The following is a 72089-nucleotide window of genomic DNA, read 5'->3' on the forward strand; positions in this document are numbered from 1 at the left end:
CCGCAGCGCTCAGGCCGTGGAGACAATGCGGCGGGCCGGACTCCGCGACGTGCGAGCCGGGAAAAGTTTGCGGCGTCTCCTCCGGCTGGGCCGGGCCCGGCCGCGGCTTTGAAGAGCCAGCTTCGGGACGGGGCCCGCGAGCTCGGGCGCCTGCGCGGCCCGAGGCATGAGGAGAGCCTTTAATACTTTTTTTTTTTTTGGAGCGGGCAGGGAGAACAAATACAAGTGCGGTCGGGCGAGAGGCGCTGGCGTGCCGCTGACGCGGGGACGGTATCCGTGGGAACCTCTCGGGGGCGAAGGCTGCCCAGGGCCTGGCGGGGGCGGGGTGGAGAGGTTAGAAGGTCGCAGAGCTGCGCTGCTTGCGACTGGCGCTGCTTGACCTTGGACCAATGATTTAACCGCTTAGATCACCTCGTCGGGGATCTGGGAGGCGAGAGCTGCTCCGAGAGAGTCTTGTAGCTTTGAAATGTGTCTTCGATGGAGATTTTTACCCTCTCCGAGCCTCGTTGTGGGTGCGGGAGTTGTGCAATGGTAGGCCAGGATATATTTTTATATGCACCCAGGACTCACCCTTCAGCCTTGCTCAGAAGTAACTTTTAAGTCGGGTCGCTTAAAAACACCGATCCTAAAACGTTATCCATAGTGCAAAATAAGGTATCCATTACTTTATTTGCAATTCTTAACACCTTGCTACCCTGTTTTGAAGTATTTGAAGTCCTAGGGCCGGGACAGGACTAATCATGGGGGTGAAGTGGCAGGTGCCCCCTGCAAACCCTTCTCCAGGCAGTTTTGGAAAAGCATCAAGTATTTAGTATGCAAAGGAGGGTGTAAAACAGGGCAGGCGGTTGTGTTTATGGCGTTGGTTTCTGTATCACTGGTCTCTACTGAAAAGTTTTGTTGAAGGGTGAGATGTTGGTGGGAGGTGGGGGCTGGGTCTCTGGTGACAGAGAAGGAGAAGAAAACTTTATTTGTAATCCAAGTAAATCTTGAAAGTAATGTAAGTCTCCCTTGCGGGGCGGGCACAGTAGCAATGCTAGTACATCTTGATCTAATTTTAATGAAGGATTGAAAATAGCCACTGTGTTCGTATCACTGACGCCAAGTCAGCTCACTTACATAATCATCTTTATTGAGATGTGTTAGTGCTGTGTATAATTTGAAAGAATAATTGCAGAGTTTGTTCTGGTACTGTCATTGAAATATTTTCATTTCAGATTAATATGTAAAATGATGAAATCTAAACTTTTGGTTATCATGATAAACTACATTTTTCCATCAAAATAAAACCAAACCTTGCCACGAGTAGAACTCATATAAACACTCCATTTATTTATACTTTGTCGGCCGTGGATAAAGAAGATATTGGCTCTGTACTCGTTCAAGTACCGCAGTCTTCTCATTTTGTGAGAGTGCCTCTTACATAGCAGGTGTTCTACTGACCATTTTCTCCCTCACCATGGAGCTTAAAAGCTTATAAACCATGCAAGCTTGTAAGTTAGATAGTCAGCAACTATTTGCTCACTAAAATACCCAGTGCCCAGATAAAAATAATTAAAAGTCCACTTTACCCACTCTTTTTTTTTTAAAGATTTTATTTATTCATTTTATATATGACGAGTACACTGTAGCTGTCTTCAGACACACCAGAAGAGGGCATCGGATCTCGTTACAGATGGTTGTGAGCCACCATGTGGTTGCTGGGATTTGAACTCATGACCTCTGGAAGAGCAGTCAGTGCTCTTAACCGCTGAGCCATCTCTCCAGCCCCCACTTTACCCACTCTTAAAGAGAATTATTATTATGCTTTTCTGGAAAGAAGGGTAATAGCAAAGAAAAGAATTTACAGAAAAAGTAAGTCTAATTCTTGTATCTAGCCTGAAAGTTTATAGCTTAAAATAGGAATGCATATTTAGAGACAAAGACAACTGGCAGTATTTCTAGGAGAATGATAACAATGTTGAATTAACATAATACACTTCATGACCTACTTTTATTTGAAAGTGAGCCATTGAAGAGGTGTGTTTCTTAAATAATCAGTGGCTGTTTGCATTGATTGGATGTCTAATTAAATGTTGTAATCATAACTATAATATTTCACTTGAGTGCTGTCTCATTTTTAAACTCGTTTAGAAAATAACATGAAAGCTTTCCATTTATTTATAAGAAGGAATATTTTTAAAATCAAGTAAATCCTCAGTGAGAAAATTATCTCATATCGTATACCAAATGTAAATTAAACATCAAAAATAGCATCTTGTCAAGGTCTTTGCCCTAGACAAGCACTGAGTATGGGAAAGATCCACTGTGGACTACAGTGAGGCCTGCTTTGTAGCAGGAGAATACTAAGGCTTTAACATTTGGAATCTGGAACACTTACTGTAGAATTTCTGTTCTTTAGTCAGATTTCCTGGTTGTGTAGCAGTGTCAGAGTTGGGAACAGTATATCTCAGGGTGTGCTCTTTATAGACAGGTATCAAGGTGCCCTTGCAGAACTTGTAAAACTTCACTATTATCTTCATACTTAGAGAATTAGATTGTTTGTGAATGGAACCTGAATCTACTTAGAAATTCCTTTCAGTTTGAGAATTAGTTACATAAAATTGTAAGAGTTAATGTTGTCTTTTAAGATAGTTTTCCAGTTGCTCAGTGCTTAATCATTTCCCCTATGACACCAGACATGGTCTCATTCCTCATCTACTGTCTTTGCAGGTCAACCAAGTTAAGGCCTGTTAGAGTATAACTCGAGTTCACAAGCTTCCTTTCTGTTCTGTTTGTGGGAATAACCTAGTGCTTACCATATTAAATTTCAGGTTAGAAGTTGAGAATGGCCCCTGGGATGGCAAGTATGAAAGACTAGGTGAGGATGCTCAATAATAGAAAGCTGTCCATTTAACCTTTTAATACACACATTAGATTTGGGTAAAAATGCTGATACTTTAGCAGGCAAGTGTGTGTCTACATCCATGTACCCTGCCTTCTATTGTCACCGATATTTGTTGACAAATTTCTTTAAGGGCTTCTGTAAGCTTTGTTTGCAAATGTCCCCCAACTTGTGGAGATTTTTGTGATTATTGAAAACAAATTGAAAGGATATAAAAGTTGTTGAAAGAATAGGCTGAATAGCCAGTCTACCAGACCTGATCTCAATCATGTCATTTACTGGCAGGTGTCAGATGCACCCCTGCCTAACCACCTATCTGTGCCTTACCTGCCTTACTACAAAAGTGGGGATAACACTGCCTGTCTCATAGAGTTGTTTGGAAAATTATGCAAGATTATACATTAAAATACCATGTGCAAATAAGTGAGCACATTGTATATCTTCAGTAGGTGTAATTTTTAATTGTATCTCTTTCAATTTTCCTTTTTAGCCCTGGAGAGTCATTGAAGAAGGAAAAGAGGAAGCACACACTGGAAGAGTTAAGTAGAGCTGAGCGCATGGAAGGTCACATTAGGAAGTAGGGATTGTTGAGCATCGGGTGAGAGGTTAGGAGGAAGATGGAGGTTTCATGGTATTAACTTGGGTTTCGTGGTAGCTTTCTGGCTCAGGTGCTTTCTCTACCCTCATCCCCCTTTGTACCATCATATTTTAGCATTTAATTATATACTTTCTTGAATCCCTTTGAGAAGCACTGATTATGCGGTCTGTCTCAGTTTTTGAATCCTGGCTTTAGATTTATTTTTTTTTTAAAGATTTACTTATTTATTATACACAAGTACACTGTAGCTGTCTTCAGATATACCAGAAGAGGGCATCAGATCTCGTGACAAATGGTTGTGAGCCACCATGTGGTTGCTGGGATTTGAACTCAGGACCTCTGGAAGAGCAGTCAGCGGTCTTAACCACTGAGCCATCTCTCCAGCCCCTAGATTTTAATATTACTGATTCTGAGCTTTCTGGGCTTAAGGGTAGCAGCTGTTTTCCTTCTTATAGGAAGGTGTATAAGGTCTAGCTCTTAGAATTATTGAAGGGAATAGGTTTCTGCTCATGATGCTAGGAATGGATATAGAATTCAACTTCAGATTTGCTTTCTCATAGACGCAGTAGTTGCCACTGAAGGACAGGCGTTCTGGCCAAAGCCTACCCAGGGACTTATAAATAACACTGCATGTTCTTAGTATTTAGATATGTCAGAGTACTTTCTCTAGCATCAGTTCATTTGTTCCTCAGAACAGCTCATTAAAAATGCTGTCAGCATAAGTCAACTGATTCCAATAAAGCACTTTAGATCCTTTCTCTTCATTCTCTTCTTTCTGCTTGATAACAAGTCCCATCCTGCTCTAAGAACTATCTCTTCATAGGTTTGGAAACAACCAACCATTAGCTCACTGACGATGCCTTTTGTTGAACTGCATAAAATCTAACCATTATTCATTTTCTAGTCCTAGATAGTTCCCAGATTCTTAACCTCTTAAAACTCTCACTCTCCTTGAATTCATATGGTAGCTACAACCATTTAGCCAGTTATAACCTAGTTATAAAATCTTTATGAAAACATATGGTGCATGTGATAGAAGAAAGTACTGGACCAGATGAGTTTTAAGACTTAACAGGGACTTGTGTGAGCCAAGTCAGTTTACTCTACTTTTCTCATCCTTGAATGGGGATGATCTTACAGTAAACATCTTCCCATTCTGAGGGATTGAGTATACCTGGATGCAAATGTTTTTATAAGAACTGAATGCCTTTGGGCCTGTTCTATCCCAGATATTTATAAAATCAAATTGTTCACTTTAAAATTTCATATACCTTTTCTGGTATATGCAGTATCAAAAAAAATTAGCTGGGGGCAAATTAAGGGGCTGTTAATAGGTATTAACAAGCAAAAAAAAAAAAAGATTGGGGGGTTATTCCAGGACCCACCCCTCTGTAGATACTAAAATCTGTGAGTATAAAGCCTTTATGGAAGGTAGCTTAGTATATGAGCATAACCTCCACATATTTTGTATCATCTATAGCAATCCTAGATGACTTATATCTAATATAATGTGATACCATGTAAGTAGTTGCTATATTGTGTTGTTTAGACACTGGTAACAAGCTAAAGTCTGTACATGCTTAATATAAATAACGTTATTTATTTGTCTGTTTTATGTATTGAGATAAAGGTGTTGTATTAGCCCAGTCTGGACTGGAACTTACTGTGTTGTTCTAGTATTGACTGTCCCTGAATTTATAATTCTTGAGGTCAGCTTTCCAAATGCTGGAATTCTAAGGCATGTGACATGAAGCTTGGCATACTTTTACACACACACACACACACACACACACACACACACCCCCCACACACACACACACACACATACATACACACTCCACATAAACTAGAATGTCATATGTGAAAACCAGTGGTATTTTACATTTCATTTTTATTGACTAATTCTATGTAATATCTGGCTGGCTGTGTGTTCTTTTTGAATCATTATATAACTAAAAATCATAGATGGAAAACTCTAGGCTAGGTACAAGGTGACCATTCACTAATCTTATTGGTGAGAACTGTAAAACTGCATGTGTGTATGTGTGTGTGTGTGTGTGTGTGTGTATCTCACATGCTCATTATGCCTAAGTTAAGGATGCTCTGAAATTATGAGATGCTCTTACACATTGACCAGACTTTAGGGATATCTCTTTAAAGTGTGTTGACATTTAATTGACCTTTGAAGGTTCATTCTGTTAATCATACTCAAAGTGCTAAAGCTATGGTTGACTGCTTTGGAGTTTTTACATTCAGTCGTGCTTAGCATATAAAGTCTCTGGCGTAATTGCTGCTCATTTGGAGTAAGCTTCCTTCTCTCTGAAAATGTGAGTTATGCTTGTGTTTTGTTTTGTTTTTAAAACTTTGCTTCAGGCTAGGTAATGATAGAGGTTTGAATTCAAGTCTTTCCCTGTCATTAGTTGTAGGTGGGTATTGCTTTTCATACATAAGTAATGGGAATTGCTTGGCTAAATGAAGACTACTTTTATTCATGCAAGAACTAGAGCTCTTCAAGGTGCAGTGTTAAAATTTAAACAGTTTAACAAACTTAAAATTGTGTGTTTCTCAACAAACTTCTAAGAGCCTTTCAGTTCTGTTACTGTGGATTGAAACTACCAATGTAAGTGTTTTTCGGAATAAGAATTCAAAGAACTATTTTCATAGTAAACTGTATTCCTTGACTTATTCTCAGTATAATTTTATTATAAACACAGTTTGTAAAAACACAAAAACTCCACCTTATTTCTTTTTAAAATGCTGATATTTTATTGCTTTGTCTAGAGAATATCTGATGAAATGTTTTAAAATTTATGGGATTTAAATTTATGAAAATAGCCTTTGGAAGTATTTTTGATATAGTTAGCTCAGTTGACTTTTAAATTGGCGAGGTTTTATTCTTTACGTTAGTTTACTTAATATGGCAAAATGGTAACAATTCTTAACATAGCTTACTTAGACTGGCCTTGAAATCATGACCGTTCATCTTTAAAAAATATTAATTTTTAATTTTTTTTATGTGTATGGACATTCTGTCTGAATATTTATCTGCACCATATGTGTGCCTGGTGCCCATGGTGATTGGAAAAGGGTGTCAAATACCCTGAGACTAGAGTTACAGACAGTGTGAGTCTCCATGTAAATGATAGGAATAGAACCTGGGTTCTCTAACAGATCATCACTATCTCTTCTGCCCCTAAATTAATATTCTTAATATTTATGAAAATGATAACTTTTTTCTAAATTATGATTGAAAAAAATAACATGTTCTTACCACTTTTTAATGATTTATCTTTAAGGTACCATACATATTTTTAGATATTTTTACCTTGAAGCAGCTATTAAATAGGAAAGTTTAAAGTTTAAACTAGAATTTTTACTTTCATGAGATAATTTTAGACCTTGGATATATATACCTTCATGTTTACAATGCATTCATTCTACTGTAAATTTTGAGATATTACTCACTTATTCATACAGTTCAAGTAAAGCAAACAGTTCTCTTGCCACAAAATTTGATATTTCTGATCAGTTAGTTTTCTATATTGTCTCATCTGTTCTGCTCTTTACTGTCTTCCATTAGAGTAGTTCTTTTTATTTAATGGTAGACCCGCCTCCAAATAAAAGGTCATTTTCTCTTAGACATTTAACTTCAGACTACCCTTTTGTGGGGATAGAGGATATACCATGAGGCATAATAACATTATTTCAGTAAAACCTAAAGAATGACAATCAGTGCAGTGATGATTGTATGCATGATACTCAGATCACGGGTGACATCTCAAACTGTATAATGTGATTTCAGTATATTTCTTTATCTGTAGCTAGTATTTTAATATCAGGTATAACTAAACATAATTTTAATATAAAGACTGATTTCCACAGAAAACTTTTTTTTTTACTTTTAGTAAGCCTATTCAATGGATAATACATTAACAGAAATAAATACTATTTCATTTTTGTTTTCATAAGAAATGTTCTATCATTCAGATCTGGTGATGGTCACAGGTGGTTTATTTAACAAATTTGTGATTTTTCACATAATAAATTTTGGCCTAAATATTTCATAAGTGTCAGTTTACTTAATATTAATTTTACTAGTGAGAAGGTTATGATACAAGTATTTATGGTGGTGTCTTTGGTTGGTAGACAGATTGTAAGAAAGTAGGTAACAGTCTTATTACTAAATAGCAACAGAAATTGTGCAGGATCTGGGGAAATATGGGTGTGTTTATTAGGAAAAGATAGGACTCCAGTGGGCCCAGTATGGAGAGCAGCTTGCCTTCCTCCTCCAGTGGCTCTGAAGCTCAGGCCAGATGCTCTCAGGTTTCAGCAGCCCGCCAGGTGGAGGAGGCTGCTGCTTAGCACTGAGGAGCCCTCACGTCTTCCTCCTCCTGGCATTTTTAGGCTGACTCAGGCAGTTTTGCCCCAGGAGGGTTTTCCTTCTCCCTCAGTTGGAAGCCTGGGCTTTGTAAATAAGAGGAGGTTTTTTTTTTCCTCCCAGGTTTAATCTCAGGCCAGTTCATCCTCCCCTTGCTTGCCCTTCCGGATATTTCTTCAAAAATAGTGCTCAGTAGTGTTTTACAATTGTATGTAACTATGAGATTGATAGTAAGTAACAGAATTAAAGGGCAAAGCAGTCATTTCTGTTTGAATTCAGCAGAGAAGATGAGAAAGTGGTTAAATGTAGAAAAGAAGGAGAAAAGAATCATTGTGGAAATGTAGAGATAAATTGGGGTTGGAGGCTGATGGAAACTGAGAGGAGGATTGCTGATTTGCTTCTCACCCACACCTCCTCCCCACATTCACAGTAACAGGCGATGTCACTGTCTTTTGCCTGACATGCTGAGCCAGGGAGTTGAGACTCGTGGGAGTGGAAATTTTCTTCCTTTTGAATTTTGAGACTAGGGTGTGCTGCTTTAAGATGCCACTGGTATCTCAGTAATGTTTGTTTATACTGGATATTTTCTGGGTAGCCATTGTGGACAGGGCTTAGAATACAAACAGTGCTGTTAGAAAGACTGCAGATACTCCACTGCTATGTTTATCGGACTAGTTAAAAACCTGCTAGCGCCTAAGACTTCTGAGCACGTTTAGAAAACTCCGAAGGAAGGAAGGAAAGAAGGAAAAGAAAGGAAATTAATTAAGACTTTGTGCTTAGAATGCTAACCAACATGCAAATTTTTCTTTAGAGAGTATAGGAGTTGAGCATTTTTAAAAACTTAAGTGTAAAAGTTTTTTTTTAATATTTTCTTAATCATTTAGATAAAAGCACAGCACTTTGAATTCACAGATTGTAACATTAAAGTTAGAAGGAATTTGGAGGGATTTTAGTTTTGATCCTTATTCAGATCATGGGTCTCACAGTATTTCTTACTGATTTATGATTTTAATAAGACAGTAATTGAAATTGTGATCATCTCAAAAAAGATATATTACCAGTCTTATTTTAAACTTTCTGGTAACTAATTTTATACTTCTCCTTTACTTTTTATCTTATGTGTATAATAGGTAGATTATGCATTCATATTTATGAAAAAATAGTCACTTTAAATAACAAAATGTTGAGCTAAACTGTAAAACTGTTGATATGGAGAAAATAATTAATTTCCAAGTGATTGTTTGTTCCCCAGGTAGGGAGGCCTCTGACAGGGTTTGTTTAGAGCCCCATATGTGAAAGAAAGAGAATTAACAGTGCTTTTCCCAGTCATGACATGGCCCTGGCATTCTGTTCAAGCATTCATGGACTCTAGGAAACAGTATATTTTTCCTTGTATTTAATCTTGTACTTACCCAGTTTTTTTCCTATTGTCATGAAAACATTCTTCTCCTCTGACACTGTTCTCATTAGATTCTAGATTGCCACCGTGGCCACTTTTCCATGTTAGACAGACATGGAATCTGGGCCTAGAAGCTTGTAGAGAGGGTCCCAAGCTAGCAGCTGCCTGTACTCTCTTTCCTCCCAGACACATGAGCTTCACAACCGCTGCTCGTTTGTTTCTGTTCTTCCTGTGTTTGTGCTGTTCCCCGGCCTGAGCTGTCTTTTAACCTCCACTCTTAATGCTCAACTTTACAAGTGAAATTTGAGCCAGTCACACTGGAAATGTCAGCCATTGCTAATGGTTCAATTCACATTCAGCAAATCCACTCAGTGCTTATTAACTGAGTAACTTATTTGAATAGAGGTGTTTTTGTTCTTTTTTATTTTACAGATTTATAGTTGTGTCATAAAAATCAAAAAATTAATCTTATTTGGGCCACTAAACTTTAGATAACTCAAAATACTTTAAGTCAAATATTAACTTGCCATAAAACTCTCCTGAAAGTACCTAACTTTTAGATTAAGCAAGCTATTTTCACCTAAATTGCCCATTCTCTTATGAAATGGTATACGTTGTGGAAGCTGATTTAAAGGTTGGATCCTGAATAAGACATTTGTCCTGCGTTTTCTATGCTTTGTTGCTATGCACCTCTTTTGTTCCTTGCTTGCATTCCATATTTCTTACCAAACAGTACTGTAGACAAGTTCTTCTACAGAAAGCTTTATAAGTTAGCTTCTAACCACTGTCTATAGATACTTTCAAACAATTGTGCAATGCTTCTATTTAAAAAGATGTGTGTGTGAAAAGTGAAGGTGAATGAATTCAGGGTGATCGGTGACTCTGTATTAAGAAAAAAATATCACTAGTTAAGGGAAACCTGCTTCCGAATCTTTCTGCCTTCTTTATGCAGTTCCCACTGTATCTCATAAAATTAAAAAAAAAAAGAGGAATTAGAATCATAGTGTTTTATAGCTGTAAGGATTCTATAGAGACTTTAATTAACCTTCTTATGGAGAAAATTGGCATCCACTGTGATCTAATAAAATCAGGTAGCTATTGGGTTTAAAGCCCAAATAACATTTTAATGGTTTGTTTCCATTAGTATATATGCTGCTCTATTTAAGCTACCCTAACTGCTGATAATCAGAAAATGGTAATAAGGGAACAGACCTAGAGGGGCATTGGTCCGTTGTCTTTTACACATACCTTGGTCACTTCTCCAGGGATTCTGTGCAGAACAGGTATTGCTGCTTCCTTTCATAGAGAAAGTAGCTCAGGCTCAAAGTTACAGATCTCCCCTATCCCCTAGGTGTCTGCTAGGTAATTCAGTGTTCCTTGTCTTTCTGTTATTTAAGAGTCACCAGCTGATCTCAGAGAATTCTCAAAGGACAGAGGGTGGGGAGAGACATCTTCCTGTTGTGACTTTGGTTGTCTTTGTTGAGTTGTATGTTCCCCCAAAAGGCTATATAACTGTGAAGAAGATACGTCTCATAAATGTAACTAAGATGCAGCCAGCATATAGTGAGCACTCACTTTCTGCAGGACACCTCTTGGGGCACAGAATAGAAGCAGAGGTAGAGTCATAGCCACAGGCAGAGACTAAAGGTAGTTTCTCCTTTCCAAAGACTTGCTTTTGTGGGGATATGTGAAATATACTGGTCCCTATGACTGAAGCAAGGAAGTGATATTTTAACATAGTAAAGATTTGATTTTTGTCTTGACTTTTTTTTTTAACTTGAAGCCCAATACTCTGCTAAGGCATAACTTTGAAAGCAGAGACATATAGTGCTTTCAGAATGAATCAGTTTGGAAGTATGATATGCTGGGTATTTTATGGCAGTTGATTATTATTAAAGACTCTAAAATATATGCCCTTATGAATGCTTTCTAAAATTAGAAGAATGAATTAGGTAGTAGCTTATTCTATATATTTAATAATACCAGATAACTTATTGTCTGTCTGTCTATCTCTTATCTTATCTGTCTATCAAAGTTGCAAGTGGTGTTTTGCAGATAGTGATTTGGTAAACAGACTTTTTTTTGGAAATAAGTTTTTACTTAGCCTTGAACTTCTGGTCTCAAGTCCTTCTAAAACTACAAGTGTGTAGCAGCCCCACCTCACATGTTCTGAGACAGGGCCCCTGTATAGCCCTAACTTACCTGATAACACCCTATATATTCTTTGTAGCTAGGCTAGCCTCAGCTTTTGCCTCTTGCTAGGATTACAAGCATGCTCCCCCATGTTATGTTTCAGCAGAAGCAGGAGGGTTTTTCTGTTCAACAGTGCACAGGGAAGAGCTGAGCCAGCAGCCTGTGGTCTGAGGGAGGTTGCCTGGAAACTGCTGACAGTGAGGTAAAAGGAGTGGATAGAATGGAGTGGGAAAGTCCCATATTCGTTAGCCTGGAGGCTGGGAGGCCCTGACCTTCTGGAATCTCCCACCTTAGTGGAAATACTGGGGAAAGTCAGAGAGGAGAACTATGGGCTGATGGGGTGAGTGGGAAAGGAGTGATAAGCCAAGTCCTGATGATGCCCTTGAAAATATCTGAAAATCTGACCTAAAGAGCAACCAGTTCTACTGCATCATAAAGGGTGATTTCAACTCTTATTTTTTTGGTTAATATTTTATGTTAATTTCATAATGAAAATACAATTAATGAGATGTTAATTGTCCGTTATTTTTCAAATGCATACTTTCTCATACTCCATAATTGGTCCAGAATACCAGAATAGAGGACTCAACTGAAAGCCATGGATGTGACTTTAGTGCTACAAGCCTGATGTCATCAGCATTATGTCAATGATATAGTGGTCTTGGTAACAGCTTCATTATGCTGTGACAGGGGTAAGAAGAAGTGGCATAGTAGATATTGATTGGCCTGCAATAAATACTTAGGCGAGGCTCAGTTGAACCGAGGTTAAAAATGTGTGCAAGACCAAGCACAAGATATATGCCTATAATCCCAACATTTGGTAGGTGGGAGGCAAGAGTATTGGGAGATCAAGGTCAGGGGTACATAAGGACCCCATAAACATCTACCTAGATTACAAAAGTCTTAAGAAACGAGTACATACATTTTACCTTATTTTTTTATTTATTTTTATGCCATTTTGGTGAAGAATGCTAATTGAACAAAATAATTATGTTCATTTTTAGACCAGGAGAGGATTTAGTCTTCATAAATTTAGACTTTATTAAGTTAATGGTTTTCTTTGTAGAATTTGAGTTTTTACACAGTTGTTCGCATGAACAAGCTCCATTGGGAAGTTCCTCCAAGTAATTTTCATAGCTTTTATTCATTTTCATGGAACAAGATATAGCAGGTAGGTTTTTATTTATATTACTTCCAACAAAGAAAGTCCTGGGAAGACTCATTGGTGTCATCATTAGCAGGAAATGCAGTGAAGATGACACAAACCTAGAGCCTAGGCAAAGCTAGAGGGAAAGCTAGGCCTAGAAGAGTGAGTCAGAGAAGGCGCAGATGGGTTTGAAGTGCAGAGCTCTGTACATTTAGTTACTCTGTTTCAGATGACTTCCATGCTTGCTTTCTACAGTAGGGGACAGACCAGTTGCTATTTGTTCTTTACAGGAGTGTCAAATCAGAAACAAGAGGTGGAATGCCAGGACTGTTCATGCAGTTGCCTGCAGCTTAGGGCTCCAAGGGTTCCTGGAGTACGAAGGATGCACAACCTGGGCACTGGAGGGACCTGTGCTGACAAGGAGCCTCCCATTCTTGGACTATCACTGTAAACATGCAGATGTGAAGTTGAGAGGTGATGTGGATAGGAGCAAGGTAGAAAGAGGAAGAAGAATCATTTTCTAGCAAGGCAAAGTACCTTGTACTTTTTCATTTCCATGACTAGCTAAGTGAAAGTTTAAAAAAATTTTTAGGACCAGTCTTAAAGTCTCCTTCATTAGAATGAGTTAACCTTCAACTAGTTAAAACAAAAGGGATGTGAGGAAGATACACAACCTTCCAGAGACACCAGAGCTGTACTTTGGGCTGACCAACTTAGGGGCCTTGACTTACAGGTCTGGAGCCATGGAGTGTTCATCTTAGAAGTTGTAACTTTGTTTTCTGTGTTGAAGGGTTGTATAAGGGTCTGATGTACTATACAAAATTGAATCTTAGTCTTCCAGTTTTGCTAACACGTGTTTTTAAAAAACAGATATTATTCACATTTTCCAGATAATGGGAAGACAATTTTAATCAGAAGGAAACTTAATTAGTTCAGATATTTTAGGTCACTGGTTCTCTGCTGAATAGATAGAGCAGAAACTGATTGCCAGGTATACAAACTAGCAACTTCCCATATTTTGAACAAAAGTTGCAGAATCAATGAGGCTAAATGAAATTTCAGTTATGTGGCATTAGAAGAAACCAACTAAGTAATCTTTTCTTTTCTCAATCCTCTAGCTTTGAAAATTAGGGTTCCAGGTGAAGTACTGCTCAACAACAACAAAAAAATCCTGAATCATTAAAACAACCGTTTAACACAGAACCTCACCTAAAGGGGCAAAGTTTTCTAGCATCCATTTGACTAAATCGATTTTCACTTTCCTATGAATTTTTGCTGTGCTTGTGTCTTGCTAAAAATCCCTGTACATTAGACTGTGAAGTACTAGACTGATACTTGTTAAATGCTCTTGCAGTTTTAGCTCTTGATCTATGATCTTAGTTTTTCATGTTTGAAAGATTTTTCTTTCATGTTTATTTGTAAAGTGTTTATTTGTAAAGCAAAAGGCTAAAGTGGTGCTTAAGTTTGATTACTCCACATAGGATTGTTATTGGAAGTTTTTTTTCGAAGTATATACCAAGCAATTACCATTTATCATTTCTAATTGAAGGTTATTACTCAAAGTGGACAGATTCTAAGGCAACTAGGAGGTCCTTTACTTTGAGAGCAATTTATGAGTGAAAATACTTTCTTTTTGTAAACAGCTTCTGATGTACGATGTCGTCTGGGGTGCCAGTTCTGGTATTTATGTTTTAATTAAAGAGCACCCTGCCTCTCTATTTTAAAAAGTGGGTGTCTTGGTGAGAAGTTCGGGGGGTTGGTAGTTGGAGCTGAGTTTGGGATTGACTCAGCTCTGGGCAGCAGTGGTGTATGAATGCCAAGTGCTAAGCATGTTTGGAATGTAGACTTGCCAGCACTGATAGCGTTTGCTTTGTTCCCCTGTGTGACTTGACCCATTGAGAAATTGTGGTTCCCTAGGAAGTTTTAATAGTTCAAAGTGTTTAGTTAATAAAGAAAATGGCCACAACATAATTCAGCTTGTTTTCACCTGCTGCCTCAAAGATTAACTTTCTTAACCATAATGGGATAGAACTACTTCTTGCTTTGAAAAAGAAATTTATGGAGCTCATCACATTTGTTAGTTTGCACAAACATGAAGCTCTCTGTGGGGATTTTTTATCATAAAGTCCTAAGGCATTGGCAACTTAACCTTGTGGTAACTTCATCTAAAGCCAAATCTCAGGGAAAGGCACACCCACTTTTCTGTATCAGCTTAATCTTTCACCAGACTCAGAGGGTTTTGAATTACTTCAGGAAAAGTAGTGACTGATAGAGCTTAACCTTCCGTTTTCCTCATTTATTTTCATTAGAGAATGGGAGTGGAATTCAGAACATTCAGATGTGGAGTTAATGTGCGTCACTGCTGCCAGCCCCTGCTGCCAGCGATAGGTTCTGTGTTTTTCCAGTGGGAAACTCTGATCCACAGACGATGCATACAGACCTGCACCTCCTTGCTCCTTCTGCTTTTCTCCTGATTGTTACTTACCCTTTGAAACCTCAGCTGACTGTACAAGGCCTCTGTGGAAGCAGATTTCAGAACAAAGGTGATCTGTAAAAGTACCACGTAAGTCTTGTTTCTGTTTCCTGTTCTTATTGATAGTTTTAAGTCTCCCTACTTCTGTGTTTAATGTTGAATGTTGAATGTTCTGTACATAATTAAAGCATTTTCCTAGTTACATTTGCTCAAAGAAGGATTTTGATGAACTTACACATGTTGTAGTCCTAGTAAGTCACCTCACCACTTGCATGATTGTTTCTTGTGGCCAACAACAGTAAGCCATTTACATGTGTTGTTTTCATAATATGTTTGAGATAGATAAATAATAATAAATGTTCCTGAAACATATAAACTATGTCTTATATAAGCTCTAGTTATATTCTACTAGGGCATATCTGAACGAGGCTTTACAGTTTACAGAATGTTGCCATTACATTTTAGAAACACCTACAGGGGACTTCTCAGGTCAGTAAGACAGAATGCTGAAGAAGACATATCAATGTTGACAGTGAGCAACTGTAAACATCCTCGACTGGAAGCTGTGAAGCCACAAATGGGCTTTCAGTCGGATGTTTGCAGCTGCCTACTGTCTCCAACTTCAAGGAGCAATTATCTTGTTGGCTGAAACCAATACCTTGCTTTCTCTTTGATTTATTTTTACAAAGCATGGATGGAAAGAATAAACAACTTCAAAACCACAGAAATGTTCCTCCTGTGCACAGAATATGCAATATATGTACCTTAAAAATATAACAGTATTCTTAAGATAAGCAAAGAAATGTGTTATAGCATTGTTAGTTTTTTAAAAAAATAGGACAGTGCTTCAAAAAGCTATTTTAAAAAGTAGGCTCTTTAATCCACTATTTTTAAATCGAAAATAGATTTTTTTAGGACAATTGACAAAAAAATTCTGTTAATGCAACTAAATTATTTGAAAAGAGAAAAAGTAAAATCCAATGTAGAGAATTAATTCATGTTTCATAGTGCTTGACTTAAAAACTACCTACCCCTTCTTGGTTTAGTCTTTAATGAAGTAACGATTTTCACCTCACTAAAGTATCTAAAACACTAACATTGCCTTAAGTAACTCTGAAAAGTATATTTGCTTTGTTTTGCTTGATCAAAAGTACTATAAAGTCTTGGTTGAGATTTTTCTTTTAATCGAACTGATAAAGTAATTCATCTCTTAAAATAGTACATCAAATTCCATTCTTTATGAAGACAATTTCAGAATGTAAAGCCCAGCCCAGATCCCTGAAGGACAAAGTTTCTAATATGCCTTTTTTGTTAATCTGTATTTTTCTTAGGGCTTACAGTGAATATTCATTTAGTTAAATTATGGGAATGAGACACCTTAAAAAGAGAAGTAGACAGCATCTTTATCTTGTAAAACAGATTTTTTGAAGCAGTAGTTTCATTACTGTAGAAACTACAGCTTCTATTCTCCTAATTAATATTATTAATCTTACTAATAGGAGTTCAGACTAAAAGGGTATTCTTTTCCATAAGTGCTGGCAATGCTGATGGCTGGAGAGATAGGGGGATAGAGTGAGTTTTTCTTATGCATAAGATATCAAGAGAGAAAACTCAATTAGTCTTGTCAGGCATGAGGAGTTAGTTGACTTAAGCTGGAACACGGAGGGCTGGATAGAGAAGCCCCAGGGTCTGGAACTGAGCAACATTGCTTTAATAGTTAAACTGAAAACATTTAGTGTAAGTAACCCAGTTGTGTCCCAGGGAAACTAACAGTATTTCCCAGGGGACTGGCTATAGGTTTGGCCAAATTATTCCACCTTTACTTTATGTTTGACCCTGTGTTGTCTCACACTTCTTTCCTTGCTTCATTGACTTCTAAATTTTCCACTGTCCACTACTGTTTGGTTATTACCTTCTCATACTTACTAGAATTTTTTTAACTTGTAAAATTTCTTCATTCTTAGATATTTCTTAAGCCAGCAGATGTAAACCTCCGTTAGCTATTTTGGTTTGTTTTGAAATTAATACCTGTAATGTTTTGTGTTCCTCATTTCCACAGTAATAATCTAAAATACTGTTTTAGGATATCAACAGTGTACTATTTATAGTTGAAATAAGATCTGGATTTTTTACCTCCATTTTATAAAAACAAACTTCAATCTAAAACAGCAGTATTACATTATAATTATATTGTAAAAGCATTGTATACTTAAGATTAAGTATCATTTTATATAAACCAACTATTGCTCATTATTTTTACATTATTTTCTTTAATAATAACTTAAAAATTACATCTGTATCTCCATAATAAAGCATCTTACATGAACCACAACAGAAAACAATGTTCCTTTTTCTCCTTCCCCTTTTCTTTTCGTGTTGGGCCTTGTGCTTGCTGGGCAAGGGTTCTTAAACTAAGTACATGCCCAGAGTCTTCAAGTGGCCTACAGCAGGTCAGTTACTGAGATTAAAACAGTCATCCTTGGTGCTGGAGAAATGAACTCAAGTGTTGCTTCAAAGCCAGTAATGTTTTAGAAGCGAACAACGTACCTAACTAACCTTAAGTAGTGTAAATATAGTTTTTTAATTGTAATTGTCCAAAATAGAAATTGTGACATCCTTTGAAGGGAGATTTCTAAAGTAGGAATATAAGATCTGAAAGTGACATTGGTGATTGATTTAAATGATACTTAATATTTTTTCCTTACCCTAGAACTCTAGCTTGGAACCGCACTTAAGTTTATAGGGATGTCTCCATAAATAGCATACATGTGCAGTCCTTTGCTCCCTGAGAAGACAGCTGCAAGCTGTGAGGGTTGTGATGACTAGTGAATTGATTTGTTATCTAGGCTTGTGAATGCCGCCATTTCTGCCCGCATTGGTATTAGATTGTGTTGTTTTCTTTTGCTAAAGTATTACCTAAATGTTACCATCAAGAAATAAGTCTTTTCTAAGTATCACCAGGTTCTGATGGTTTATTAACACTAATTTGAAATTGCCAGTTGTTTTTGTCTATTGGGAGAGTTAATAGGACATTAATTATTTCTTTTAACTTTTGCAGTGATTTAACAAAATCTTAAAGATAATTGATAGTGAACTATCTTAAGAGACTTGCTAAAGGAACTGAAATTTTTCTTTAGGTGGCCCTTGAAAAAGTACAGAGTAAGTACTGGATATTCTAAATAGTTGGGAAGCTAGGCTTGTTAGTTTGTATCATAGTTGTTTATTCCTGACTAAGCAAATATGGGACTGAGCCATTTGAATTGAGGCTTTTATGATTATTAGTTTTCTTAGTTTTTATTCTTCTTAATGCAAGAAATTCAGTGAATAAGAGTTTTTTGTTGGTGGTGCTTTATTGTTTGTTGTTTTAAGTCCAGCTAGCCAAATGGCTCATCGGGGAAGGTGATTGATTGCCTTCAAGACTGATGACTTGGAATGCACTGACTGTGCTAGTCTTGCAGATGGGAGTTGATCAATTTATTATTCTTTAATAGACTTCCTTGGTGGTTATTTATGACAGGTAATCTTTCACTAATATATACTTAAAATCAGGCAGTATGACTGACCATGGTGAGGAAGTTAGTGTTGCAAAGTGATACTTAATCTGCCTTTCTAATGTGTAGATTTAATTGTTATATCAGCTTAATGACTTGGTATTTGTTAGAGTGAAAGATTTTTGATGGGAAATGAAAATTATATAAAATAGAGTAGACTAGGGATTCATTCAGCACAAATACTAAATGTGAACGTATTATATATTTAATAGTCATGATTAGAGAGGTTAATGAAGATTGTCGAGTTCCCTTTCATTCATGTATTCGGGTAATACCCAAATCTTTCTTGCTAGAGAACATAAACTAGTGCGATACTGTATCATGAAGGCTGATCACAATATCTAAATTTTAGATTTGGTGGGTTTTTTTTTTTTTGTTTTGTTTTGTTTTGTTTTTGCCAAGGAATGAAACTCTTGAAAATACAAATGCTTATTAGAGAAGTCTGTAAGTAAAGCAAACTTTACATAAACAAGTTAAATGCCACAATTGAATATATAAATAAATATCCAATGTCATAAAATAGTATCACTTGTAATCATAATTCCTACAGTTACTAGGTCTATATTTACTGGCTTTTAATGTAAGAATGATTGTATGTTAGCTGTAGATGTCAGTTTGGTGTTTTGAGAGCCCCTTCTGAAGATGTCTTCCTGATCTGCCCTGTGCCATCCGTCCTCTGCTGTCATCAGCTTCTTAAGCCCCAGCTCCATTGTTCTAGTCCATTATGTTCTTCCTCTTGCCTCAGTTCCTTCCTCTGCACGGATGAATGGTCTTTCCCCACCCATGTCTACGTGGAAACACATGTCTCTGCATACTTACATACATACACATGCATGCATTCTCATACTTTGCTTTTTCATTTTAAATGGCATTTCCAGAGGGAAGAATTCCATTATTCCCTTTAGTTCATGCTGTAGACTCATTAGTCCTGTCTCAGGAATCACAAGTTTGCCATGTAAAATGCACAGAGGACAGCAAGTAAGTGATCAGAAGTTGTATTAATAAAAAACTAGGAAGTATTCCAGGATACAGTGAGCTAGACAGTCCTGCAGAGGTTAAGCAGCAACCAGGTAATCCTTGTAGAAAATAGTGGCCGCTTTAAAGAATACTAATCAACATTAGATTAGTATTTATCTCTATGAAACATACTTTGGATTTTGAATTTAGTTTAATAAGATCTCATACATAGAATTCCATTCTTCCAGAATATGATTTTTAAAAAAAGATTAATGATTATCAGCTTGCTTTAGTAAATGCCTCACTCATAGGAAGGCTAGTGAGGATATACATTAAAAAAAAAAAATCTTTGCTCCATGTGGTAATACTAGGTGGAGAGATACACTGTTAGGTGGACCAGTGACCGGCATTGCCTGAATCTGACCTGACACCAATCTTCCCAGGAAAGGTCCCAAAAGAATCTATGACAAGAAGAAGAGAAACAAAATAAAATGTCACCACTAAGCAGGACATTTTCCCAACCCCTATATAATAAGCAAATAAGCCAGGCTGGAATAATTTGTTTCACATTCCTTTACTCTGATTGGGCTATTAAAGAACAAAGGAGAGTTTTAGATAATGAAGAGGAAATAAAAACCAAGAATTGGTCACACCATATGATTTAAACATAGGAGAGCATCCTTGAGGAAGTCTGTTCAGAAGGGATAAGGACCGTGTTCATGAGCCTTCAATGATCATTTACTGGACACATTCTTCTGATTGTTCGGGCAGGAGAGTGGACAGGAAAGAAAGGAGAGAAAGAAAGGAAGGAATGGTGTTTATGTACACCTTTCCTTCCCCTGGGTGCCACTGCTTGCCTTTCAGCAATTTTCCCTGTGGTAGCATTTAAATGATTATGAGAAAAATATGTCATTGCTTAGTGCTTTAAGTATTGGTACCATTGCTAAAATTGTAGATGCCATGTGCCAAGCACTTTTCAGGGTGTATCTGCCACAGCTGAACTGTCACAATGGCACTGTGAAAAATAAGGAAACTAAGGCAGGTTGGGTTGCATAGAGCGTCTAAGTGGGAGGGAATCTAAGAATATAAATTACGTAGGCTCACATGATAAAGACCAGCCAGTTTGAGTTGAAAGGGCTGTAGAAGGCATATGAAGTATACTTTCCATAGGTAGAGAAAATGAAAAACAAGGAAGATATGGAGAGAAATGGTGGGTGCAAGCCCTCAGAGATCAACTGGGTTGGCTGGTCTGCTACAGGTAAGAGGGTGTCTGGAAGTAGTATGGTGGGAACATAAATAGAATATTTGGAGTTTGGAAGTGCAAAAAAAGTCCAAACTTAATGACAAGCTACACTTTGAAAGAGAGTTGAATTATAGGTTAAACTTATTATGCAGGCTTGTTTTGTGTCCCTTCAAAGCTTCAAATAGGGACAGCAACTGGACTCTTGCTGCATCTGTAAATAGGCTGCTATCTGTTTTCCTTTCTTTTTGTAGTTGTAAAGAATCATTCATGCCAGCACAGTTAATGAGCTTTAGCTGTTGAATGGAATTATATATTCTGTTCAGTAAGGCCCTTCTCATGCTTCTGTTGTCTCCTACTTGCCGTGGTGTCTGTAGCACCAGGCTACTTCTAAGTCATAATGATCAAGCTCTCCAGAGAGTCTAGCTCTGGAGAGTATGTCCAGTCTGGATCATATTGGACCTGTAACGACAGAAGTCCTTTGGGCAAATGTAACCATATTGTGATGTCATTTTTCTGTACCATGACTTCCCTTCACCAAGGCTTCTGAAAAATTTCTAGGGGGAAGCCATTCAGTTTTCTAAAGTTTTTTTGAAACAGAATTTTGATCTACCAAATTATATAGGGACTTTGAGTTTCCTAGTACAGAACTGCACCTTCATATATTGTTGAGTGAATGAGATATTGTTTTCTCTTCTAAGATGTTTCTCTGTTGTACCCCTGTCTTGGAGTTTCTTGTGTAGGCTTGTACCATTTCCATCTATTATTTATTGCATGGGATTTAAACTTCTCTCTTTAGTACTTCAATTCTCTGCAAATTGAAACTGGGACCTTGGGCATGGTAGACAAGTGTTTATCACAATTTTATATAACCCCAGCCCTAAATCTAAACTTTAACATTTAGTCTTCTTTAAATATTTCTCCGAGATGACCACTTTTCTGTACTTCTTAGAAAGGTAAACCAATTTCCTGGGTGTTACTTTGAGGTGACTTCTCATTTTGCCTACCCTTCCTGGGGGCTGAGCTCTGTAGGATTTGCCTCCTTGATTGATATACTTGGTGGCTGTAGCCAGTGCTTTGTTTGTACTAGAAACAGAAGAATTCCATGTTGGTATAACCAGTACAAGTTCTTTCCATGCCCAGCAGTCAGCCAGGGTAGAGATCCTTTATGTGCTGAATCCCCCTCTGCAATGAAAACATCTACTCTTCGACTGAAAAAACTAACAAACATTTCTCCATACATTTAACATAAAGTATTTGATTAACATATTTAAGTGTATGAAAACAGATCTATTGTCCTAAACCCTGGTGAAGTGTTAATTTATTTAACCAATCAAGTTATATGTCAGAGTTAAATGTAACAAAATCAGAAGAGAAGCATGTGAAGCAAACACATTTTATGAACAGACACACACACACACACACCTACAAATTTTTTAGTCTGATTTTTTAAATTTTTGCATCCCTGATTCTATATGGGTGTTCTATAAATGGCCAGTTGTTTATAACGTAAACATTTTAGCTGTTGACAAGATTAAGTTTGAGCAATCTATGAGTGCTTTTCTGATTACTCAGTCACCGTATTAGTTATTTTCTTCTTTGCTGTGATTAAATTCCAGGCAAGGCCCAAATTGAAGGCCTTAGTTTGGGTCACAGTTTGAGGACATGTTTCATCATTATGGTGGCAGGAACATGAGCACCTGGTTACATTATGCTTACTGTCAGATGACTCCTAGACCTTACCTTAGCTCACTTTTTTCTTTTGCTCAGTTCAGGACTCGGGCCCATGGTACACTGCCACATACATTCAGAGTGAGGTCTTCCCGTCTTCTTTAACCTAATATACAGAATTAGGTAAAGAATTAGCCAAAGGGGGAGGGGGAAACCTTATAGAAATGCATACAGGTTTGTTTCCATGGTCATTTTAAAATTCCATCAAGTTGATAGTGAAGATTAACCATCACAGCTCATAAATCTGCTTTCAAAACTATGGCAGTATGTGAATACCTTCACAATCCTTTCACTGACATTTGTTTTGATGGGGAACTAATCTCAATGAGTGACAAGAAAAGTATTTATAATGAGTGAAACAGCTAGTCAAAGGGACACCATGCATCCGTAGCTTTTCTCTGTTACAGTATTTTTAAGGTTATGTTAAAATTAAAGTCTGGAGGCTCTCCTGTGCTCTATAGTGAGAATGTCTGCTAGCACGTGGGCCACTTGGAATTATTGCTTAACATGTACTCTCTTGCTATCTCAGCCATTTCTGCATTAGTAAGACTCTTCTGTACTTCACAGATCTTAGATATGTAATACTATATATTCAAGGACTGCTTCAGATGTAGTGTTTATGTAGACATTTAAGACTATCACTGGCACTGTATATCACAGTGAGAATACTAGCTTTCTAACTGAAACAAATGGCTGCTACAGTGTATTATTAAATTCTGTCTTACTTATTAGAAAATTATGCTCTTTTTTTTGTACACGACTTTGTGCCTTTTTATTAAATGAACATTTTCAACTCTAGCAAATAGCTCTATTTTTATTTTCATTATTATGTTTCTAGCCATTTATATATTTTTAAACTAATACTTGGTAAAGTCCTTCCATGTGCACCTATGCAGAACTTCATCTAAAATTACATCAGTTAGACTTTCAGTGTCTAGAATGTACAAGGCCCTAGATTTCATTCCTGGGTATTGCAGTAAGTATCAGAGACTCTACTTCTAGCTCTGACTGCTGCACTCGAGTCACCACTGTGAGACAGTCACATCATCAAGCCACTCGCACATTATTAAACAGCGGTGACTTCATTTCAGTGTTTCCTTTGGTTACTATTTGGGAGACTCCCTTCCAATAGAGGAAGTGGGCTGATGGAGGCCAGTGTTTTCATTTTAGACCTTCACGTCTCTGGAAATCTGCATCCTCGGTAGAAAATAGAGCTGTGTGAATGCCAGAGTGTAACCTGACATCCATCAGGGAGAGGGAGGAGGTCCCATAAAGCCTTGTGTCTTTCACAGTAATCCTCCCATTTGGCGAGAGTTAGACAGGAAGTGTTTAACAATGGGATTTTATAAATTTCAATGTAGTAATGAGTTTTTATATTTGAATGGATCTAGGGAAGTCTTTTTTTTTTTTCTCCCCCCTAACAGGATGGGCACTTAGAGTGAAGGTGTCTATGGACTTGGGAGCATTTGCTTGCTTTATTGGACTTTGTGTAATATTTTCCCATTTTATCATGTTAATCAAGGGAGAAAGGAAGAAAGAGCTGGAGTGTCTATTGATTTCAAATAGTTTGCCAAAGGGGAGTTAGTGAGAAAGTAGCTGTCTTTTATTTAGGAAGATGATTTTATCAACAACAGAGACCTTAGACTGTGTTCAACTAGGCCAGAACAATGGAGTTATTTTCTTTCACATTTGCACCATAAGACCTGATAGTTTTAAAAGCTTTATACACAAGTAGCTTTATATCAAGAACTAAATTTACAGGGACTTGAGGAAAAGATATTCCTGCTTGACCCCAGTCACACAAGTTCTCCAAGGCAGCTATAAATACAAGTGAATCCTCTTCCTCTAAGACCAATGAAGCCTTACAGATTTTAGAGACTTATAGATTGTGCACAAGAACAATGTAGCTCTTCACTACTTAGTAACCCTTGTCAGTAACATAGGAGTTAGGCAGGTTACAGCTAAAGGGGATAAAGAGAAGGAAGAGTCAGAGGTTCGGAAAGGCATGTAAACCAGAAACCTGGTTCTGAAAGGACCAGCTAAAAGGTCACAAAATTTGGGGTAGCATATATTCATTCTGTGGCATGTTTCCTTAGTATTTGGATAAAGCCTTAATAAAGGCATCAAAAAAGAATATTATAAGCTGGAAACACCAATGAAGAAGAGAACTCACTGTAGGATTCCACAGCTACTAAGTAATAGGATGTTGTCTTTTGATGACAGATACTCTGTTTTATCTGTGATCCTGTCTTACCTCTCCAGAGTCATTGGTTATACTGTGAACTTCAAGTACTCAGCCCATAGAGATCTAGAATACCTTTTATCTCTGACCTACTATTCATATTACTCTCTTTTCTCAAGACTTATAGATTGTGCACTTCAGCTTATAGGTGACAGTGCTTTTATGAAGGAATTAATCCTCACAATTTAACATTCCAGATAAGTGAATTATATACCATTTAAAACTAAAAGAACTAAATAAAAAAGTAATTTCTGAAGTGTGTATTTTTTAGTTTCTTTAAAGAAAGAGACAGATCCCCTTTGCAGCAGTGTTTTGGTGCATAGAGGCTGTGGCTGCAGACAGCACTTGTGCTGTGCCTGTTGAATGTATTGAAGCCTCTGATTTTTGGGCATGGGACTATAATTGCTAGTCTCTCTCTGACTGACTTGTGCCTTTAAAACATTGGGACTTTGCCTACTATTCTCCACAGCACTAGAACAGTGCCAATGAAGGTTCCATAAATGCTTGGTTGATTTTTAATGATCATATCATTCTTCCTTAATGTTGCCTTTTCAGTCAGTATTACTCAACTTGGGCTTAATGGCAATGAAAACACCTTTTCTCACTTGTTCTATTGCCCCAGTTCGTCCTTTCCTGTCCTTTCATTACCTAAATTTGAATAGATACTTAGAATTATCCTTAAGCTTCACAAGAGCTATACCACCTATACTACATGTGGAATTTCTTAGACACACTGCCTAATAGTGACATTAATTTGGTTCATTGTGCTAATCTGTCCATGTCCTGTGGACCTCCAAGTCATAGTCCAACATAATTTTGCTTTTTAAGGTATATGTCCAGTTGAGGAAATCTTTATTCTTTAGTTTGACCGGCCACCTTAATAAAGGTTGTCATGTTACACAGGAAATGCCCAGGCAAAGTGTAGTTAGTGAGGGCTGAAGTTTAACTCTCTTGAGTTTCTGTTAGTATCAGTCCCTCTAGGGCACGTGTGTGCAGCACTTAGGACTCTACTGCGTTAGGGCTCTAATCAAACTTCTCCACCAGGATATCTAGAGAAACTGATGCATTGTATAACACATTTCCTCTGTCTATACATCCACTAATCATATTCAGAAGGAGGAAATAAAAACACCGAAATTAAATAACGTCCTCCTACGTTCTCTTATACCTTAAAAAAGAAATTAAAAACACGATTGCTGTCCAAGGCAAAGGATTTCAGATATGTGTTCACTCATTTTATAAATATTTGTCCCTCAGTTACTCTAAGTAGCGTTCTGATAAGGGTTGGTGGTACAGCTCTGAGCAAGGCCAGTGCAGTCCCTGCCATTCCTTATCCGTCACTGACAGGCACTATCAGGTTGGCAGGAGGAGTGAAAAGCAGTTGCTGAATAGGTGCTGCTGCATAGACCAGAGCTGAGAAATGGTGTGTGCTGAGTGGAAGCTGTTCACATCGGCTGAGAGGCCGATGTGTCAAAGTCTAGACAGATTGGGAAACAAACCCCAAGAAACTGGAATTTGGAGCAGCTTGCTTTTTAAAGCATTGAATACTAATATTAATAGACTTCTTATGCCAGTAGTTCAGGTGAAAACTAGTGATAGCTCTCACGGTCTGGTCTATGTGTTCTAAAAGTAGCAGTGTCGTGTGAAGTAAATGTCCTTGTACTTAACTGCCATATAAGAATTTTAATCCTTTTACTAAGGGGCAAATCCTAACAGAACACTAAGTCAATCTTTGTGCCCAAGTCTGATGCTCTTTAGAGAGTTTTCAGAGAATTGCTTGTGCAATACCCATTTTGTCCACTGGTGCCCTAGAGGGTTCATATTAATCAGCTTTTGAAAGTTCTTTATTTTGGTGTACACTATACTGGAGCTGACTTCTGACTCTTCTGACTTAAGCAGTCCTGTTCACAGGTCTCAAAGGGCCTATTGGTGAAAAGCCACAAGGTAATTGGCCCGGGACTCCTATTTAACCTCAGTCCATTCTCCCTTCTCCAGTGCAGCTTATTCCTTAGTCTAAGATTTTGTAACCCTTTTAAAAAAAGTGGAGAAGAGGAATAGTCTTTGGTCCCTTGGAGATGACTGCCTGCAGGAACCTGGTTCTAGGTGCCCACCTCTCCTGTCACCTTCTAGGGATGTTAGGCTAGAATATTTTTGCTGGATTTAGAAGGTCTGTGTATGACCCAGTTGCCCAAAGGAAAAATAAATGTTTCCTTTTCCCAACATTACTATCTGCCCTTCTTTCTTAGTTTCTTGATGGTTTATTTGCTTCTGGGCGCCTTTCAATTTCTTATTAATATTTACATGACATATGTATTCATGTCACACAGATGTGGAAATGTTTAGATGCAATTAGACAGATAAGTAAAAATGCCAGATAAATATTTGCTTCATTAATTTTCCTGGTCAATTATCACTTTAGTAAGAATGGTCTTACATGACCTCACACATCTAAAATAGGTTTTCCCAACTGATACCTTGATATATAGTGCATTTCTCATCACTGTAATATTATATATTTAATAATTATATTTGTTTCTATATATATTATAATGCTAGGAACTCAGATCTCTAGTACATAGAACAATGCCATATCTATTGGCACCTTTTATATTTTGAAACGAGAATATCTTAATGAAAGTGATCATAATTGTCTTTTTTTAAAGTTGAGTATGTGTTAAGTTTATTGTTTCCCAATGTGACACAAATAGTAAATGAAACCAAATCCAAACTCAGGCTCTGTACTGTTCATATTATGTCTCAGGAAGATAATATCTGTACTTACTAGTTAATATGTCTTTACAGAAGAAATCAAATGATCATAAAGGACAGTGGACTAAAGTTTTTCACAAGCAACTGTTTCTAAAGTGTGTCAGCATTGTATCACAGTAAAGAAAGCTAGGGTAGCAAACTGAGTGTGGTGAACCCTAGAGAAATCTGAAGTCTCTTGTCAGTCTGGCAGTCTCCTTTCTCCCCGTATGTCTCATATCAGCCAGTTAAAGAATTGACCAACTTGGTTTTAATTTTCCTGTCTTTGGCCCACTTTTTTAAGGTAACTGCTAATTCGTGAAGATATAGTTACTGTTGCTTTCTTTTTCTTTCCCTGTGGGAGAAGAGGTAGGGACACATAGCCTGCATGTTTGTAAGTTCATTCTTTCAGACTCTCAGTTGTCTCTAGTTGTCTCCATGACAGGACTACAGCTTCACCAAAGGGGTGTGTGTGTGTGTGTGTGTGTGTGTGTGTGTGTGTGTGATGGAGAGAAAAAAGTGAACTGAGTTAGAAGTTTTGACGTCTAGATAAAAACATGTTCCTTTGCCACCACGCCTTTCCTCATATAAGTTAATTTTTCTAGTGGAAATAAGTTTCTCCCTTTAATGTAATGAAAAAGGTAAACTGGTAGATCTGCTGTGTCTGTATGATGAGAAAACCATTCCTTACTTAGTGCCCTAAGCATTCCAGTGCTGGGCTGTTGTATAAGCTTAGCACATTTCTCTTCCCTTAGTTCCCCCAGGTTCTGTTTTTCGTCAGAAGAAAACACTGTCATATTGATATACAATAGTCACAAAATCCTGCCCTAGTCTACTGCCCTCTGTGCTGTGACAAGAGACCGCTGTTAGATTTCCTAAAATGCAAGGTGCTCTCTTCTGCTCTGTTTTCATCAAATACAGTAGGTTACCTGAGAAATATTTGCCTTTCTGCTGCTGTTCTAAAATGACTACTTACTGAGTAGCAGCAAACAACTCGTGCTTACCTCTTCATAGAACTCAGCATCATGAACTGTGACTCGCAGTTTTCCTTGTCATAAAAAGTTACTGAAACGTTGAGACAGTAGTAAGAGAAAGTCCACAAAGGAGTCATGCTTTACCACACGACTGTTGAAAAATACATGTTCTAGATTTTTACATATGTCCCTTCAGTACTGGTCCATTTTTGTAGCCCTGCAGTTGTATTATATTGAAAATAACAGTATGCTTAAACAGTGTCATAAATAAATATATGAACAACTTATATTGACATAATACATTATGCCAAATTACTCTTGAAATTGCTTTTCTTTTGACTAATATTATTATGTAAATTTTTATCACTTTGCTATCCTGATAAATTATCTTAAAAATATTAATGCATCAAAAGTAGAGGGTTTTTGTTATTGTTGGTTGCTCAAGCATAACAGATTTGTGAGCCATGCCAGGATGTATGTGTGTGTGTGTGTGTGTGTGTGTGTGTGTGTGTGTGTGTAAATAATAGCTACAAAATGCTAACTCAAAATGTTTATTGACCTCAGTTTTGGTCACTACAAAAATCTAATGATCTTTGAATTTTGTTATTTGACTTCATATAGTAGGCATTCTTGACTTGACAATTATTACTGTTTTAATAGTGATTGACAGAAGTTTATAAGGACATTGCAGGATCTCCTGAGAAGTACACACAATGCCTACACACGTAGAATATTGGACAATCTAATGCAGTAAATATGGTTTGATTGTTGCTCATTATCACCTTAAAATTTAAAGGCCAATACGATATGATAGTTGTTTTGTCATTCACAAGTTGATAAGAACCACATTGCTATAATAGGAAAAGAAGCTGAGTGGATTAAAGCATAAACAGAAGGAGATGTACCAGCCATGAATCCAAGCAAGCAAATATGTGAGTCTAGCTGTATACAGTCACATCCATACTTTTGGGGTAGATTTGCTCTAAGTAGGGGTGTTGTTGAGTTTAGGTCTGTGACTTTGGTATTTGTTTCCATTTCTTTAGCCTTTCTTTTCCTGCCCTTTATATAGCTATTATTACTTTTGCTGGGGGTGGGCATGCCTGTTACACCATCTGTGTGGCACTTTATGGAGTGGGTTCTCTCCCCTTTCAACTGAGGTCATTAGGATTGCAAAAGAAATCCTTTCCTGAGCCCTCTCACTAGCTCTCTACCCCCTTTAAAATCTAAGATAACTTTTAGTACAGCATTTTAATTCTGTTGCCCTTTTTAATGCTATATTTTCTGACATTTTTATAATCACTAAAGTGATAATATGTCTTTGATTTGTTATAATCAATTTAAGATTGTTATTAATTTAACACTAATTAAATTAGTGCTGAGTGATCACTTGGGCTCTGTCACTTTGAATCTGTCTGCATCAAGAATCGCCATAGAGTGACCACTCAGGTTTGCCTACTAAAAAACAAAACTGAACATACAAAGTTCTTGACCTCCATAGAAGATTTACTTACTGCATTTGAATTCACTGATAGCATCTAGACCCTGTTTATTCTGCAGTATTTTTAAACTGAGCTTTGCATATTCTTTCCTGCTTAGACTAGTCAGCCACTGTGTGGCAGTGTCAGCCACCAGCACTGGAAACTGCTTGAGCTTACTACGGCAATGGGGAACTCCAATTCCACCCTGTGGTGCAGAGAAGCAATGGTGCTTTGGGTTCTAGTGACACCTGCTGGTACTTTTTTTTCCTCTAGATCACTTTTTGAGAAAGAATCATTTAATCATTAAGATGTCATAAAAGGCCTCCATTTTCTGTCACTATAAGCTTTGCTATGATAGAAGCAGCAACCAACACTTGGATTTTACATTGGGCTTTTCCTACAGGAGGGATTAGACCAAAAGACATTGTCATGTGGTAAAGTTAGAATGTCTGTATAATAGTATCACAGGAAGTGCTTCTAAGGATTGATACTCTGAGAGAACATGCCTGACATTATAGGAGGTCACCATGTTATTTTATCATTTTATAACATCTGAGGGCACTCAAAGGCAAGCTTAGCAGTTTTATTCCATTTCTGGTGAAGTTAAAGTTTTGAGTAAATGCTGAACAATGAGAGAATTTTGATCACAGTGCACCTGTGTAATTTTTACATTTGTATAAGTGTTGCAGGAATAGATTTTTTTAAAAAAAATTAATACTGACAATAAGGTTAAAAATCATCTTTGATACTCAGCTTCTCCTTTCTCCTTGCTCCAGTCATATTACAGCTTTCACTTTCCCGTGCTTTCCAGATACATTTTCCCAAAGCACATGCACACACTCTGTTGTTTGTAGACTGGAAACAAAGTAGCTAGTATTTGTCAAAGCTACTGTTATACTAAAGCCTTCACTGAAGAGACGGAACAGACTCAGCCGCCTAAGTCATGCCACTAACAACTCGATATTCTATCACGGCAACAGTTTTTTCTAAAGTTGCTTAACTAAAACATTGATAGGACTACAGTTTTCCAATTACAATACAGAGCAGTGATTTACCTTTACACCTTTACAGCTGTTTAATACGTGCTCCCATGGGCAGCGCTGGTAACATTCCTCCGTCCACTTGAACACTCCCACACTCCCGTCACGGTGGTAGCCAGAGCTAGCTAACTTCTTAACATAAGACCCACACTTTATTTTGTCCAACAGTGTCAAAGTGATCTGTGTTTACAGTTCATGTGGACAGAGGATTAAAGTTGGCTGAGGAAATTTTATTTGAACATTTTCCATTTTTACATCATTGAAGAATATATAATTCATCATTCAAACCTTTAGTATTTCATAATGTTTGATTACATTTTGTATGTTTGTTTTTAACTTGAAACTTCCCACACTTAAAACACCAGTAAGAATTTTTTAAATATAAGAATCAATTATAAAAAATTCATTTGTTATTTTTTTTTCTGAGCACAATAGCTTAAGTAAAACAGTTAAGAATGGAAGAGAAGGGATAGGAATCAGGAAACCAAGTTTAAGAAAAAGTGATCAGATATATTACATCAGGATGGTGCTTTAATCTGTTCACAGCATTTCCCAGAAGATTCTCTGTTCTGTACACTATGTAGAATTTGCTAAGTCTGGTTTCAACAGTATTCTACCAAGAGTGTAGACAGGAAATCCCATCAAGCAGACATTCAGAGTAAGGAGCAGTTCTGGCTGTAAGAACGGAACTTTTTCTTTTTTTCTTTTTTTTTTTTTTTTTTTTTTTTTCGGAGCTGGGGACCGAACCCAGGGCCTTGCGCTTCCTAGGCAAGCGCTCTACCACTGAGCTAAATCCCCAACCCCGGAACTTTTTCTTTGAGGTGAACATGAGAAGTTAATTAAATAGTAGACTTTATTTTTTTGAACAAACGATATTTTTATTAAGCTAGGGAACTCTTGAGTGAAGCAACGCTCTGCATTTTGTGAGGAGAGTGAGTGTTTTCCTGACTTAACAACGCACTGCTGGGTTTGCACATACTGTAATGCTGCAGTGAGGTGCTGAAGCTGCGGTTAGCATCCAGGTAAGGGCAACACAATAGAGTAAGAAAGGTGACCCATGAAAGTAATTGTTAGGTTTTGTTGTGCTTTCTTCAGAGTTGTTCCTTAGAAATTTCCATGTAATTCATTGTCCCTCCGAAATACATTTGTTATATTGTAGGTATTTGGGTTTGGGGCTATAACTAGGGGCTAATGATCCCTTACTCTTAGAAAATGAAATGTATGTAGTATGGATGGCACATGTGTGCCAAGCCACACATAGAGAGGCCCGAGCACAGCTTAGTAGAGTTGATTCTCTCCTTCCATTTTGGTTGACCATTGTACCTAGGATTTCAGGTTTGGCAGCAAGCATTGTTTGTAAGCCCTGAACCATGCTGCCAGCTCACATGCTCTTCTACAGAGGATGTGTGTGTGGAGGGCAAGATGAAAAGTGGCATGGAAGGCCATGGGCAGCAGCCTAAGTGAAGTATATACAAAAGAGGGCCAAAGGTGCAATAACCAGGAGATACTCTAGAAATAGCAGGTATCCAATACAAAGATGTCTAGATGGGAACTTCTTCAGGAATTAGAAATGTCCATGGCTAAGTCCTGGTATACAATATAAATCAAGCTTCAAAATGTAAACCATGTTGTTTCTATGCATCATATATAATTACTTTAAGTCCGCTACATTTGGAGTTTTAAAAATGAGGATTAGGAAAAACTGTGTGTGTGTGTGTGTGTGTGTGTGTGTGTGTGTGTGTGTGTGTGTGTGTGTGTAATATTAAATGTAGTATGTTCTACTGGGAATTTTAAAAGTCATATAATGGCCAAAAATGTTTTTGCGGGGAGACAGCATGCCAGGTTTATAGCTTAAAAATCCCAATCTAGTGGAAGGGGAATGTAATGAGGTGATTTGAGTACAGAATCTTACCAACTGCGACTATGATCAGTGTGAACATTGGGTGAACTGAAAATGACCCAAGTTTTAATTTCTGGGAAGCCTTGGTGAAGCGTAAAGACCAGATTCCATGTTACTGTAACTAAAGTTATGTTCAAGATTTTGTTTTGTTCTTACTGTTTGACTTAGAACATTTTAAATCCTGAAATGATTATGCAGTATTCAGAACCATTAAGGCAGTTTCCTTTCATTCCTGTCCATTTTATAACTGTTTACATACTATTTACATGGATGTCTCCAAAGTTATTTTTCACCCTGACTTTTCTTTATTTGGAATCTAGCAGAGAAATAAAATTTAAGAAGCAGGTAGTTGTCAGGGAAGGTTAACTTTCCACAAGGTTTTGCTGGCATCTAAGAAAAGATTGGCTATAATGTGGTCAGTTCTCCTCCTGGCCATGAAGACCATAGAAAACTGCAGCAGCTCTACTTTGAATTACTGAGAACTAAAAATACTGTTTCTGAAACTGTTGTTCCTTTTATTTGTTTTAAGAAAGTTATATTTTTCACAAAGTCATTAAATTGCCAGACATTAGATCATATATTCATTCTTTAAATACTTACTGTTTCTACCCAGTAAACCTGGCTCCATGTTGTAAATTTTCATCAAATAGAATGAAATTGAGTAAAATTAAACCAAACCTCCCGGATAACTTGGTTTCAGAAAGAGATAGAAAATGATACTGACGATATTGAACTATGAGTTGGTGATAGATAAGCATCAAGGCATAGTGATGGAGAGAGGACAGAATAGGTAGTTCCTTCAGGGCACAGGTTTTAGCCAAAGACCCATGGGGGCTGCTTTGAGAGAGAAATGCTTGATTTAGGATTTGAGACAGATGGGACTAACTAGATGGGTGATCAGAGTTCAAAAACAGTTGAATAACAGGCTTCTTGAAGTTCTTTGCAATGCCATTCCTTCAAGACAACAGAAGTCCAGTATGCAGCAAGCTGCATTTGTAAGCCTTCTGGTCCAGATTCTGGATGGTGTCAGCATTGATATGTGGCTTTTCAGTCACTTGCTTCTCCTTGGAGAACCTTATCACTGAGTGGGGAATTACTCAACTTCCCCATATCTCTCTGCTTCTCTCTTTGTGTGTCTTTATATTTGTTCTTTTTAGTTTTAATACTAAAATATATATCATGCCATTTTCCCATTTATACAGCCCAGTATTTATGGCACCCATTTTCCTTCCCTAGCATCTGTCTCACTAGCCTCATTTCTGACCCCTCATCCAACCACTGAATTTTGGAATGTCTCAGCATAGGCTTTTAATAACTCCATCTTATGACTGTTGTGAAATAGCATCTTCTTCAGTGTGCAACCCTCTGAAGTCTACATAACACATCGTCATCTAACGTAATATCAGTAGTGTTTCAGTAACTTCTATCTCAGGGCTGTGTTGCCCCACTACAGTACCTCCTACACTACAATTGATGCATCTGTCCAAGGTTGTATTTTGAGGATTAAGATTGGTGCTATTCATTTCTTCTCACCTAGCATTTTACACCATTGTTGGTGCATGGCAAGTACATTGCAAATGTTTGTCTAATGCACGAATGAGTGATATGTGTCAGTTACTGAGTTGTATGCCACTCTGGTTCACAGATGGTGGTCTCATCATGTAGGCTTATTTTGTGATATGTTGTATATGTGATGACTTTCTTCTTTGCTATCCAACAGATCAACTTAGCAAATGCTAATTGCATTAGCAAATTACAAGAACTTTTTGAGTCATTCATTGTCAGAGAAGAACTTAGGAATCCACTGGCTCCATTGATGTGTATGCCTCCAGTTATATATTTATTCTCGTCCACATACAAGACTTTAAGTCTTTTGGGATTATGTTATATTTAGTATACCAGCTTAGTACATTAATTTTCCAACTCTGCTCATTTGACTGATTTATGATTTTATAACCCGTCAATAAGATAACTGGCTATCATGATCAAACCTTTGGATGGTCTTATGTCTGCAGATATAGTTGAACAGTTGTTCTCAGTTCTGTTCAGGAGTGAGTGAAGCAAAACAAAAATCATATAGCCTAGACAGTGAGAAAGTGGACTTGTTTTTCTTCCTGAAGTTAGAGAGCACGGTTGTAATTAGAAAGGTAAGTCCTTGGACCATTTTGGGAAAGCACAGAAATGCCTGGGTGTTAGGGCCAAACTAGGAAATCCCAGGAAAATCCTGACATGTGCAAAACAGGAACTGAGTAGACATCAGGAAGGTAAGCAGCTTGCAGCCTTCTCACCTGCTCCAGACCTAGAAGCTGGGATTTAGTCCCAAAGCTACTGTTTTCTATCTCCTGCATTGTGATCTCCAGATGCTCCATGTTGTCCTGAGGCTTGTGCTGCTCACCGCCAACCTGCTGTAGAGAGCACTGAGTGACAGATACTGTAAACATCCTACACTCTCAGCTGTGAAAAGTAAGAAAGCTGGGAGAAGGCTGTTTACTCTCTCTGCCTTGGAAATCAACTAAGAGAAATGATTTTTAAATGGCCTGTGTCTTGTAGTTGGTCCTATCACTGATCTGTTATGAGGTCAACTCTGAAAGGTAAAAAGGGTGAACTAATCTGTACTAAGTGCAAGACACTTTGGGAGATGGATTATTTTTAACTGTTTAAGAAGACCATGTATGGTGGTGTGTGCCTATTATCCCACTACTCAGGAGACTGAGACTGTTGAAATAAACCAGATTGGGCTACCATGTGAGATTCTGGGCTAGCCTGGGCTACATCAAGAAACCTGTCTCATAAAAAGTTTATATGAGACTATATATTTCATAGATTGCTGTGGTAGCCTGCTGTATGAAACCAATACAACACTAAATGCCGGCACATTAGCTCACCAATTTTTCCATTAACTTTGCTAGCATTTTATACACTAAGCTTGTATTTTGATGGTGTCTGAGACTTGCTACTTTACCAGAGATCAGAGGCAGTTTAGATCCTTATGTAGGAAGAATGGTAGGCTAAACAATATGACAAAAACCTGCTATTTAAAGACTGTATAATTAGACATTTCCAGAAAAGGTGGGGTTATAGGGTGCAGTTGGGAGATAATACAGGAAGAGAATTTTAAGCAAAATCTATAGAACAGGTTTAACCTGTTTCTTTTTCCAGTAAACCATCCATATTAAATATTTATTGAACACCTCATTTAGAATTTGGGATTGTCCAAAATGTGAGTGTTTTGCATTGGCAATTCTAACAAGCATCTGCCACTAAGCTATATCCCCAACCCCAACAATTAGATATTGTTCTAATCAATATCTTTTCAGAGATACCGACCATAAAGTATGCCCGTATACAGCAAGCTCTTAGAATGTTAAAATACTTAATGTGTATATTAAATTTTATTTGTACATATTTACTCAAATATATAACCTTAGCATACTAGCATGCCTTAGTCATTTAAACAAAAGACATTCTATTGCCTTAAGTATATTAGAGAAGCATTTTATTTCTTCAGATCCCCAAATGCAAATAAAAAGTATTGCTTCATGTATGTCTAGTTAAAAAAAAATGTATAAAAACAGGGATTTCAGCATGTGAGTTCAAGAAAGTATCTGGACAAACTGGTTCATATCAGTTACGGACACTGTTGAAGTACTAGCTGAACAGCTCAGCTTGGATTAACCTTTATAGATTTGCCTCAGGCTAAAGAAACCTTCTTCAAGACAATGTACTATATTCTTCTGAAAGAAACAGTTACTGTTGATTGAACTTGCACTTTCTGCCAGGGATGCAAATTGCTCTGGGCAAGGACAGCTCTGCTGGAAGTAGGTATAGTCTGACACTGCATGTGCTCTCACCCTCACTGCTTTTTACCAAGATAAATGAACAAGAAAGACATCAGGATAATCCAGATCAAAGCTGGTACTGGTTTGTAGCTTTTCAAAGCTTAGTGAAAAATATGAAATTACATATATTATTATTAACAAATATTTATTAACTGTGAGCCACTTCTGAGGTATAGAAATGTGGTAGGGAAAATGTTTGCTGTGTATTCTGTGTATTTATGTGAAATATCCAGCTTTATTCCATGATAATTTTGCCTTTTTCAATTCAGCCAAATGAATTTCAATGAATTTTAATATTTCAGAATGCTGATTTCACTGTCTATGAAACACTTCTAGACAAAGAATTTCCTTCATCTGTAAGACTAGTGACTGACATGACCGACTCATAAGAAAACATGCTTGTGGGGTTGGGAATTTAGCTCAGCGGTAGAGCACTTGCCTAGCGAGCGCAAGGCCCTGGGTTCGGTCCCCAGCTCCGAAAAAAAGAAAAAAAAAAAAAAAAAGAAAACATGCTTGAGTGGTCAGTGTTTCCTTGATGTATTTTATATGTGTGTCACATGTCTTTGTTGAAGAGATATTGTTAACCAGCTATATAAAAGTTGCATGTTTATTTACTGTCTGTTATATAAATGTAAATATCTTATTCAAGTAAACTTAATTACTTTAAAACTTTGTTTAAATTTATAGCTTTATGTTCACATTATATTTGAATATTTTAACAATGCTGTATACACTTGAAAAGGATATGTGTAGGGTTGGGGATTTAGCTCAGTGGTAGAGCGCTTGTCTAGCAAGTGCAAGGCCCTGGGTTCGGTCCCCAGCTCCGAAAAAACAAAAAACAAAAAAAAACCCAAAAGGATATGAGTAAAGGTCGATGTTCTATTGGAAAAATAAAAGCTTTTATCAATTTATTGTAAGACTGTTTAAAACTTAATAAAAATAAGTGCTTTGCCTATTTTACTCATCTATGAATTGCTTCATTGTCTTAATACGTTAATGTTATGTCTAATGATCTCTTTCTATAAAACTAATTTGACTTAGACTTTCCAGTTTGAATATACTTAAACTCTTCATTTTGAAACTACAGAAAGCAGGTTATTAAATTACAGTACCAGTCATTGAAATGTTAAAAAATAAGTTACCTCTATATAAGCACCAAAAAAAAAAAAAAAAAAAAAGAAGAAGAAGAAAAGTTGCCATGTTTTGATACCACAGAAAAAGGTGAACATAGGGCAGACTGATTCACATGGTCATAAGGAGACCATCAACTCTGGGAGGTATTAAAGACAACTGCTAGCTGCTGTCTGGGATGCCTCAAGAGGTTTCCATAGCCACCTAACATATATGTCCTTTGGCCTTTGTGCCTCGGTGGGTTAAGGCTTCTGACACCAAGCCTGATGTTTAGTCCCTAAGATCTACATATTGAAAGGCGGGAACCACCTCCCATAAGTTGTCTTCTGACAACCATATGGTGCCGATGTGTGCATACGCAGTAGAACCCACACACATACACACACACACAAACACTTACACACACACACACACACACAAACACAAACACTTACACACACACACACAGAGTAAATAAATGTAATAAAAAATTAAATATCAGCCTTCTACCACCATGTTAAGTTTTTGAAGTGAGATTTCCTTAAAGATGGGGATATATAAATAGATTGTACATTTAGTGTTATCGTTTTTACATTTTAGGGTAATTATTATTGTTGATATTTTTAAATTTTTTTGGGGGGGGAGGAGAATGCTTTTAGTTTTAAAATTTTCATTCATTAAGGAAAAATTTCTTTAGTTTCAAACTCTAATTTTTTTAATCCTATACTTAACCAAAAGGAAAAGAAATCTTGACCCCTTTATAGATCAAATTCCTGCTGTTAACATGCTTCACAGAATACTCCCCTGGAGACAGTATAGCTCCATGTATTGTGATGTTAGAGTAGCTGAAAAATGCCACTCAAAATGCTTTGGACAGTGCCATCCAACAGTACATTATTTCAGCCCAAATCAAAGTGGTATCAAGATGCACAGCCTTACAGATAATCTAATTCCAGAAAAACTGGAACTATTAACTATCTGTAGTGTACTCCTGGGTCACTATAGGTCTGAAAAAGACATCTAAAAATAATTAAACTAAAGATTAAAAATTAACTGAGTAGAATATGTGCCTTTAGGGTGATTACAAACATCTTGTTGACTTTTTCAAAGGCTTTGTTACTAAAATGTCAGCTGTGGGGGTTGTTATTTTTTTATGTTAATTTTTAATAGTGACCTCAGGCTAAGGGGCAGGGAGAGGAAAGGACAGATTTTGTTTTTCAAAACACAAACTCCCTTATGTGCTGGTTTCCATGATACAGGAAGGCAAACTAAGGTTTATAAGGTAAACCCAGGTATTACGTAGTTTGATCATGCCTAGCACTTGAGAGTCTGACAACACTCAGGACTTGGCAGTGTCCTTCAGTTCTTTAAAAGCTGTTGTTTCCTAAACAGCACTCAACAGCTTTCAACAGTAGGCATAGATGCACCTTTAAAAGTACCTTCAGTGGATGACAAGGAAACTCCCAGACACAGCAGGTCATCTTCTGATCATGCAAACTTGTAGTGGTTATGACAGCATGAATGGGAACTGTAAATTCAAGTCACCAAATCCCAGCATAGAGTGGGGAGTTGACCGTGGAATTTTAACCTCAGACATGGAGCATGGTAAATTCTCACTAAGAGTGCATGTCGTCCCTAGTAAGTCAATCACACTTCAGCGTAGGCCGATATTAAAGAATAATTGTTAGATGTGGGGGGAGCACAGTGGATAAGAAGTAGGGTGGTTGGGTGGATCTGGGGAGAGTTGTAGGCTTGGGCGTGGTAAATAAGATCGAAGTACATTGACATTCTTGAACTAATAGGATTTCTTTAAAACCTCATTTAGTTTAAGATAGGTTTAATGCGGTTGCAAGACACTCCTGTAAAATAAAGAGACCAGATGCCGGCCGCCTCTGGTAAGATATGTTTAGTTGCAGTTGCATCACAGTGAATTTATGCTGGGATGTACCATCCCAACCCATTCCACGATTTTATGTTTGACTGAGTCATGGCATCTGCCACATTGCTGTTTTTATATATATATATATATATATATAATTATATACATAATAAGGGCTGCAGGTAACTGCTCTTGACCCCATCAAGGCTTCTGGAATGTTACATGTCCTCTGACTAGTGGTTAGAGTAATGACTGTTAATGTCATAGTAGAGTCAGGATTGCTTCAACTGACTTGACCTTCAAATTTTAAATCATGGGGCTAGAGAGATGGCTTATACTGGTGAAGCATTTGCTTCACAAGCATGAAGACCTGAGTTCAAATTCCCAGAACCTAGGTAAAACCAGATGCAGTAGTCAGTATCTATAATCCCTGTGTTCCTGTGTTAAGAGAAGGGGGCAGAGACAAGGCTCACCAGCAGATCATGTGGGATGGCCTGATTATAGAGGTCAATAAGAGACCCTATCTGAAACAAAATGGAATCTGATGACTTGACAGTCAATGTCGTCCTCTTAAATGAACATACATGCATGTGCATACACATGTACCCACTCCACAATCTAATCAGATTCTGATAAGGATACAAGTACTGATCAGATAGTTTTAGGGACAGGAACCTCAATTCTTGCCTTTGGCCAGAGCCAAGTTAGTATTCATAAAGAATTTGATATGATTCACTGTAGCAAATATTTAGCAATAACCCCAGAAGTTTCCTTCCCCAAACTAGAAACTTACTGAAGGTGGAAATCTACTTCTGTTTGAATATGATTACCCAGAAATACATCATTGTGTGAATATGCCACCATTCATATCCAGCGGATCCTAATTTGGAAACAGTAGGAATATTGTTCCTATAAGTATTATTCTCAGTGTTTGGGGGTGTAGAGAACATTGTACAAGTTTCTCTATGACAACAGTTGACTTACGTACAAGTTAAATAATTTTAAAAGGTCAAATGTGGAATATTCTTATTATCTGGAAAGGAAGAGAAACCTTCCCCCGTATTAGAGTTGTAAAAATATACAGGAGCCATGTAAGGATAGAGGAGTAGACTGCATCCTGGGATTAAAAATATGAGGACAAGTAGGAGTTTAGGACACTTACAGAGGAAATTAAGTCACATGTAAGATTCTTACCACAACATAGACTTTAACAAATACTTGAAGTAATAATCCCCAAAAGAAGACATTCTTTTAATATGGTATTTTTATTTACATTTCAAATGTGATCCTCTTTCCTGGTTTTTGGTCCATAAAACCCCTATTCCATTTCCCCTCCCCCTGCTTCTATGAGGGTTCTCCCCCACTCTCCCCTCAACATTCCCCTACACTGGTGGGGAGGGGATCCAGCCTTGGCAGGACCAAGGGTTTCTCCCATTGGTGCCCAACAAGGCCATCCTCTGCTACATATGCAGCTGGAGCCATGGGTCTGTCCATGTGTACTCTTTGGGTAGTAGTTTAGTGTCTGGGAGCTCTGGTTGGTTGGTATTGTGCTTATGGGGTTGCAAGCCCCTTCACCTCCTTCAAACCATAAAAGAAGACATTCTAATAGCTATTGAATGTTTAAAACTCTGCAATAGAAATTTTGCAGGTCTCAAGGCAGTGTCTATTGACTGAGGGGTTAAATCTTCAAGAGACAGATCATTGTCTTCTCAAAATCACGAAATTTAAAATCTAGGTTGGCATACCATATTTGAACTTTGTTTTAAAAAAATGAACTGTGCCAATGAGTCCACAATTCTATTGATTAACTATTCTTTATGCTTATGATCGAGATTATGAATCTAGTCAGAATCAATGAGGAAAATAGCTCTGGTTTTTATGAAACCTTATTGGAAAATAAGTTTTAAAATGTTAATATCTGCTATGAAAAGAAAGGCATATCTGTCACGCTAAACAAATGCTTGCCTGTGTAGTCATGAAGCTGGTAATCAAACGTGAGGCCTCACAAGGGAAGCAAGCTACATCCCTAACCCAACCAAATACTAGTTTGGACTCAATGATTTGAAAGAACTGAAGTTACCAAAAGATTTTCTTATCCTAATTTAAACTGAGGTAAATTACCATAATGTCACTGGGATTGGTCCCTTTCCCTTTAGCCTTCTGTAAGAGATAGGAGCCCTTCGTCTATAGCCACCCACAAGGCAGAAACAGACCACAATTGTTTTCTTTTAAATATATTATTTTTTTTTAAAGTGGGCTGGAGAGGTGGCACAGTGGTTAAGAACACCAACTGCTCTTCCAGAGGTCCTGAGTACAAATCCTAGCAACCACATGGTGACTCACAACCATCTGTAATGGGATCTGATGCCCTCTTCTGGTGTGTCTGAAGACAGCTACAGTGTACTTACATAGAATAAATAAATAAATCCTAAAAAAAAAAAGTCTTGCAAGTACATCACACACCCAAATTAACCAGTCTATATCTCTTCATGATCTTACACAGAACTGGCATTTAAGATGGAAGATGTGAGATTTCACATTATATTTCACACTTTTCACTATTGTATGTATTGTATGGACTTAGCCACCACCCACAGTAAAAGGTTCATAGCAAAATCAGAGCTGGAGGGACCATTAGCTTTATGTCTCCATTCATAATTTGCATCATTACTTGTATTCATTACTTCCTTTTACGTTCTATTTTGCTTTTATTGTTTTGCTTTCAATTTTTTTTACTCATGTATTTATTTTTTCTTTTATTATTTTAAACTGAAAATAGATATTTTTTCATACATCATGTTCTGGGTATGGTTTTCCCTCCCTTAAATCCCCTTGACTATAATTGTCTTAAGTTAATGATACTTCTGGGAGATATGATAGCCCAGAAAGTGATGGCAAAGTCAAGTTGTTTCAGCTGCTAATTTTATGGCAATGTTGTGTTTTCTCTTTCCCTAGTATCCAGGATAGGGAGAGGTGTGCATCCATGGGAGATAAAAGTGCAACAGGGAGTGTCAATAGTAATCAATGTCTCTTCAAGGCTGTGTTAAAGTGTAGGCATGCTCTTGACTCCACACTCCACCGCTTGTATAGAGATTAAATAATGGGGAATTCAATAGTTATCGAGCTCATTTAAATAAAAACAAGTCCCACAATTCAGGTGAATAATAATAATAATAATAATAATAATAATAATAATAATAATATACTGAAATACATCCACCTTTGTGTTGGCTAAACATAGTTTTATTAAAAACCAGAAACTCAACAGGTAAAAGACAAGCATAGGTAAGAAATTCCTAAGACCCTACAAAGGCCAATCAATTGAATCACACAGAATAATTCACTAGAATAGTAAAAGTGTAATCTTGAGTCCCAAGAACAACAAATGGCCTGTTTAATGCAGTGTGGGGAGCACTGAAGTGGATCCACTCCTTCCATCACCCCCAGAATAAGCAAGCTGAGCAAAGGCTCCTACAGTATATAGCACCAAGAAACCATTATTCTTTATCAAGATCTACAATTACATAAAAGGATCTAAAGAAATCTTATGGGGATATGGACAGACTTGAACAAACAGCTTGAACAAACAACTAAAAAATATGTTTCATAATCATATGGAAAGATTAGCAATTTTAGCCACCCCAAAGTAAATGATGAAAACCACAAGGAAAGTCTTCTTTCCACCCAGCAAGCTGGAAAGAAAAAAATCCAAAAGCCTTTAAGTGAGGTAGAGAAACAGCTCCGTGGCCAGGAGACATGGGAAAGGTATCTACAGAGAGGAAATTGTCAGTCTCTAACCCAATACATCTAACTGTATGACCTCACTTGGGAAGATAGCAACATCCAGCAAATGCCATGAATCCCAGATAGGGAGCCAACCATAGACCAAAGAAATAATTTTGCCCGAGTATGGTGAGCCATTTGGCTCATGAGTCTTTTACTTTCCTACAAGGGAAAGTTAGTAGGGTCAATCTTGTAAGGGTCTTATACGGGTAAGCCTACTACTGCTCTGGTTTCAAGGTGGCAATGGCCATGTGGTACCTAAAGGACAGAGTTCCACATCTCAACACACAAATCTCTGAACTTGAACACATTTCCCAGTATCATGATAGGAAAATACCTTTGTACAAAATTATTCATAAGAATATTTGTGATTGTCAAGCAAATGGAATACTATGCAGCTCTTGAGCAGAATACTAAAGAACTCTGTGTAAGGATATGGAATGATTTACAAGATGTATAATTAAGTTGAAAATTGGGGAAGGAATTCATGGTATATTAATTGTAGCATATAAAGTAAAAATTCTAAACACAATGGCTTAACATACCTAAAAGAAACACAAGAAACATGAATCAGAGGACAATCCAGTTAGCTATTTGTGAGGAATGGGGAAATTGGACAAAAAGAATACAGGATGAAGGGACTCTGACTATACTACATCATATAGTTTGTTTTGAAAACATTAATATTCTATGTCTTCCAGAAATAAAATCAGTTAAATGAAGGAGGGATTACAATTGAAAAGCATATCCCTAGTTGCTTTTCCAATGAATAGTAGTAGATCACAAGACAAAGGGAAATGGAAGAAAGTAAGAAATGATTTCTGGACAACATTTATCTCTATATCCTTATTCTTGGGAGAAAGGTTTATCATAGTGGCTTGTGTGAAGTCATTTTTTCATTTTTATATATTTGCTCTATCCATCCTCTTTCTTTTTCTTCTTTCTCTTTTTCTTTCTACCTCCTTCTTTCCTTCCTTCCTTCCTTCCTTCCTACCTACCTACCTACCTACCTACCTACCTACCTACCTATCTCTGAATATGAGAAACAAAGAGACCGACCGGCTTCAACAAGGTGAGGCGGTGTGCACTGACTCGTCAAAGTTGTCCTCTGACCTTCACATTCATGCTGTGACCCTTGAGCCCTTTTGGAAGTCCCACTCTCTGTAGTCCAACGGACACAACCTGCCTCGTTTTGGGCCACGGAGAGGTGCAGTGGATATGAAAAGCAAGGTTACAGACTTCCCACGCAAGCGTACACTCTTCGGAAGTGGCTGACACCTGGTTGGCCTGACATTCGATACGAAGATCCATAAAGTGGTTCCTGCAGATGGCACAGTTATCCCACAATATCCCAGGCTCAGAGGGCCACTGCATTCCACTTTTTAACTTCAAAGCTCTTCTTGTCTGCAGCGCTGTTGGTGCCTCTGGGGACATCCACACCCATCGCTGCCGCCATTTTGGAAACACACGGTCAGTCCGTGCGAAGTCGTTCTTACCGTCTTGTAAAGACGTTCTGTTGGTGTACTTACGTGTGCAGTCTCCCCTTCTCTCCTTAAAGGGACAAAAGCAAAGACCAGAATCGTAATGAGCAAGCCTAGCAACTAGACTTTGATTCCTAGTGAAAGAAATGCGGATATCTAGAAATAAGATTCCACAACTCAAAACAGCTTATAAAAAATTGTCCGGCCTATAACTCCTAACATTGGCATTGCCTTTATATCCCAGAAGCCAGCCACAATGACTAAAATTTATTTCAAACCAATACACGAAAACGGTCCATATTAGTGAGGTATGTTATGACGTGATCATGTCTTTATTGTATCATGTTTAAATCTACCTGCTCATGAAAACAAGTTTTCAACGCTTTCCTCGAGTTTATGTGGACCCTCGATATATTACGGAACTTCCGTTGTCATTTGCTTGTTTCCTGTTTAGTGGCAAAATGATCTTGAAAGGCCATGAAAAAGTAGGATTTTAAAATACTCATGATGACAGCTCTCCTAATACTCAGTTGGCTCTGCATTTCCACTCCTGAGTGTGTACGTCATCTATTCCAAACCTGAATGTTGTCAAGGTTAGTTTGGGAACTTGATGGAATTTAGAGTCACCACAAAAACAAACCTCTGGGCATGGCCATGAGGGACTTTCTACATTGGGCTAATTGAGATTGGAAAAGCTTACAACTCTAGGAAGCACCTCCAGCTGCTGAAGTCCTAGACTGGATAAAAAGGAAGGAGCAGCTTCGCCTCTCTCTGCTTCCTGATTGGGCACAACGTTAGCAGCTGCCTCTCAGGCTCCTGCCCCTGTGCCTTCCAAACCACAGTGGGTCCTACCCTCAGACTTTGAACTAAAACACAGCCCTGCAGCCTTGTATTACTTTTGTCAATATTTTGTCTTAGTAACAGTCAACATAACTAATAGAAAAGTTTTGCTAGAACACAAGATGTCAGAGACCCCACAGCAGGATAAGTTACCCATCTTAGAGAAAACACTCAGCGTGGCCCTCTGGAAAATTCAAGATGATCTAGGTTGTGGATGTGCTGAGAATTACCTTCCAAGTTGAAAACAGAACTGACATACTATTCTAGATTGCTTTTTGTGGCTGTGATAAATAGTGACTAAAAACAGCTTTGGAAGGGCAGGGTGTATTTCAACATAGACTTAGGTCACATTCTGTTCCCAAGGGAAGCCAGGGCAGAACCCGGGGCAGGAACTGAAAGAGGAAACCGTAGAGGGCTGTCGCTTACTAACTGGTTTTCTGGCTCGTGCCCTACTTTCATATGCAGCTCTGTCTAGGACAGTGCCATCCACAGTGGGCAAGCCTTACTTTAGCAGACGTCCACCTCTCAGGGGTGTAGGCCAATCTGATCTAGGCAGCTCTTCAATTGATACTCACTCTTCCCAGGTGACTAGGTTGTGTCACAATAAAAACTACACAAGACAAGAAAATGTGTCAGAAGAACTGTTAGAGTGTATCCTTCTGTGATCTTCCAGCTACCCTCCTGACATTTTTATTACCAGTGGAATTTGAGTGAGGACTATAGTTTAGATCAGCAGCAATGACCTGGTCTCTGAGCATCCTGCCTGTAGGGAAGTTACTGTTACTCAGATTCACAGCCATGCAAAGACCTGTGGCCCTGAGACCTTTACGTGGGGCTAAACTCTGGTTCAGGTACATTGAACTTTGGAACAAAAGCCCAGAGCAGTTACCCAGCAGCTAGGCAGCAATGCCTCTCCCCGAGAGGAGAGTCACTGGGGCAGGAGAGAGGACCTAAAAACATTTCCCCCAGGCTTGAGAGAGGTGAAAGCACTGTTTAAAGTAAAGGCCTAGAGCACCAAGGTGAATTTTGAGTTGAGCAGCTTTATTAGTGTGAACTCCCTGCTCTCTGGAAGGCACTTCCTGCCTCTGCTGTGCATTGCTAAGCCATTCCCTCTCCTGTGAACCTTCATGGCTGCTTCTGCAAGTGTAACTGGTGCAAGGAAAGTGGTTTCTGAGACCACATTATAAGATCGAGGCTCTCTCATAGCAGGCCGGTCAGGTGCACTTTGTCACTACCTGTTCTAATGTGTTTGCTTTACCCTTTCCTGGATACGGTGAAAACAGACTCAGCTGAGCAGGGGCATATAGGTTTTCTTCTCCCCATCCCTAAGCTGCCTCTGACTGTACTTTTCAAGTGGATTGTGAAAGAAAGGGACTAAAGGCAAAGGGTGCAAAAGAGAAATAGACAGATGCCATTCCTATTGTCAACCCCTGAAGTTCCAGGAACAGACTGAAAGTTCAGTCTAGGTCTATGAAATATTAGCAGATGCCAGAAAGACCAGCCGCCAAGATTTGTCTCTTTGTGCAAGAACTAAAATGCTCCTAACAGCTAGGGAGAAAAAAAAACATTTTAAAGGCCTGGCAATGATACGAGTTCTATGGGGAAGGGTGAGAAGGAGAAAATGCCCCTGAATTAATTAGATTTATGAGTCTTCTGCAAGACTGTTTTCTCCTTCTGATCCTGGACCTTTAAGTGTTGGCCGGCAGAAATTTAAAGACCAGGAAATATTTATTCACTTCCCACAAGATGATGCTAATACAGTGCGGAGTAAAGAAATCTGAGATAACATGGGATCCTTTAGAAAGGGAGATAATATTATTGGTAATAATAATAATAGTAATAATAATAAACAACTTTACAATAAAGCAATGTGTAACCTTGTAAGACTATTCCAAGTTATTCAGAATGTCAATCACATGACATCCTTTTGAAATTATTTTATTTCATTTTTTGGAGATTGTAATATAATTACATTATTTCCCTTCTTCTCTCTAAACTCTGCTGTACACTCACCCTTGCTGCCTTCTTTAAGCTCTCTTTTTTTAAAAGATTTATTCATTTATTATATGTAAGTACACTGTAGCTGTCTTCAGATACACCAGAAGAGGGCATCCGATCTCTTTATAGATGGTTGTGAGCCACCATGTGGTTGCTGGGAATTGAACTCAGGACCTCTGGAAGAGCAGTCAGGGCTCTTAACCACTGAGCCATCTCTCCGGCCCCTGCTGCCTTCTTTAAAATTCATGGCCTTGGGCTGGAGAGATGGATGGCTCAGTGGTTAAGAGCACTGACTGCTCTTCCAGAAGTCCTGAGTTCAATTCCCAGCAACTGCATGGTGGCTCACAACCATCTGTAATGGGATCCGATGCCCTCGTCTGGTGTGTCTGATGACAGCTACAGTGTACTCATATAAATATTATAATAAATCTTAAAAAATTCATGGCCTTTCCCCCATTGTTATATACATACATTTCTCTATATGTATATGTATATATGTATGTTCCTAAACATTTAAGTACAGCCTGCTCAGTCTGGATAATGTTGCGTGTACATGTTTTCAGGGATGACCAGTTGGAATTGGAGAGACAGTGTGCTGGCATGCTCTTCCCTGGGAAGACTATTGCTCCCATTCTTGGCATTCCTCAACTTTCTGTAGTTCTTTGAACCAAATGACATTGTAAAGAAAAATTTTTCAATACATTTAATGAATTTTATTGAGAAAATCTTAATTGGCCTTTCACAATTTGTCTTCAGAAATTTAAGTTGGAAATACTTGGGTTTTTTTTTTTTATTTTTAAAGTAAATTAAGGAGCATGGGAAGAAAATAGGTCACATAAGGTGAATTGAAATGGATGCTAAAAGTTGAAAGTGCATACACTGTAATGTACATTTTGAAAATAAAATACGTGATTGAGCATCACTAAGGCAAATAGTTGGGTTTTATTTAGTGATCAAATTGTAAGAGGTGTGAATTCCGTGAAGAATTTGAGTTAGAACTTTCCTTTATCAGGAACGTCCACGTGTATCAAAAATAAGTTTATTGTTTTTATTTCTCCTTTCCCCCCAAATTTGACAAAATTTATTGTGATTTTAGTAAAAGCATTCGTCTCAGTCGTCTCTCCCCTCATCTTGACCTCAGGTTAATTTGTTACGTGAGTCAAGTAAAGACTGTGTAGGAGAGCTGCTATTTCTACAAACAGTAAAACAGGCAAAGGCACGCTTGCATTGTTTTCATTAAATCAACTAAAATGTATTGAACAAAGTTTTAGGACTATCCTTAGGCCGCTTCTTGGATATCATTACACTAAAAAAACACCTAAGAAATAATCTAATAAAACTCACCGAAGCCGCCTCCAAAGTTAACATTGTAATTTTTGGAAATTTTATCGTTTCTTTTGCCTGTGACTATTAAAGATGCAGTTAGCTGTCGCACTGAAAAAGCCCACAGACAATCCAAAAGTACAGACGCCCTGCAGTGCGCACATCTGAGAATATGCACGAGACTCATTAACGGAAGTGAAGCTGTGAGCACTTCCTCTCCTAACTTCCCTCCCACATTACCTCAACGGTTTGGCTCCCAGCAACAGCCGTGCGGAGATGGAGATGGGATACTGGCCTGAGAAGACAGTGTCTCAGGAATATTGACCGAAAGTAAATTTGGATAGAATTAAAATGGATCTTTTCCTGTGGCCACTTCGTTTTGTTTTGGGGTTGTTATATATACCAGTTCTGCACGGCCGTTAGTGGGTACAGACGCCTGGCTCTTTAAGAGGAATTCTGTGGAGTAGTGAGTAGTATAACCAGCCCCAGTCACCTCAATGGCCCTCATCTCCGCTGGGGATTCTTCAAAGGACTCTGTTTGCTACCAAAGTAAATCAGTAGTTCGAATGTTTCTTTTAGTTTTTATTCTAGTTCCTATAAGCATTTCCATGAGAACTTGAGGCAAATTATAAGGGAACTGTTTCTTTTAAAGTACAAAGCACCCCAAAATGTCAGTGTGCATACTGCTTACTGACTCATTTTTAAAAGGTTTAAATATTCACCTTCCCAAAAAAGAAAAAAATGGTATAAGATTGTATAAAGACAGATGAGACAACGCAGGTTCTTTGACCCTTGAAGCATTTAAGCTACTAACGTATTAGACCTAATTTGAATTGGAATCACAAGATTTCCCATTTGTGAAACTCCATGGCTTATTTTAAGTATATAAATACTGACTGGTGGGTTCGAAAGCACATTCTGATGATTGAAGTAGGGCAGAAATGCTTCTTCAAATACGTTCTAGTTCTATTTATCGCTTTTATTTCGAAAGCGTTACCAGATATTTGGCTGTAATGACCGAAAACAAACAGTAGAGGGCGCTTTGGTTCTCTAAGAAAACAAAGTGTTGCAAAATGTTTTGTAAATCCGCAAAATAAAGTATTTGGACTATTCGGGAAGCTAAAACAAAAATGTTTTAAAAAATTATTCTCCGCTTGCTGAAGATAAAGCAAAGCTCTCTGGACCTAACTGAAGCATCTTTGTTTAGCCAGCCTATAAAGAAACTGGCTGCTCCGCGGAAGAAAAATCATAACTTTCCTGTGGGCTACGAATTGAGGTGCCATCATATCAAGAATATTTCATTTAAGCAAATAGACAGAAAACTCACGTTGTTTCAAATCGCCTCACATGTTAAATGTTTCTGATTCAAATCCACATTAGTTGTTTTGTTTTGCTGCAATAAAATGCTAACCAAAAACGACTTGGGGGTGGAAGGGTTTGTTTGGTTTGTAATTACAATGCACCATCAAGGGAAATCGAGGCAGGGGCTCCAGACAGGAGCTTGAAGCAGAAGCCACAGGATGCTTACTGCCTTGCTCCTCTGACCTGTTGGGCTACCTTTATGTCACAGCCTTGTCCTACCTGCCTAGGATACTGCCTCACATACTGGACGGAGACCTTCTGCATCACTTAGCAAGCAATCAAGGGAATGTCCCACAAGCCAACTCGATAGAACCAATTCCTTTAAGATTCCCTTCTTGCAGGGATCATTTGTGTGAAGTTGAGAAAACTAACCGATGTATTCACATTATCTCGGATTTCTAGACATAACTTACATGTTCTAACTGCATAAGAAGTAGGGGTAAGTAACTGCATGTTTCTTCTACATTGGTTTGACACTCCTAACAGTTGGCCCATGAATTATGAAATATTTATTTTCCTCTAGAGTCATCTTTATTACCACCCTTGTCATTCTGGTCATAAGTCATTTTGTGGCACAACGGCTTCCTTGCACTACCTTCAAATCTACTCTAGTTTTATATACACACAGGCAACCCTATGAAGGGATTCCTCAAATCACATTTATATATTTGTGCATAAATATGTGACAATAGTAATTAAAGAAAAATAAGGCCATGAATTTGAGAGGGAGAGGGAGTAAGGAGGATACATGGGAAGGACGGGAGGGAAGTTAAAACAATATAATTGTATTTTAACTTAAAAATTAAAGTTGAAAATGAAAATGTGAGAGAGAACACGCCAAGTAAGATAATATTCAATTACATCTAAATTATATAGGTCCATGTGCTAATGAACTTGGGAAAATCGTTACAATTTCCTGGACCTCAGTTTTAACATTCCTAAATGAATTTCTGTATTTATTATGAACTCTACAATAATGTCATCCATTCTTACTCTGAATAGTTTTCTAGCAAATTCCATGATTTATGTCCTTAGCAGATTTATGAAGACCCTGATTCTAGCGGGTTGAAAGATCCACTTGAATTTTGAGAAAAAGACATGGAGCTAGTGCTAAAACATACATCTTACTCAAACTGAGCATCCACTTAGGAGGCCTGGTGCCCTTCAGAAATCAATCAGCAGACTCCACACAACACCTGTCAAGGATTTCTGACAGAGGTTAAAATTGTACAATTACTACATATCTTGGTTGGGAGGGGGTGGATTACAGAAAGTCTGTGTGATATTCTTTTTTTTTTTTTTATTAACTTGAGTATTTCTTATATACATTTCGAGTGTTATTCCCTTTCCCAGTTTCCGGGCAAACATCTCCCTCCCCCCTCCCCTTTCTTATCGGTGTTCCCCTCCCCACCCTACCCCCATTGTCCCCCTCCCCCCAACAGTCTAGTTCACTGGGGGTTCAGTCTTAGCAGGACCCAGGGCTTCCCCTTCCACTGGTGCTCTTACTAGGATATTCATTGCTACCTATGAGGTCAGAGTCCAGGGTCAGTCCATGTATAGTCTTTAGGTAGTGGCTTAGTCCCTGGAAGCTCTGGTTGCTTGGCATTGTTGTACATATGGGGTCTCGAACCCCTTCAAGCTCTTCCAGTTCTTTCTCTGATTCCTTCAACGGGGGTCCTATTCTCAGTTCAGTGGTTTGCTGCTGGTATTCGCCTCTGTATTTGCTGTATTCTGGCTGTGTCTCTCAGGAGAGATCTACATCCGGCTCCTGTCGGTCTGCACTTCTTTGCTTCATCCATCTTGTCTAATTGGATGGCTGTATATGCATGGGCCACATGTGGGGCAGACTCTGAATGGGTGTTCCTTCAGTCTCTGTTTTAATCTTTGCCTCTCTCTTCCCTGCCAAGGGTATTCTTGTTCCCCTTTTAAAGAAGGAGTGAACCATTCACATTTTGATCATCTGTCTTGAGTTTCATTTGTTCTAGGCATTTAGGGTAATTCAAGCATTTGGGCTAATAGCCACTTATCAGTGAGTGAATACCATGTATGTCTTTCTGTGTTTGGGTTAGCTCACTCAGGATGATATTTTCCAGTTCCAGCCATTTGCCTACGAATTTCATAAAGTCGTTGTTTTTGATAGCTGAGTAATATTCCATTGTGTAGATGTACCACATTTTCTGTATCCATTCCTCTGTTGAAGGGCATCTGGGTTCTTTCCAGCTTCTGGCTATTATAAATAAGGCTGCAATGAACATAGTGGAGCACGTGTCTTTTTTATATGTTGGGGCATCTTTTGGGTATATGCCCAAGAGAGGTATAGCTGGATCCTCAGGCAGTTCAATGTCCAATTTTCTGAGGATCCTCCAGACTGATTTCCAGAATGGTTGTACCAGTTTGCAATCCCACCAACAATGGAGGAGAGTTCCTCTTTCTCCACATCCTCGCCAGCATCTGTTGTCCCCTGAGTTTTTGATCTTAGCCATTCTCACTGGTGTGAGGTGAAATCTCAGGGTTGTTTTGATTTGCATTTCCCTTATGACTAAAGATGTTGAACATTTCTTTAGGTGTTTCTCCGCCATTCGGCATTCCTCAGCTGTGAATTCTTTGTTTAGCTCTGAACCCCATTTTTTAATAGGGTTATTTGTTTCCCTGTGGTCTAACTTCTTGAGTTCTTTGTATATTTTGGATATAAGGCCTCTATCTGTTGTAGGACTGGTAAAGATCTTTTCCCAATCTGTTGGTTGCCGTTTTGTCCTAACCACAGTGTCCTTTGCCTTACAGAAGCTTTGCAGTTTTATGAGATCCCATTTGTCAATTCTTGATCTTAGAGCGTAAGCCATTGGTGTTTTGTTCAGGAAATTTTTTCCAGTGCCCATGTGTTCCAGATGCTTCCCTAGTTTTTCTTCTATTAGTTTGAGTGTGTCTGCTTTGATGTGGAGGTCCTTGATCCACTTGGACTTAAGCTTTGTACAGGGTGATAAGCATGGATCGATCTGCATTCTTCTACATGTTGACTTCCAGTTGAACCAGCACCATTTGCTGAAAATGCTATCTTTTTTCCATTGGATGGTTTTGGCTCCTTTGTCAAAAATCAAGTGACCATATGTGTGTGGGTTCAATTCTGGGTCTTCAATTCTATTCCATTGGTCTATCTGTCTGTCTCTGTACCAATACCATGCAGTTTTTATCACTATTGCTCTGTAATACTGCTTGAGTTCAGGGATAGTGAGTCCCCCTGAAGTCCTTTCATTGTTGAGGATAGCTTTAGCTATCCTGGGTTTTTTGTTATTCCAGATGAATTTGCAAATTGTTCTGTCTAACTCTTTGAAGAATTGGATTGGTATTTTGATGGGGATTGAATTGAATCTGTAGATTGCTTTTGGTAAAATGGCCATTTTTACTATATTAATCCTGCCAATCCATGAGCATGGGAGATCTTTCCATCTTCTGAGGTCTTCTTCAATTTCCTTCTTCAGTGTCTTGAAGTTCTTATTGTACAGATCTTTTACTTGCTTTGTTAAAGTCACTCCGAGGTACTTTATATTATTTGGGTCTATTATGAAGGGTGTCATTTCCCTAATTTCTTTCTCGGCTTGTTTCTCTTTTGTATAGAGGAAGGCAACTGATTTATTTGAGTTAATTTTATACCCAGCCACTTTGCTGAAGTTGTTTATCAGCTTTAGTAGTTCTCTGGTGGAACTTTTGGGATCACTTAAATATACTATCATATCATCTGCAAATAGTGATATTTTGACTTCTTCTTTTCCGATCTGTATCCCCTTGACATCCTTTTGTTGTCTGATTGCTCGGGCTAGAACTTCAAGAACTATATTGAATAAGTAGGGAGAGAGTGGGCAGCCTTGTCTAGTCCCTGATTTTAGTGGGATTGCTTCAAGTTTCTCTCCATTTAGTTTAATGTTAGCAACTGGTTTGCTGTATATGGCTTTTACCATGTTCAGGTATGGGCCTTGAATTCCTATTCTTTCCAGGACTTTTATCATGAAGGGGTGTTGAATTTTGTCAAATGCTTTCTCAGCATCTAATGAAATGATCATGTGGTTTTGTTCTTTCAGTTTGTTTATATAATGGATCACGTTGATGGTTTTCCGTATATTAAACCATCCCTGCATGCCTGGGATGAAGCCTACTTGATCATGGTGGATGATTGTTTTGATGTGCTCTTGGATTCGGTTTGCCAGAATTTTGTTGAGTATTTTTGCGTCGATATTCATAGGGGAAATTGGTCTGAAGTTCTCTTTCTTTGTTGTGTCTTTGTGTGGTTTAGGTATAAGAGTAATTGTGGCTTTGTAGAAGGTATTCGGTAGTGATCCATCTGTTTCAATTTTGTGGAATAGTTTGGATAATATTGGTATGAGGTCTTCTATGAAGGTTTGATAGAATTCTGCACTAAACCCGTCTGGACCTGGGCTCTTTTTGGTTGGGAGACCTTTAATGACTGCTTCTATTTCCTTAGGAGTTATGGGGTTGTTTAACTGGTTTATCTGTTCCTGATTTAACTTCGGTACCTGGTATCTGTCTAGGAAATTGTCCATTTCCTGAAGATTTTCAAGTTTTGTTGAATATAGGTTTTTGTAGTAAGATCTGATGATTTTTTGAATTTCCTCTGAATCTGTAGTTATGTCTCCCTTTTCATTTCTGATTTTGTTAATTTGGACGCACTCTCTGTGTCCTCTCGTTAGTCTGGCTAAGGGTTTGTCTATCTTGTTGATTTTCTCAAAGAACCAACTTTTGGTTCTGTTGATTCTTTCTATGGTCCTTTTTGTTTCTACTTGGTTGATTTCAGCTCTGAGTTTGATTATTTCCTGCCTTCTACTCCTCCTGGGTGTATTTGTTTCTTTTTGCTCTAGAGCTTTTAGGTGTGCTGTCAAGCTGCTGACATATGCTCTTTCCTGTTTCTTTCTGCAGGCACTCAGCGCTATGAGTTTTCCTCTTAGCACAGCTTTCATTGTGTCCCATAAGTTTGGGTATGTTGTACCTTCATTTTCATTAAATTCTAAAAAGTTTTTAATTTCTTTCTTTTTTTCTTCCTTGACCAGGTTATCATTGAGTAGAGCATTGTTCAATTTCCAAGTCTATGTGGGCATTCTTCCTTGATTGTTATTGAAGACCAGTTTTAGGCCGTGGTGGTCCGATAGCACGCATGGGATTATTTCTATCTTTCTGTACCTGTTGAGGCCCGTTTTTTGACCAATTATATGGTCAATTTTGGAGAAAGTACCATGAGGAGCTGAGAAGAAGGTATATCCTTTTGCTTTAGGATAGAATGTTCTATAAATATCCGTTAGGTCCATTTGGCTCATGACTTCTCTTAGTCTGTCTACATCTCTGTTTAATTTCTGTTTCCATGAGCTGTCCATTGATGAGAGTGGGGTGTTGAAATCTCCCACTATTATTGTGTGAGGTGCAATGTGTGTTTTGAGCTTTAGTAAGGTTTCTTTTACATATGTAGGTGCCCTTGTATTTGGGGCATATATATTTAGGATTGAGAGTTCATCTTGGTGGATTTTTCCTTTGATGAATATGAAGTGTCCTTCCTTATCTTTTTTGATGACTTTTAGTTGAAAATTGATTTTATTTGATATTAGAATGGCTACTCCAGCTTGCTTCTTCTGACCATTTGCTTGGAAAGTTGTTTTCCAGCCTTTCACTCTGAGGTAGTGTCTGTCTTTTTCTCTGAGGTGTGTTTCCTGTAGGCAGCAGAATGCAGGGTCCTCGTTGCGTATCCAGTTTGTTAATCTATTTCTTTTTATTGGCGAGTTGAGGCCATTGATGTTGAGAGATATTAAGGAATAGTGGTTATTGCTTCCCGTTATATTCATATTTGGATGTGAGGTTATGTTTGTGTGCTTTCATTCTCTTTGTTTTGTTGCCAAGACGATTAGTTTCTTGCTTCTCCTAGGGTATAGCTTGCCTCCTTATGTTGGGCTTTACCATTTATTATCCTTTGTAGTGCTGGATTTGTAGAAAGATATTGTGTAAATTTGGTTTTGTCATGGAATATCTTGGTTTCTCCATCTATATTAATTGAGAGTTTTGCAGGATACAGTAACCTGGGCTGGCATTTGTGTTCTCTTAGGGTCTGTATGACATCAGTCCAGGATCTTCTGGCCTTCATAGTTTCTGGCGAGAAGTCTGGTGTGATTCTGATAGGTCTGCCTTTATATGTTACTTGACCTTTTTCCCTTACTGCTTTTAATATTCTTTCTTTATTTTGTGCATTTGGTGTTTTGACTATTATGTGACGGGAGGTGTTTCTTTTCTGGTCCAATCTATTTGGAGTTCTGTAGGCATCTTGTATGCCTATGGGTATCTCTTTTTTTAGGTTAGGGAAGTTTTCTTCTATGATTTTGTTGAAGATATTTACTGGTCCTTTGAGCTGGGAGTCTTCACTCTCTTCTATACCTATTATCCTTAGGTTTGATCTTCTCATTGAGTCCTGGATTTCCTGTATGTTTTGGACCAGTAGCTTTTTCCGCTTTACATTATCTTTGACAGTTGAGTCAATGATTTCTATGGAATCTTCTGCTCCTGAGATTCTCTCTTCCATCTCTTGAATTCTGTTGGTGAGGCTTGTATCTACAGCTCCTTGTCTCTTCTTTTGGTTTTCTATATCCAGGGTTGTTTCCATGTGTTCTTTCTTGATTGCTTCTATTTCCATTTTTAATTCCTTCAACTCTTTGATTGTGTTTTCCTGGAATTCTTTCAGGGATTTTTGCGATTCCTCTCTGTAGGCTTCTACTTGTTTATTAATGTTTTCCTGTGTTTCCCTAAGTGTGTTCATGTCTTTCTTGAAGTCCTCCAGCATCATGATCAAATATGATTTTGAAACTAGATCTTGCTTTTCTGGTGTGTTTGGATATTCCATGTTTGTTTTGGTGGGAGAATTGGGCTCCGATGATGCCATGTAGTCTTGGTTTCTGTTGCTTGGGTTCCTGCGCTTGCCTCTCGCCATCAGATTATCTCTAGTGTTACTTTGTTCTGCTATTTCTGACAGTGGCTAGACTGTCCTATAAGCCTGTGTGTCAGGAGTGCTGTAGACCTGTTTTCCTCTCTTTCAGTCAGTTATGGGGACAGAGTGTTCTGCTTTCGGGCGTGTAGTTTTTCCTCTCTACAGGTCTTCAGCTGTTCCTGTGGGCCTGTGTCTTGAGTTCACCAGGCAGCTTTCTTGCAGCAGACCAGTTGGTCTTACCTGTGGTCCTGAGGCTCAAGTTTGTTCGCGGGGTGCTGCCCAAGGGCTCTGTGCAGCGGCAGCAACCAGGAAGACCTGTGCCGCCCCTTCCGGGAGCTTCAGTGCACCAGGGTTCCAGATGGCCTTTGGTGTTTTCCTCTGGCGTCCGAGATGTATGTACAGTGAGCAGTCTCTTCTGGTTTCCCAGTTTTGTCTGCCTCTCTGAAGGTTCAGCTCTCACTCCCATGGGATTTGGGTGCAGAGAACTGTTTATCCGGTGTGTTTCCCTCAGGTTCCGGCGGTGTCTCAGGCAGGGGTCCTGCCGCTCCTGGGCCCTCCCCCACGGGAGCCCAGAGGCCTTATACAGTTTCCTCTTGGGCCAGGGATGTGGGCAGGGGTGGGCAGTGTTGGTGGTCTCTTCTGCTCTGCAGCCTCAGGAGTGCCCACCTGACTAGGCGGTTGGGTCTCTCTCTCACCGGGTCTGGGAGCAGAGAGCTGCTGCGGGCCGGGATCCGCGGGTGTGGGACTTCCGGTAAACACAGAACGTGCCCGGTCCTAGAGGAATTCTGCTTCCGTGTGTCCCAAGCTCACCAGGCAGCTTTCTTGCAGCAGACAAGTTGGTCTTACCTGTGGTCCCGAGGCTCAAGTTTGCTCGCGGGGTGCTGCCCAAGGGCTCTCTGCGGCGGCAGCAACCAGAAAGACCTGTGCTGCCCCTTCCGGGAGCTTCAGTACCCTGTGTGATATTCTTGAGTCAAAGTGAGTAATAAGTTGTAAAACATGAAAGAACAGCTTTCAAAACCAATGTTTCTAGGACACTGGAAACAATCTCTCCATTTTCTGCTTGAGACAGTAGGTACTAGGGGACTTGCACTCACTTTCTTTGTGAAGTACTTCAGTGGACTGAAGAGCTGTGAGCCATTAAGGAGACACAGGAAGTCTTCCTGAGCTGACAGACCGAGGGCTTTGCTTGCTCCCCCCCAACCCAGACACACACACACACACACACACACACACACACACACACACACACACACACTAGTCCAGTGGTGACTGTGCCATCTATTTCCATTATATTCCTTAGGGGGCAAAAATGATTTATCACTCATGATATTACCTAAGGCAGGTCCCATCTGGAGGTACCGTATCACTGCTAGTGGCCAAACCAAAACAGCAAACCAGCAAAAGGTCTGGACATGGAGATTTATCAAGAATTTGCTAAAAATGAAAAAAAAATGTTCACATTCTTAGATTATTTTCTAACATGTTTGTACACATCTTACAATGTAATGTATTCATTTTAAAAGGTAAACGATGGTTAATTAAATGATGGAGGTGAGATAGAACCATGGTTTTTTTTCTTGTGAGGACTTTGGCTAAAGGACTCCAATACCAGGGCCAGAAATAAAGCAAGATCAAAGAACCTGTAGACAACGGACTTCAATATTGGTTTCTTGAGTCCGCTCAGACATTAGTATGTGACCAGTGTAGGAGCTGAAATTGATCTTTCCGTCTCTGTAGAGCACAGCTGCCTTATTTTGTTCAGTGCTTCGCCATCTGACCACATTCTAGCCCTTGTCTGTCTACTGTCTGCCTTACATCCACGATTAACGCACAGCTAAGCATTGCATTAGAGTCTGGGTCATGACCATGAACCAAAAAGCCTTTTTACTTCACTCTACCTGGGAAACCTCTACCTACCCCTAACCCTCTAAACCACCTTCTCCATTTACACTCTGTACTCATCTCATTCTACCCACCTCCTGCAAACCAAGGTAACTGCTACTCACTTTGGACCACTTGTCTAATGTTCACTATGGCACACACAGGTGGATTAAGGTCCTCTCCTTTCCCATGTTACTGTGTTTTCCTAGAAGAGACTACTCTGATTCCTTCCACTCCTCAGCTTCTACCACAGTGCCGGTGTACAGAAGGAAATAAGTCAACATCTCTTAAAGAATGCAAAGGGGGACTCTAGCTGACAGGCTGTCCTGACAGTCCAGTCTTTCCGAATTCAGAAGGTGGAACTAGGGTGGAAATTCAAAGTCATTCCTCTACACTAGGCTCTGTTGGATGAGCGGCTAAACGTAGAGAGGAGAGATAATATGGACTGCATGATGATTATAGCTATATTTTTGTAGTTAAAAAGACAGAATCGAGGGTCTATTATAAACATGAGAAGGACAGAAGAGAAAGAACATAAATTCTGCTTCAGGCCTTTCAACCTCACAGATGGTCCCTATTAGCCTATCTATCTATCATCTATCTATCTATCTATCTATCTATCTATCTGTCTGTCTGTCTGTCTGTCTGTCTGTCTGTCTATCTATCTATCTATCTATCATCTATCTATCTATCTGTCTGTCTATCTATCTATCTATCTATCTATCATCTATCTATCTATCTATCTATCTATCATCTATCTATCTATCTATCTATCTATCTATCTATCTATCTATCATCTGAAGAAGGTTAGCAGATAAGTTGTGTTCAGAGCTGAAGCTCTCAAAAAGGCTATCGACTTTAAGGGCATGGCAGTAGAAAGTACAGACTGGAGGATCTTGAAGAAAAACTGAGGTTTACAACAAGTAGACCTTTATGTAAAAAATAAAGGGCTGAGGAGAAGGAAACAAAGAGATGAGACATGCTCCAAGAATGTAGGCTGTCACAGGAGCCCGAAAGTACCAAAGCTGTATGAGGTTGAGTCCAAACCAGAGAAGGGCTGTAGAGCCCTCATCATGTTGACCTCCATGAACAAAGCTTCCCCAGCCAACAGGGTGGGATATAGAAGAATGACAGAATAGGCGATGACACTGAAGGTGGTTCTGCCTTAGTGTCAGTTGTAACAGGCATGGGCAGTGTGGCTATATGCTCTGAGACTTGTCATCTCTACTCTCTCCCCATTGAGAATCTTCTACTCATCAGACCTACCTTTTTTTTTTCTTTGCTTCTTTAAGAAGTTAACAGTGGGGCTGGAGAGATGGCTCAGTGGTTAAGAGCACTGACTGCTCTTCCAGAGGTCCTGAGTTCAATTCCCAGCAACCACATGGTGGCTCACCTATATTGGGATCTGATGTCCTCTTCTGGTGTGTCTGAAGACAATGACAGTGTACTCACATACATAAAACAAACATAAATCTTAAAAAAAAAAGTTAACTAATCTATGGGGTTGAAGACACAGCTTTGTGGCAGATCACTTGCTATTGCATTCAGTGTTTTGTTATCATTGCTAGCAATGCACACACCAGCACACACACACACACACACGCACGCACACACACACGCACGCACATGCACACATGTACACACACGCACACACACACACACACACACACACACAGGATCTATGTAAAGTCTTGAGATTGGGCTGGGGAAACAGTTTGAGAGTTCATCTTTACTCTCTTTTTAAGTATGTCACAGTTCTTATGAATCAACTGTTTTAGTCTTTTGTTTTACCTAAAAAAAAAAAATAAGACCTTAAAAGGAAAATCTTAAAAGATACCTTCCAAAGCCACACAGACCCAGACTACCACTAAAGCTAATAAAACCTGTATATGCCTATGGCTCGGTGCTGGGCTCAGGGTTTGACTGTGACCCTTCCCACTTGAAGTCATTATTTCCTGTGGCTTTCTCCTGTCAGTGAAGCTCATGGACTGTTGATCAGTGGGGTAAATGGAGGGTCGACATGTCTTCAATCTTTACAGATAAATACATTATACGGTGTCGTTCACTCTGAGCAGAGAGATCTGTGGGTTTTAGATCACGCCCATGAAGTCTCATGGCTCTTTTTAATCTGGTGACATTTGAGTCTTGGTAGATTCATTCCATTAAGTTTACCACCGAAGACTTGCGTGTTTTGATTTGGTAATAGTTGATTACGTCATTTTAAGTATATCCTCCAAAGCAGTTTTGGAAAGATAAACTAACATCCAGTTAAATGTGGGCTTTGTTGGAGATCAAATATATTAACTAAATAGAATATCCAGTGTCATTTCACTCTGTCAGTGACTCCCTAGAAATTACAGACGATGAATTTCTGTATATGAGGTGAGTCCTTCTTGGGGGAAACAATAGGAAACTCAGGGCAAACCTTAGAGAATCTAAGGGAGCTAGAGAAAGGCCTGGCTCCTGGTAACCACACACAAGGCGACTATCAACAAATAAATAAGTAAATAAATAAATACATAAACAAAATTAAAAAAATAAAGTAGTCCATGTGAAACCTATTTAGATAGTTCATTTAATTTTTTTATATTGCTTTATATGCATTTTTGTATCTCCCAGATGAAGCGTAAGCTGCAGGAGGAATCTTTCCTTTTTTCCTGCCATGTTCCAAGCACCCATAATAGTATCTGGCATACTAACTGAACCACAGTTATTTATTACACCAGTGTGATGGTTTGAATATGCTTAGTCCAGGGAGTGGCACTATTTGGAGGTGTGGCCTTGTTGGAGTAGGCGTGTCACTGTGGGTGTGGGCATTAAGACCCGAGTCCTGGATTCCTCGAAGTCAGTATTTTGCTAGCGGCCTCCAGATGAAGATGTAGAACTCTCAGCTCCTCCCGCACCATGCCTGCCTGGATGCTGCCATGCTCCCACCTTGATGACAATGGACTGAACCTCTGAACGTGTAAGCCAGCCCCAATTAAATGTCCTTCATAAGACTTGGTCATGGTGTCTGCTTACAGCAGCAAAACCCAAGCTAAGACAATGAGTGAGTGGTTTTTCTGAGAAGTTTTACATTTTCCTACCCAAAAGACTCTCTTTAGAATTTCCTGTACTTGCCATTTTTGCCTTCTCAGAACTCATCCCTCTCAATGCCATGCTTTTGTTAGGCGTCTCTCTTATTTCAGCAGATTGTGGGCCTTCTTGCTCTACTGCTTCAAGAGGAGGACTGTGTACCCATTCTCCTCCCAGGAAGTGAGGAGAGAATGGGCACATAGCCCTAATGATCTAGGTTTTTTTGTTCGTTTTTGGTTTTTTGTTTGTTTTTGTTTTAAATTGATCATCGGATTTTGTATATTGTCTCGTGATTTTCTTAAGCTCTGTGGATAATGTCCATCTGATCTTCCTTTTTACAAAACAAATACCATGGCTACAACCTTATTCTGAAAAAGATAAGTGTGTTGGTTGTTCACACCACTCCAGTGTCTGGGAAGGGTTTCCCTGCCTGGACTCCCTTTGTAAATTCCGTATACTTTGTAAACTTTGGATACTTTGTAAACTTCTAAAGCAGAAAGGTGACCTGGCCCCCACCTGGGAGCTCAAGCAGTCAGGCCCCTCCCCCGACCTCCCTAACTGTCATAACGGTGTCTCCAGCCTCTGTAACTGTCACAAAAGTCATCTCCAGCCCCTCCATATGACCTTCCTGAGATTATGCTGATTTTAAGTGAAAAGTCTGAACAAAAGCCACCCAAAGAATAGGAAAACCCACCAATCCCTGAGACTCCCCAAGCTCTGGACTTGAAATCCCACCAATCCTCACCCTGGAATTATCTGCCCCCTACAAATCCCTATATGAGTCTGGATCTTTGTCCAATACCCTGCTGTCCACTCCCTCCAGAGAGCAGAGGCAGCCACTCCTGGACTCATCGTCTCTCTATACCCTGGACCCTCCAGTAAATCTCTATGAGATTTGCTGCCTGGTGTGACTCTCTCATTGGAAGAAGCCAGGAAGCAATAAATAGAAGAATCGAAGAGAAGAGAGGAGCAGGGCTGAGACTTCTGAGTTCTTTAGCTCAACTGGGATCCTCCCCTGGGAGCTGCAATGCCTTTGATGAAGAGGCTTCCTCTCAGAGCTGTATGCTTCCTGGGCCTCCATGACTCAGGATGCCCTTCCATTGAGACACTGCCCCACCTCAAGAGCTGTATGGTTCTTGGGCTTCTGAGCCCCAGGAAACCCAGGACATCTTCCAATCTGAGCTGTGATCTTACTCTGAAAGAGATAAATGGTGAAGCCAGACATTTATCATTCCATGATTTGTCCCTAAAACATTGACTGGTAGATTCATAATGACCCCAAAAGTAGCACTAGACATGCCAGAGGAGAGGAACTTCTATTTTTGTACATAGAAAAACCACTGTTGGTGGCTATAGAGAACAATACCCAGACCTTTTCTGAGGAGACCCTACATGGAGATGGGGTTGGGTTCAGCTCCTTCAAGTCCATGATGCTTCTTCTGAGCTTCTCCCAGGTGAGGATGAGACACACAGATTCTAGAGCTTCATTATCTCAGCCAAAGTGGAATGTCTAACACTTCTCTGGGTCTGAAAGCTCACTTGGACTTCCTGTTCCTTCCTGCTTCAGGGAGTTCTCTCCGTAAATCTCTTCCACATAGAATCCCATCTTGTCATTGCTTTCTGGGAGAGCTTTATTGGATGCCTCTAAAAGTTGATTACATCACAACATTGTCAAGGAGGGATCCTAAAGAAAGATACTGTGGATGAAGTTGTCACTTTCTAAAAACCTCACTGCAAATGGGCTCCAAATAATGGTGTCAAATGTAGGTTCTGGTCACATAATGGATCAATGAAAGAGGCTCATAATCTGTTCACAGGAACAGGATGTCTCAAATCATTTGGCTAAGTGGGTATTAAACTGAGTCTGTGAATTTCGACAAAGATCTTAAGCTTTCTTTTTATCATCTTCATTTACAAGATTATCAGCAATGGTGGCTAATATGGGGCTTAAAAAGATAGAACTCAAATGACAGTCATGTGAACCTTCATTAAATAACATTTTATACAATAATAATTATGCCTTCATTTTCCATCCCAAAGTCAGTGAATACAAATGACCTCTGAAGTTTTACACACTAAGCCTGTATGGTAGTAAGAGACTATCTTCATTCAGTAGTGGGCTTTTCGAGAAGCCATGCCCCAACAGAAGAACTCACTACTGAGCAATCAGTAGGTGAAGGTTTCAGAGGCACTAGCCCTTGGTAGCAGATCCTTTCCCCTTCGGCCTGGACACTGCTCTGAGCTAACCCTCAGGGATCTGGCCAAAAGGCACCTCCAGCAGCTGTGCTCAAGGAGAAGGCCTGTGTCAGCACCATTTATATCAAGCACACTCAGAACGTCTGTGTCAGCAGCATAACTGGCATGTCAGCACCTCTATTTTACACCCCCTAAAATGTGTGCAGTTTAATTAGACCACAGCCAGGGAATGGTTTGTTGATGGCTTAACCTGGAAGTAATGACTTCCTAAGGGAGACATCGCTGCCCCACTATGGGGAATCGTCTAATATTTTTCTTCAAAAAGCCAACCCTTAATGGTGTGTTCCCTCTAAGAGATTATACTCAAAAAGCAATAACTTTACCCCCCTGAATCTAGCAGAATATTTATGGTGAACTTGGATCAATAATTTGGACACCTGCAGCCTCCTGTGCTCTGCTAATATCAACTTCAGTCAAGTAAGTGCTCTATGTTCTTCCCCAAGAAAGTTGTCTTGTTTCTCTGCTCCATTTGAATGGGGAAAAGAAAGCTTCCATAGAGAGTGTTAGCTGAATAACAGACTGTTTTACAATCCAAGGGAGGCTGGCTTGAGGAGGCCTCAGAGAGAACAGCAAGTTTCTTTGAAGGCAGAGAAGATCAGTGAGCCTCGAAACACTTAACATTTTCAGAACTCTGTCCTCTTTTCCCCTAAAGTATTGAGTTTGTTTAAACCATTCCTTAATTTAAAAAAAATTCTTTCTCACAGTCTCACTTTTTCAGTGCCAAGATTGACTAAATGAAGGTTTAAAAAGAGATCATTTCAAGTTCATTCTCAAAAAACTTCCAAAATTTTGCTGTGTAGGAGTGGGACAACAATGTATCTGAGGAAGAATTCTATCCAGTTAGGTTTGGAAGATAAAGAATCATCTAAAGCTCTTCCTGTAGGGAGCAGGATGCTAGGAATAAACATCAGAGGAGAGTTCAAACTGAGCTAAGACTCCTGAAGCAGAAATCACAAGTTTATGATGGTGACAACCAGATACTAACTTCTAACAAAACAGAGTAGGTGCCTTCACAGAAGTTCCTCTCTGACCAGTAACTGAATTCCTTACATCTCAGTGTCTGGAACCTCCTTTTTACATCATGAATCAAAAATGCATGTTCTGGAATGCAGGAATAGAACTACATGAATACATACAACATATACTATGCCCAGAGAGGGAGGGACCATGGGATAGAAGAGATGGAGAAAGGGAGGGAGGGAAGGAGGGAGGGAGGGAGAGAAAGAGAGGGGGAGCTTTTAGAGCATATGTTTTCTTCTCTTGTTTTATTATATCTTGATCCAGGGTGGGGATATATATATATCTCCCAGAGTGTATCTGACCTTGATATCCTCTTGCCTCAGCTTACCCAATGATAGGATTACAGGTTTGGCACCATCATGCCTCATTAAAGCGCTGTTGTTTGTTGAAGTAATTTTATGGTGTAGTCTACAAGTGTAAAAAGGATTACTATAATGATTTGGGCCAAGTCAGAGGTCTCAACTGTTAACTGGGAAGTTTCCACACCAGGGTCGTGACAGAGATTCAAAAAGAATAATGCGATGGTTAGTACGGGACCAATATTCCCAGGCAATAGCTCCCATAGTCCTACTAGCTCTTATATAAAAAAGGATGAAGATATTTTCTTTAGTGCTACCAATATATTTTCATCATTTTAAAGCTAGACGTTCAGAGATACCATTCTGAAACAGCCAGAGTTCTGGACTGGAAGGCCTGGTTAGGAAATATTAGGTGTCATGTGCTACTTTGTTAACACAGAAAAATAAATTTTACTTGAACTGCATCTTTTTGAAGGCTCACAAATTGCTTTACTGCTGTCATGACAGAGCCACTCTTCAGTCACTTTGAAGAATTATAAAGGACACACACCAAAAAAAAATCTCTGAAGATGAAAGAAGGGAATGTTCTCCTCCCCAATAAAAAGGGAAAAAGAGAGTCATGGGGAATTACAGACTACTCATTGAGTACAATCTCCAGAGCGAACGATCAAACAGGCGTTGCCATGCCCCCTGAGCAGTGGGTACTGGGACTCTTTGGACAGCATCATATTAACTAGGATGATGAAGAGACTTATAATAATTTTGAGCAACTGTTAACACCAACAGGGTTCTAAATCTATTGCACTGAATAAATATCACAGTACTCTGGATGTGGGCTGTGCCCCACATCTTCCAGAGACTCCCCCATGCAATTCCGAGTAATCACACTTTCATTTGTTGGATTCTTAGACTTCTTATACTTATCAGGGTCCCTTGAAATCTGAGAAACTTAAAACTGGGGTTCAAAAACTCCTAGGATATTTGTATCTATAGTCAATGTCACTTAGAGAAGCTGTTTGACTCATGGGTCCCTACCTGTTGTAATCCGTGCTTTGGTAGAGTCTGTTGACATGGAAATGTTGAAAATCTGGTCCACAAAATCCTATTCTCTATCTTCCTTGTGTATAACTGATTACTGAATATCCAGACAATTCAGTTCAGTTAGTTGGATTGAAATAGTTGTCCAAATTCTCTCCAGAACATCAAATGAAAAGGTGGGAGGCTCTTCTCTGGCTTTCCAGGCTTGAATAGCTATAAGCAGCAAAGTCTCTCAGGGACATCATGTACTTGGCAGTGCTGAAAGTCCTTTATGGGAACCAGTGCATGTAGTAGACATTTCTGGAAGGAGTGGAGTTGTAGTTCATCCCAAAAAAGCATGACACACAGAAGGGCAAACTTCTGGAGCATTATCAGGCTCAATTCCACACACCACATTTTCTGCTGTGTTTTGGGAACCAGTAGCACTGTGATGAACCCAAAACTGTGGACATCCTCCACATGGACATCCAATCACTGAGGAACCTTCATCTTTTTTTTTAACCAAAAGGATACCAAGAAGCCTAATGCCTTCTTGGCCTCTTAATCTCTTATCAAGAAAAACAAAGGGCCTAGTCCTAAACAAGACAGGTAAATTCCCTTCCCTACTGAGACACAATGAAAACATGATGGCCAAAGTCAATGACATGAAATACATGATCGAGTTCCAGATGAAGAAGGCGCTGTGTCTGGTCATTGCTGTCAGCCATGTGAAGATGACTGATGAAAGCTGGTCTGCAACATCCACCTGGCTGTCAGTATCTTGGTGCTCTTGCTCAAGAAGAATTGGCAAAACGTCTGGGCTTTGTACATCAAGAGCATCATGGGCAAGCCCCAGCATCTCTACAAGGATGCTTCAATAAACATCCATTAGTTATGTCTGTGATTAGGGGTAGGGTGTTTGTAAGCAAAAGAAAGAAAGAATGAAATAAAGAAAGGAAGGAAGAAAGAGACAAACTAAAGAAGGAAGGAAGGTAGACACCTAAAGACGAGGAAGAATCATGTAGAGATTTGTGTTGTTAAAGGGTAGAATGGAATGAATGACTGAATGTTCTCTTAACCCTTCTCTTTAGCACAGTACATGTCTCTTCTTGCAAGGCCTAGAACTACCAAGAGCCTGTAGGCCTAGACAGGGACCTAATTCTAATTTCTTCCTTTTCAGATACTCTACTTTATAACCATACATACTACCTCAAGTCAACCAGATGCCTCAAAAACCTATAAGGCCTGGACCTATGGTGTCACATTAGGGCCCTGTGACCAGACTCTGATTTTACAAAGTAACCAGGGGAAGGAATTATTTTTGCTAACTGGCACCATATTTCTTCTATGGGATTGTATGAGGTTGGGCTGTGAGAACTGTGCCAACATATTGATGTAGGAGCTCTACACAACCTACGTGTCCTTGTTGAACAAAGTTATGAATGTTAATAATGTACACTTGCTTTGTGAAACTTTGTTATATAACTAATATGAATACCATATAAATACTTGTGTATATATACAAATATATATAGTTCTTAATAAATATAATAGGGTCACTATGCTATAAACTTAAATGTATGACATTCATATTGGACAAATTTCTTATTATAAGTCACAGTAGAGAGAACCTTCTTTAATGAACTATGTATACCTAAAAACATATTTGATATTTTGAATAAATATCAAAACCAGTATCAGAAAATGGCAGCAGCAACATAGACATCCTCGTTCAACATTAAAGTTGCATTGTTTCAATGAAAGCTACAACTTCAACCTGATAGCTGTAAAGGGATAAAAAACATCTATAACAAAATGTTTCTTTGTAACTCTGTTTATGCTGTTTGGATCCAGTCAGGAGACAGCAGACCAGATTGCTGAACAGAGTCAGAAACTCAAGTTGAGAGTACAAGCCACACTGGAGGACAGGTGTTGTAAGAATTAAAGTAGCATAATAAGCTCCATTTTGTTTGTAAGACTCCATTCTAAGTTAACTTACCCTTAGAGAGGCATGGCCCCACCCTTGAGATGTCAGTGGCAAAATAGACACAGCAGCTACAGCTAGCTGATAACAGCAGAGTGGGCTAAGAAAACATCAGTCCTTCCCAGGTTAAGATGCTCCTTTTTGATGTATGGGTCCCTCTTTGCAGTTTGACCAGGTGCTGTAAACGAACTAGTCTAAAGGCCAACATTCCTTTTACCCTCTTACCTTCTCATGTAACACCAAGGCTTGAAAACCTCTACTTGTGTTTTTTTTTCTTTATAAACCCCCTCCCCCTAGACCTCTGGGCTGCTCTCCTATCCTGTTGCATCAGGAAGGTTTGTGGCCTGAGCTCAAGCTTGAATAAAGACTCTCTGTGCTTAAATTGAAGTTGTGGTTCCTGGTGGTCTTTTTGGGGTTTTTGAGATCTGTGCATAACATTGTGCAAGTGCATCTTTCAAACTCAGCCAACCACGTTGTCCTCTTAGGTCCCCTGCAGGCAACTTTCTGAGTCTAAACCTTAATGCAACATCTCAGAGCACAGCCCTCACATTTCATCATTTCTGCCTCACCCACCATCTTTCATTGGCTTTATTTTGTTACACGTGAATGATCAATAGTTAATCCTATGATTTTATAACCTAAATAAAAGCTTTCACCCTGTAGGAAGAAAAAGATAAGTCAAGAAAAATAAATAAATAAATAAACATTGCAAACGTTTATGTGTGACCCTTGAACATGCCAAGTATAGTTTAAAATCTTCTTTAATCCACTCAGTCAATTGTGATAAGTCAACACATTAGTGCTGTCAGTGTCTGCTCAAGCCTGCAGAATCAAACGCTGTGATTCAAGCTAAAAAGAAAGTTTTCATGCTGGAATAACTGTCAATTATCTCATGACCCCCCACCCCCAATCCCAGCTTATGGGAGCTCATTAAAGCAGCATTTACTCCTCTTAAACATCCACCCACAATTTACCATCAGCTATATCACTCACTAGTTATTCTTACTAATAAAGTTTCCCAATGTACACTCCCCTGCCCCCATTATTTTAAGAGTGAAGTGACTAGGAACAGGGAGAAAATAAGCTTGTTCATCACATTTTATCCCTTTCCCTGATATTTTTTCTCCTCTGAGACACCATAGCTTTTTGATGTTCACACTGTCTGTGCATGTCTGTGACATCCATCACTGAGAGCCTTACCTGCCAGGACAAAGGCACTGTGGAGAAGCGAGAGCCACTGCTAGCCAAATCCCTTTAGATTGTGTCAGAATGAGCGATGGTGGTGAGAGGTTGCAGAAGAACCCAGGACCCGTGAAATTCTAGGATGCTTTATCTACCTTGGAATTTGTGCAGATCTCCTGGATTGGGTATTTTCTTTAAACATTTTTCATATTCAACATAATCCACAATTTAAGTCTAAGTCATTCAACATCCCAAGCTCCTCGACTAAGAGTACTTTTCTGTATTTTGTTATCTGGTTTCATGGGCAAACAATGATTTGGCATTGACTTCTGAATACCTTGAGACAGAATAACAGCTCTGCAAGGAAATGGTATGAGGAATGGAAAAACGCAAGCACTGTCTGGTCATTGCCTGTGTTGCTTTCCTCAGAAAGGAGAACTGTTGGGTTCTCTGCTTCATTTATTATAATGTTCTGTGAGGTTCTATATGATTTGTTTCATTTTCCACTGTTGTTTAGTTATAGTTCTTTAACACACACACACACACACACACACACACCACGGGACACATGAGATAGGATGTGTATCATCACACATGGTAATATGCTCTATCTCTGTGCCTATGAGTAAGGAGGTTCGTGTGGAGAAAAATCATTTGGCCACAGCTTAACATTTAGAGCTACTTCAGTGCTGGGAGCTGTCACCATCTCCAAACAATACTTAGCATAGAGTCACATAAATATCCTCAGAGGACATTCATCATTCACGTATTTCCAATGAGTCCTGTTGCTTCTTGAAAATAAGATTCCTGTGGGGCTGGAAGAATGGCTCAGCAGTTAAGAGCACTGTCTGTTCTAGAGGTTTTGAGTTCAATTCCCAGTAACCACATGGTGGCTCACAACCATCCGTAATGGAATCCGATGTTCTCTTCTGGCATGCACGTGTATATGCAGATAGAGCACTCATACACATGAAATAAATAAATTTTCAAAAAAGAAAAAGAAGAGGAGGCCCTTGAGCCAACCATTGGTGGCTCAAGTCTTTAATCCCAGCACTCAGGAGGCAAAGCAGAGGCAGGTGGATTTCTGAGTTTCAGACCAGCTTGGTCTACAGAGTGAGTTCCATGACAGCTAGGGGCAACACAGAGAAACCCTGTATCAAAAAACAAACAAACAAACAAACAAAAATTAGCATCTGGTATATATGAATGGTCTTGATGTAAGCATTTTAAATATACAACAATTAGGCAATAATTCTCAAGAACTTTGTATTATTTCTTCAGAATTTAATCCCTGGAGCTCTAGACAACTGGAAGTAACAAACGTTTCTATTACTAAATCCTTTGCCCTGTTGTTGTTCTAAGCAGCAGCTCCAATCAGGTCCCTCCTTTGCTCCCAGTCTTTACCATCACACTGGCTGTATGTACTTCCATGCAGGTAGGTGTCTGTCCCTCCCACACACAATGGAAATCCAAAGGCAGGATGCTGCCTGTTGAAGCCAGAGGACAGAGAAGTGAATGCTTCGAATGCACCATGTCAAAGACCAGCTGACACCTAGAACACAGTGACCACATGGCTATCATGCGCAGCTTAGAGCCTTTGCCTACTTCGTTTACAAAGCAGATGTTGGCTCTTCAATCATACTGATTCTCAAATCTTATTGCCAATTTTACCAATTGTCCATAAGCATGCAATTTCATTAAATCTTAACGTGAGTGTGGCCGAAATGAAAGTTTAATTCTTGCCGAACCGTATCCTGAAAAATTTCAGAAAACTCCGTGATGCAAAATCATAACACCAAACAAAGAAAACCAAACAAGTCTGTCAACCGGACCATGGGAAATGGCACTGTTTTCAGATGAGGA

At 38.9% G+C, this 72089-nt stretch overlaps 1 long non-coding RNA gene, 2 other non-coding genes and 2 pseudogenes across 3 annotated transcripts; 3 read left to right on the forward strand and 2 right to left on the reverse strand.

Annotated features, from left to right (window-relative positions):
- The first annotated feature begins 15605 nt into the window (after positions 1–15605).
- Mir30a (microRNA 30a) lies at positions 15606–15676 on the forward strand. Its single transcript, NR_031843.1, has one exon. It is a non-coding gene; the product is annotated as a microRNA 30a (primary transcript).
- A 4093-nt stretch (positions 15677–19769) lies between these two features.
- Positions 19770–48070, reverse strand: LOC134480562 (uncharacterized). Its single transcript, XR_010054960.1, has 2 exons — positions 45068–48070; positions 19770–22654 (listed from the first exon to the last, which is right to left on the reverse strand). It is a non-coding gene; the product is annotated as an uncharacterized LOC134480562 (long non-coding RNA).
- Rbx1-ps1 (ring-box 1, pseudogene 1) lies at positions 19770–51867 on the reverse strand (annotated as a pseudogene).
- On the forward strand, positions 35347–35430 carry Mir30c2 (microRNA 30c-2). Its single transcript, NR_031844.1, has one exon. It is a non-coding gene; the product is annotated as a microRNA 30c-2 (primary transcript).
- A 14398-nt stretch (positions 51868–66265) lies between the features above and the next one.
- Rpl10a-ps8 (ribosomal protein L10A, pseudogene 8) lies at positions 66266–69431 on the forward strand (annotated as a pseudogene).
- The last annotated feature ends 2658 nt before the right edge of the window (positions 69432–72089 follow it).

This window comes from Rattus norvegicus, chromosome 9 (genome assembly GCF_036323735.1).
Source record: "Rattus norvegicus strain BN/NHsdMcwi chromosome 9, GRCr8, whole genome shotgun sequence".
NCBI classification, from domain to species: domain Eukaryota; kingdom Metazoa; phylum Chordata; class Mammalia; order Rodentia; family Muridae; genus Rattus; species Rattus norvegicus.